General features: G+C 36.0%; 5 protein-coding genes and 1 pseudogene across 10 annotated transcripts in view; 3 read left to right on the top strand and 3 right to left on the bottom strand.

Annotated features, from left to right (window-relative positions):
• LOC121255190 (ribosome biogenesis protein BMS1 homolog) overlaps positions 1-3,989 on the bottom strand; it is a 10,870-nt gene extending 6,881 nt beyond the window's left edge. For 2 of the 4 annotated variants that reach the window (XM_041155469.1, XM_041155480.1), the window contains exons 1-8: positions 3,697-3,989; positions 3,442-3,588; positions 3,245-3,335; positions 3,022-3,140; positions 2,289-2,479; positions 1,964-2,174; positions 1,044-1,281; positions 28-497 (exon numbers count right to left, since the gene is read on the bottom strand). In XM_041155469.1, coding sequence (XP_041011403.1) covers positions 28-497; positions 1,044-1,281; positions 1,964-2,174; positions 2,289-2,479; positions 3,022-3,140; positions 3,245-3,335; positions 3,442-3,588; positions 3,697-3,831 — 1,602 coding nt within the window. In that variant the 5' untranslated portion in view covers positions 3,832-3,989. The remainder of the gene's footprint in view (positions 1-27; positions 498-1,043; positions 1,282-1,963; positions 2,175-2,288; positions 2,480-3,021; positions 3,141-3,244; positions 3,336-3,441; positions 3,589-3,696) is intronic. The other 2 variants (XM_041155475.1, XM_041155487.1) reach the window with 1 other exon arrangement.
• A 9,430-nt stretch (positions 3,990-13,419) lies between these two features.
• On the top strand, positions 13,420-29,484 carry LOC121255822 (GTPase-activating protein GYP1-like). Of its 2 annotated transcripts, none has more exons than XM_041156357.1 (10): positions 13,420-13,609; positions 14,768-14,969; positions 15,088-15,271; positions 16,355-16,425; positions 24,187-24,324; positions 24,412-24,503; positions 25,784-26,055; positions 27,790-27,875; positions 28,055-28,156; positions 29,154-29,484. In XM_041156357.1, exons 1-10 carry the CDS (start codon positions 13,506-13,508, stop codon positions 29,313-29,315), a joined length of 1,413 nt encoding a protein of 470 aa, XP_041012291.1. In that variant the 5' UTR covers positions 13,420-13,505; the 3' UTR covers positions 29,316-29,484. The 2 variants fall into 2 exon arrangements, with proteins under 2 accessions (XP_041012291.1, XP_041012297.1); XM_041156363.1 differs by having other exon boundaries at positions 13,421-13,609; positions 14,768-14,912.
• Positions 29,485-30,464: 980 nt separating this feature from the next.
• Positions 30,465-32,816, bottom strand: LOC121255836 (annotated as a pseudogene).
• A 171-nt stretch (positions 32,817-32,987) lies between these two features.
• Positions 32,988-33,704, top strand: LOC121255845. Its single transcript, XM_041156383.1, has one exon. The coding sequence runs from the start codon at positions 32,988-32,990 to the stop codon at positions 33,513-33,515; it is 528 nt and encodes a 175-aa protein (XP_041012317.1). The 3' UTR covers positions 33,516-33,704.
• Positions 33,705-35,749: 2,045 nt separating this feature from the next.
• LOC121239295 (peptidyl-prolyl cis-trans isomerase FKBP16-3, chloroplastic) lies at positions 35,750-41,140 on the bottom strand. 2 transcript variants are annotated; one of them, XM_041136510.1, is made up of 7 exons: positions 40,986-41,140; positions 40,442-40,725; positions 39,007-39,090; positions 38,173-38,222; positions 37,098-37,146; positions 36,395-36,469; positions 35,750-35,991 (listed from the first exon to the last, which is right to left on the bottom strand). In XM_041136510.1, the coding sequence occupies exons 1-7, from the start codon at positions 41,071-41,073 to the stop codon at positions 35,872-35,874; spliced, it is 750 nt and encodes a 249-aa protein (XP_040992444.1). In that variant the 5' UTR covers positions 41,074-41,140; the 3' UTR covers positions 35,750-35,871. The 2 variants fall into 2 exon arrangements, with proteins under 2 accessions (XP_040992444.1, XP_040992447.1); XM_041136513.1 differs by lacking the exon at positions 35,750-35,991 and adding an exon at positions 36,010-36,252.
• Positions 41,141-42,912: 1,772 nt separating this feature from the next.
• On the top strand, positions 42,913-52,134 carry LOC121234688 (membrane-associated 30 kDa protein, chloroplastic-like). The gene is made up of 11 exons (XM_041130744.1): positions 42,913-43,264; positions 44,292-44,404; positions 44,532-44,642; positions 44,863-44,927; positions 45,010-45,091; positions 45,979-46,053; positions 49,969-50,039; positions 50,132-50,214; positions 50,833-50,897; positions 51,374-51,448; positions 51,740-52,134. Exons 1-11 carry the CDS (start codon positions 43,126-43,128, stop codon positions 51,857-51,859), a joined length of 999 nt encoding a protein of 332 aa, XP_040986678.1. The 5' UTR covers positions 42,913-43,125; the 3' UTR covers positions 51,860-52,134.
• Positions 52,135-72,089: the final 19,955 nt, after the last annotated feature.

Raw genomic sequence — 72,089 nt, 5'->3', positions numbered from 1 at the left:
TGCATAATGACTAACAGCAATATCTACCTTCAAATCCTTGTGATCAGTGTCCTTTCCAAAGAGAGCTTTTCGCCTTAGCCTTCCACCATGGTACTCAACATGTTCCTGCAAGTGATCTTTAAGAGGAGATTGCTGCTCAAATGTATCAACAGTCTCTTCTTCAGAAACACCACCTTTACTTTTTATCATTGCATCTTTTTGAATGGCTTCGTCTTGATCTGAAGATTCTGTACCATCCAAATCTCCACCATCACTTTCTTCATCAGATTCGTCTGCTTCAATTTCATCCCCAGAATTCTCTCTCTCTGAAGGTTCTATTTTGTGAGCCTGCTCTACAGTTTCATGATCATCTTTTCCATCATTTTGAGCCTCTAATGGCATATTAGGCTTCCGGCCAAAAAGGCTTATGAAGCTTTTTTCTAACTTTTCATCAACTGAGTACTTTGTGTTCTGAAGAGATTTCACCAAAACCTCACCCACATCTCGGTCCTTTCCTGCTACATCAAGAACAAACACACTTGAGTATTGAAAATAATGGCTACAGCAACAAGAAGAGTGAGAAATTTACCTAGTGCCTAATAACCATTTTACCCCAGCAATATATTTTTTTATTGGCACCAGGTTTCTAGGAACAACGTCCCGACTAATCCCAAGGTGCATAGGCCCTCAGCAAGGAATTTCCCTTAGTGCACCTTGGGTAATTCAAGGGGAAAATCCCCCAGTCCGATGACCCCTAGAGATTGTATGCAACCAACGGGTTCAAACCTTAAACCTTGGAGGGAGCATACCACCACGACCAAGCCTATACCACTTGAGCCAACCCCTAGGGGTTATTTTACCCAAACAATATAATTTTGTTTATCAGAACTAAAACATACAAATGATGAAGGGGATTTCATAGAAAACATAGCAATGTTTGCTAATAACAAACAGAAGATAGATGGTCTCACAAGCATAATGAAAAGGCAACACCAAATCGACATAAATTAAACTGATTATTCACCCACAAAGCAAAAATGTAAGAATATAGAAACAAATAAAACCTTTGTGTGTCACTCCATTCTCATCACCAACATTAGAAAACTGAACGAAGTGGTCATTTATGTTTATATAGACAGCATCCTTGTCATAAAGAAGATCCCCAAGTCCAGACATAGGTGCATAAAACAATTTTTCTTTATCACGAAGCCCTTTCTTTTTTGCAGCTGATGGTAAAGGACAGGGATCAGCTAACCCTGTAATGCCAGCTAAACCGTAATCACCCACACCAGCAATATGCACCTGATTCACAAAACACGTATTAGATTATCCATGATAATTCAATTAGAATTGGCATTGACGGTATGTATCATTCATGTCGAAACATTCAGAATCAGAACATAGACCTAAGGGTAAAGCAGCTTGTTTTATTGAGAGGCAAGAAGCAAGGTTCAATGCATAATCATATTTCTCACTGCTTTTGTAATTTAAAACAAACAAGAATGTTTCTTGATAATCACAAATATGAAAAATAATTTTTTTTATAAGTACAAATATGAAAACTTTAGAATGAAACTATATTGAATACATAAGATGAGGAACAAAAAGACACAATATAACAGTGCAATTCACATAACTTGGGCATCGTATCATTACACAGATTCAGTTTTTTGTAAGAGCCCAAGGCTCCAACCTCTCTTTCCATATTATCAATTGCACGAAAAAAACAAGATAAAACCCCGTCATGCCCACGACGTACTGGCCTACACTTCTGTAAGATGCATTAATATCCGCTCTATTTAAAAAAAGTCAACCACAAATATGACATTCCAAAATGTTAACTAACATCTAGAACTCTGGAAGATCATTACAGAACCTTTCAACCAAAGGAACATAATCCTCTTTCCTTTTTCACAACAAAAAAAAAATCATTGAATATCAACTTAATGCAGATTTCAATTTTAGTTGCCCTTAGAAGGCATACCTTAGTCCCCTTCTTCATATTACAGCCTCGCAAATAACCATAAAGAGTGATGTTTCTATCACATTTTTTATTCATTCGCACTTGCTCAGGAGGAGTGACATCTTCAAGTCGATCTACTAAAATATAAGGATGAGAAGCTCGCCAAGACAGGGGATGAAATTTCATTACAGAGATAAACCGTGCAAGATTGTGAATTTCACGCTTAGCATACCTGTTCAATCAAGATGGAAATCAAGTAAGAATGAACCTCACAAATGTGTAATGTATCTGTTAACAAAGCAGTGCTTCTATGATCCATAACAAAGGTTGCCAATAAGTCACTTACTTCCCATGAATTAAACCAGATAAATAAAACAATTTTGCTCCATCATATATTTCGGTCCAGAAACGATGCTTGAGACGCTGCTTTGTTTTCCTCAGTTTCTTTGCATCCTTAAACTTATCAAGGTGAGTAAGAACTCCCATAACCTTTGGGAACCCATGAACTTGCAATATATTCAGGAATTCAAACGTTTCCTGTAAGGGAAAAAAATAGAGCTGAGCACACGGTTCCTCGTCATTAAAAAAAAAAACATAGAGGAGATTGAAATAAAATAAAAATGGCATAAGAAGCAAAATCTAAACGCTAAATGTTTTCATATTAAACCAATGGAAAATAGAAGCAGCCTAATATAAATCCTGCATAGCAAAAAAATAAGATAATTATCTAGATTTTTTTTATAAGTGAAAATTATCTAGCAAATATAAACTTAAATGGGCACATCCTATACCAATTTTTTAGCACCAAAGCCAGTCCGACCAAAGCAAACAAACTTAACTAACTTAACAACTCAAATGAGATAAAATTGGTTCAAACCTTTCAATAAGCTAAGTAAAATCATCAGAATTCAAAACCTAGAAGTTTCTTATAGACTATCATAAAAATAAATACAATTTTATGGTTTATCAATAGGCAGCTTAAACCTAGTATCTAAATATGAACCAAAATATAATCCTACATGAATTCAAGTGGGTGAGTCTTTATACAAAGAAGCAAAAGTCATGAAAGCATATCTCACCATTTCGAAACCATAACTTCCATCTATAAGAAGCAAAGCAAGATCAGCAAACTTTGCTGCGTCAATCATGCCATTGATATCGTTTGGGCACTCAATAAACTGTAGTCGCCTTTGCTTACCTGAGAAAGTTGAATCAACCAGTCTATACCCATATGCTTGTTTTTCTTCTCTTTTTTCCTTACTGGATTAATTTAATAATGTAGGATAGGAGACATATATAAACCTGATACAATTGTGATTGGCCCTCGAACCTCAGACATGTTGTGTTTGGTATAATGCTTTACAAGAGACTTTATCAGGAGCGATTTCCCAACCTGCAATCACTCAAAAGATATCATCTCCCAAACCAAAAAAAAAACGACTCAGAATAGCACAAAATACCTATAAGTTTAACAAAAATGCAACAAATTTATCAGATACCTGGGGAGGACCATGCACCACAACAACAAACGGTGCCGGTTCGCCATAAGACCGATCAATCAGCGGGACGTGAAGCCTTCTCTGTTCTTTCTCGACCGACCGCGACTGTAATCGCTTCGCTTTCACCGAAGAACTAAAAGCAAATGCCTATACATATCATACATAATATGTGCTCAAGTTTGATAAATTTACACATTCTAAAGAAGAAAAATAACATACATGCAGAACGATCAAGATAAATGAAGCTAATGGAACCTTAGGGTTTTGTTTCCTGTCGTTCTCGGAAATGTTTTTCTTCTTCTTGTCGGATTTCGCCTTCTTCTTGGGACCGGCCTGGCGAGTTCGATGCACCTTGTGCGACTGATCAATGCCAGTACTGTCTAAAGCCATGGTCGGTTCGAAAATAATACCCGCAAACCAAAGTTTGTCACAAGCCAAGCTCAAGGCTATGAATTGGGGCGACGGCGGAGCTTCTGTGAAGTGGAGGGTTCGAGGTGATGGGGTCAGAGAGGACTTCAGTTCAGGGACTTGTTTAGTTTGTTCAGCTGCTGAACAAATGTTGTCGTGGGCCTAGGTTAAGTAATAAGAAGCCCGGTATCGTGGGCTTATGGCCTTTACTGATTTAATTACTTCTGTTGTCTGAGTCGGCCCATGGCCTTTTATTACCACTGACTTTACTGCTTTTAGTTGTACTGGCCCATAGAATGTAATAGTCAGTATATGGAGGGGGACAAAAGATTGTAACAACATATAAAAAGTAATCAAAATCACTATTTCTCCTTTTCACCCTATTTTTTTTCTTTTTAATTTCAGGAGTTTGCCTTTTCAAACTTATTATTAGAGCAATTATATTTTTTTTTCTTTCAAATATTTTTTAAATATATTTAAATATCTTTTAAAAATAAAAAGTTATATTACTTCACTAATAGTCATTTTCTTAACTATTAAAAAAATAAAAATAAAATAAAATACTCGAACAGTAATTTTAAGAGAACAAACAATGAAACCAAGTATCATTTTCCTTGCCAAAGGCATATGGCCTGATGGCATAACATTCAAACCTCCAAAATGGAGGTCTTGGGTTCAACCCCCATCTCCGAATAAAAAAAAAAATTGTATCATTTTCCTTTCTTTTGGAGGTTTTCACATCGAAACGAGCTTCATTAGTTCTTAACATGCAAAGGGCGTATTACAAAATTCTTGATGAAATTAATAGTCATGGGAGAGAAATTGAGATTCTCAATAGCATCCAAAGAAAAATAAATTAGTCTAGAGTTCAAAATTATATTTCAGCGCTGCGAGCTACGGCTACAGCGGTAACGGGCCAAGCCTTCAGTCGTGCATGTTATAAGATGATAGATTAATCTTCTTTGGCTACCTAAAAGTGAGTAGTGTTATGTGTACTTATAATTTTACTTATAAGACTCATTTTGTTAGTTTTGTTTTGAAATTCAAAATTTCATATTTTCAGTATATAAATAACTGACATATGGAGAAATAAATTTTTTATAAGTTTTTCTTGAGTATATTTAGTATTTTTTCCCTAAAAATTGTTCAAAATCTTAAAATTTATTTTTTAAATCAAATTATACTATATAAATGGTGTGTGATGTAAAAGCTTATTAATAGATTTATTCTAAAAATATTTATCTCTTTATCAACCTTCACCTGTGTTAAAAAAATAATAAAAATCCAAAGGAAAAAAAAAACACAAACTTCTTCAAACTACTATATAAATACAATTGTCCTCAATTATTAATTTAGAAAATCACTTTCAAACTATCATAGATAAAAACATGTCCTCAAAATATCTCTAAGAATAATAAAAAAAGACAATACAATCTGCCAAATTTGAATTTTGATTGTTTTAAAAAAATCTTAGAATCTATTTTATATTTCGTTTTGTAGAGATAAATAAGTAGAAATTTATGTTAATTCTTAAGATTTTCTAGAGAAATTAGGCAAAATATCAGATAATATTTCTTAAGAAATAGAAACTTATTTAATATTTAAAAGATTCTTGGATTGAGGTTGCAAATTCTTTTAAAAAAATTATATACATAAACAAATAAAATAAAATTCAAGTATTTTCTTACGTACTTATCTTCACAAAAAAAAATTACATTTCAAAATAAAAGGAAAATGCTAAATGTACTTAAGAAAAACTTACAAAAAACTTATTTTTCCACATATCAGTTATTAATAACTAAAAATTATAAAATTTGAATTTTGAATTAAAAAAAAACTAATAGAATGAATCTTGTGAGTAAAAATGTAAGTAAAAGTATAAATACATGTAGCACTACTCAAAATAAAATTAGTAAAAAAAAGAGTTAATCTTCTAGTCGGTCAGTTGTTTATCTCCAAATAACAGACATCCAATGAGTGAGTGCCACATAGGTGTGTCACTAATTGCTACCATGTGCTGTAGGAGATCACGCATGGTGACCATCCCTCATCCTCTCTCCATATTGACACACAGAACAAACAACAAACACGAGGAAGATTAATCGCGACCCTCTCTGCCCCCTTCTCTGCCACTCTCTCTGCCCCATCTCTCCGTTGTTGCTTCCATCGCTCCTGGCCCCATCTCCTGATTCTCGCATGAAAACCCCCATCTTTGCCCCCTCTCCAGAAACATCAGGGCCAACTACTCTAGTTGTGACTCTCGTGTTTGTCTTACTCGACTAGATCAAGAAACTCTAACGACCAATATTCTCTATCCAGTGCCGTCGCCGACGTCTTTATAGCATCAATCCAATGCCACCGACGATGGATAAACTCTCTAGTATGCCCTTTTAAGTTTATTCTCTAGACTCTACGACTTGATCTGAGATTGCAATTAGTTAAGATGATTTTGGGTTTGGTTGTGGGTATGATTGGTGAGGTACATGGCATCAAATGTGACAACATCCCAAAAATATTAGTACGCAACTCTTGATCGGGCATCTGCCCAAAAATAACTTCTCATACACTCATCCTCATCAACTTGCATGAAGTACACAAACCCAGGTTCTTTATATTGTCGATTAAGAAAGTAGGCATATGACATTTGTGCATTCCCCTCTTTAAATATTTTTCTCATTTTGCTTCCCAAGAAATTTTCAACATCTTTATCAATACAAGCAACGTTAAAGTCACCACCTGACTCTTTACTCAATACCGATATTATCTTTTTCGTTGGTATACCGGATTCATTCAAAGTCGTAACAAGTTTTTTTTTTTTTTTTTTTTTTACTTTAGTAACCCCTATGTCCACAGAGCAAACTAGTGCATCTCAGTGTAAGTAGAACATGGTTATGTTCAAGCACAAACTTGAATACTATTCACTTCTCACCATCTTTCTTTATTCTCATCATTACTTTACATTCAATTTTTGTCTCCGCGGGTTCAGGAATTGTTCGTTCTTTTTTTTTTGTGACTTTCCTGTCGAAATCCTTCCCTTGAGCAAACATAGTTTACTGCAATTAGTTTTTTCTCATATTTGGACAATCGAGTATGGTTGGTCCGAATAGCAAAATATTTTCATCCTGCATATGCCTTGTAAAATGCTTGGACGTCTTCAATGTCATCAAATAGCATACCAATGAATAGTTCCAAAGGACCACTACTCAAAGAAGAAATCACATTGACTCAATCATCCACACTCACTCCATTTTACAGCGTAAAGAATTGAAACGTGCTGCTATACAGAGATGATTCTAAAATAAGTTTATTGGTAGTGTTTGTTTTTTATCCTTTTAGGCTGAAGTGTAAACAGATGAGGTCAAATGGTGATTTCGTTATTTTCTTAGAACCATTTGTTAGGCCTTTAGCTGACAATTTCCCATTTTTCTTTATAATCAATTGGGTCTTTTATTCTTCAATACGAAATAAGGCATTCTTCTTTCTTTTCTATGCTACTGTTGCACCTATTTTTCTCTTTTTTTTTTTTTTCAACATGGTATCAAAGGAGAATTCAGACACCCACAATCCCTTTTCACGCTTCTTAAATTTTAACCACGTCACCAACCCTTACTGTTCAGATAATAGAGATAACTTAGCAATCATTTTAGTGACTAATCTCTTGACCATTGAAAACTACATTCCTTTGTCCAGAGCTATGCGTAAAGTTCTTGGGGCCAATAACAAAATTGGTTTTATCAATAGAGGTTTTCAGAGACCCATGAAGCCAGAGGACCCTCTACTGGATGCTTGGGAACGATGCAATGATCTGGTCGTCTCATGGATCCAGAACTCAGTTAGTAACCAAGTGAAATCAACTCTCATTTTCGTGGATGATGCACGAGAGTTATAGGTGGAGCTACAAGACATGTATTCTTAACAAAATGGTCCTAGAATTTTTCAATTAAAAAAGAATTTGGTTGGTTTGATGCAGGAACAAGATTCTATCAGTGTTTATTATGGAAGAATTAAGACTTTGTAGGATGAACTCTTTGTGTATGATTCTATTCCTGAGTGTGATTGTGGAAAGCTGAAGGTTCTCTTGGACTGATACTATAGAGATTGCGTGATTCAGTTCTTAATGGGATTAAATGATGTGTATAGTAATGTTAGAGATCATATTATGCTACTGGATCCTCTACCTCCTGTCAACAAGGTGTTTTCCTTAGTCCAACAACAAGAGAGGCAACATCAGATGGTTTCTCAAGCCCTCACATATGACTCTAAAGCTCTTTTCACTAAGAGGAATTATGTAAATACCAAATTTTCTGTAAAACTTGCTACTAATTGTAAACAAAGCAAGACTTATTACACTTATTGTAAGGTTTTGGGACATTTGTTTGAAAATTATTTTAAGGCAGGGAATGTTGAAGCATCGATATGCACTTACTGCAATATGACTAAACATATAATAGATAAGTGTTATAAGCTTCATGGATATCTTCCTGGGCACAAGCTTCATGCCAAGTCAAAGAATATTGTAGTTTTTGCCAATTCGGTGAGTGCTGATCAAAAGGAAAATGATGAAGTCAAAATTGCTTTAACCAAAGGGCAATGTCAGTAGTTGTTGGCTCTTCTTCACCAAAAGGATCCTTCACAACTCCACACTCTGTCAACAATGTACAGGCCATTTTCAAATCAGGATTAGGTCCTTCGAATTATTCTAAACTCTTTGGTATTCTAACTTGTTTATCAGTTTATACTAATCAACCTCCCAATGTTGCTAACATTGTATGGATTATTGACACATGTGCAATAAATCACATGGTTTGTTGCACCTCCTTCTAGACCACAGTGACTGCACAGGTCCCATACACTGTTAGGTTGCCAAATGACAATGATGTTCTAGTAACACACATTGGTGTTGTTAAAATTTCAAATATTTTGGTCTCAACAGATATTTTTTGTGTACTTTCTTTCACTTTCAATTTATTATCAGCAAAGAAACTTGCAGAGTCACTCACATGTTGTGTTTTTTGTTTCTCTGACTCTTGTTTCATCCAGGACCTCACATCTTGGACAACGATTGAGATGTGTGAAGTTAAGCATGGACTTTATCACCTCTTGTAGACAGTTGTTAGTCCTTATACCATTTCTAACAAGTTTTTAAAGTTTTTTGACAAGAGTATTTTTGCTTCTGTTGCTATCATAGATAGCTTATCTGTTTCTGGTCTTTGGCATTGTTGCCTAGGCCATCTTTCTAATCCTAGATTGAAGTTAATCGATGATCCTATTGTTAGAAATAATGTTGATCATGACAATGAAATGTCTTGTTCTGTTTGTCCTCTTGTAAAGCAAAGTCATCTTTCTTTTCCTCTTAGTGATCATAAATCATCATATTTATTTGAATTGATACACCGTGACACATGGGGGCCTTATTCCACTATTGCTTATGATGGTTCAAAGTATTTCCTTACCATTGTTGATGACTTCTAAAGAAGTACTTGGGTGTATCTTCTCAAGACCAAATCTGAAATTGGGCAGTGTATAGAGTCTTTTTATAATCTTGTTGAAACTCAGTTTGGGGCTAAAATTAAAATCCTTATAAGTAACAATGAATGAGAGTTCCAAATGATAGATTTTTTTGCTAGTAAAGTATTATCCACCAAAGAAGTTGTATAGAGACCCCGCAACAGAATGAAGTTGTAGAGAGAAAACATAGATACATTTTGAATGTTGCTCTGCCTTTGAAGTTTCAATCAAATATTCCTTTCAAGTACTGGAATAATTGTATTTTAACTGCATCTTATTTAATCAACAGAACTCCTACACCTTTGCTAGATAACAAATGTCCCTACCAAATTCTTTTTGACATTAAACCTTCCTACAACCATTTAAGAGTGTTTGAGTGTCTTTGTTTTGCCACTACTTTGTCTCAAGGTCGGGCGAAGTTTGATCCTAGAGGAAAGAAATGTGTTTTTCTAAGATATCTTTCTGGAGTTAAAGGATATAAGTTGTTGGACCTTGATAATCACAGAATCTTCATATCTCGTGATGTTGTGTTTCACGAATCAATTTTTCCTTTTCAAAACATTTCTCAATCTCCTTCTTCTCCTGAAAATGATATTTCTCATTCTTAACTTTTATCCCACCATATTGATCAGCCCATATCTACCCAACATAATTTTTCCTCACCTGAAACTGACCCTTCAACAGATGAATCTATTTTCAAACCTATTGCTGCAAACAACCTTTTTTTAGACACTCCTGCAGCATCTTCCAATCTCCATCATGACCCTTCTCCATCTTCTCATGTTCTTGTTACTTCTCACTTAGCCAGTAATCCTTCTACTCCTACTCCACCTACACCTAATTCTGTTTCACTTCGTAGGTCCCTTTAGAAAGACACCTCAGTATCTATATTGTGAGCAGATCCCACTTAACTCTCAACTTAATTTTTACTTAAGGTGCCAACACACACACCGGGTATTTCTTTTCCTCTCTCTGATTACCTTTCATGCCAGAGACTTTCTCCACCTTTTCAAGTTTTTTCTTCCTCCATTTCCACTCATTTTGAACCAACTACCTATGCTCAAGCTGTGAAAAATCCTAAATGGTGCTAAGCTATAGATACTGAGTTACTAGCTTTGGAGGTAAACAATACCTAGGAGCTAACTAATCTGCCCCTGGTAAAACTGCTATAGATTGTTTATATGTCTATAAAGTGAAGTTTAATTCTGATAGTACTGTAGAAAGGAACAAAGCCAAGTTAATAGCTAAAGGGTATACACAACTAGAAGGAATTGACTATACTGAAACATTCTCTCATGTTTCTAAAATGGTAACTATGTGATGTTTGCTCTCTATTGTTGCTGTTCAAGGTTGGTTTTTCCATCAATTCGACGTGAATAAGGTTTTTCTTTATGGGGATTTACAATAAGAGATTTACATGTGCAAGCCACCTGGTTACAACAAATGAGGTCCTAATCAAGTGTGCAAATTGCTTAAAAGCTTGTATAGACTTAAACAAGTTTCAAGACAATGGTATTCAAAATTCTCTACCTCTCTTCTTGACTTTGGTTTTCAACAGTCAAAAGTTGACTATAGTTTGTTCACATGAATACTGCCGAGTCTTTTACAGCCCTTCTTATTTATGTCGATGACATTGTTGTTGCTAGCACTTCCATGACCTCTATTGTTTTTCTTAAAGATTTCTTACATAATAAATTCAATATCAAATATATTAGTTCACTGTGATATTTTCTTGGGATTGAAGTGGCCAGGTCCTCTAAGGGCATTTACATTTGCCAAATCAAGTATGCTTTAGACATCCTAACAGATTCAAGAACTCTTGGTTCTTGTCCTTCTAATATTCCTATGGATAAGAATGTTAAGTTTAGCAAGGAAATTAAGAATTTTTTGGATGACCCTACTATTTTCAGACGGCTTATTGGAAGGTTGTTATATTTAACAATTACTCACTCAGATCTTAGTTATAGTGTCCAAACTTTAAGCCAATTCATGGATAAGCCAACTGATGTCCATTTGGCTGCTGCACACAAGCTTTTGACATATGTCAAATCCTCTCCAGGTCAAGGGATTTTCTTCTCAGCTAGTTCTTCCTTGGAATTGTGAGCTTACTGTGACTCAGATTGGGCTTTTTGCCCCGACACTCGCAAATCTGGGACTAGTTATTGCATTCTACTGGGCAATTCCCTTGTTTCTTAGAAATCAAAGAAATAAACCATAGTCTCTCGTTCTTCAGCGGAAGCCAAATATCGTGCAATGACTACCATTTGTTTTGAACTTACATGGCTAAGATACATCTTAGCTGACCTCTAAATTTCTCATCCACAAGTTGTTACTCTTTATTGTGATAATCAGTCCGCTCTTCATATTGTAGCTAATCCTGTGTTTCATGAGCGTACTAAACACATTGAACTTGACTACCATTTGATACGAGACAAGATTCAAGAAGGCTCCATTTAGACAACTCATATTGCCACTTCTTATCAACTGGCTGGCATTTTTACTAAAGCTCTACCATCTCATGTTCTATTACTTCATCTCTCCAAACTGGGAATAGACAATATCTATTATCCATCTTACGGGAGGGTTTTACAGCATGAAGAATTGAAACGTGCTGCTGTACATAGATGATTCTAGAATAAGTTTATTGGTAGTGTTTTTTTTTTTGTCCTTTTAGGCTGAAGTGTAAATAGGCGAGGTCAAATGGTGTTTTCGTTATTTTCTTAGAACCTTTTGTTAGGCATTTAACTGACAATTTCCCATTTTTTTTTTTGTAATCAATTGGATCTTTTCTTATTCAATACGAAATTGGGCATTCCTCTTTTCTCCTTTTTTTCAACACTCTATCTTTCACATACATTCCATTTTCCACATTCACACTGTCTTCCTCATTCATAACACATTGTTCTTCTACACTTTCAGCCTCAACTCCCGCATTCTCAACTTGTGGACAGTTTCCACGCATCATTATCTCAACTTTCTCATTTTCAGAGCACGTAATTTTATCTTTCAATACAAAATAACCACATTACAAATTCAATCAATAAACACAAAATAATTGTCCATTATTAATGCGAGTTTTCTGTATGATATTACTATATACCATTTCGGTGGGTCCTTCAGTAGTTTAGCATTGTAATGACGAGCTCTCTCAAGCCATGAAACACAAAAATTTAAAATATATAATAAAAGAAAACAACGATAAACATTTTACAAGATAACTAATTACAATAAACATTCTGCGAGAAAATAACAATAAACATTATACGAGAAAACAACAATTAAACGTATCAAACTAACATAAACAATAGTAGCTAACCTCATGCTATAATCCAAAGAGTTGAGGCAATGAATTGGAGTTGCTAATCCTAAAATCTTGTATATTTTAGCTGGATATCATAAATCAAATATTATGCGAGATAATTAAATGTGGCAAAAATTCTCTTATCAGGTTCACAAGCTACCTGAATTAAAACTAGAAAAACCTAGAAAAAATTAGAAAAATCTTGGTGGGCAACGGAACTATACGAAGTTGTGAGATCAATAAAAAAAAAAACTCCAAACGATCAAAAAAATCCAAAACAACTACATTACAGACCCATACGAAATAGAAAATTGAAAAAATACTATGTAAGTGACTGAGGGGATGGCGGTGATGGACAGAGAGAATGACAGTAATAAACAACTCCCAACCGGCAGAACTTGGTGGCGTTCTTTCTTGTCGACTCCTGCAATTTGAATGATAATAGGGCTAAAGGCTTGAATGATGAACACATTTTGAGGACTCTTGAAATTATCGGGTGTGATGATCTTATGTTCATTTGTGTATAGCTTCTGATGTGACGCCCTTTCTTTGGGAGTCTGTTAAAGCCTAGTAACAGACCGACTGCACCAAAGCAGCTTTAAAAAAAATGCAAAAATATCGACCAAATACTAATTCCCAACGTCGGGAAGAAATAATTATCAAAATGAAGAATATAATTGCCTTCAGGATTATTAACGAGAAACAGCCCGAATTATGTCATGTGGTGGGCACTTTTTTATTTCTTTGAAAGGCGTCGTAACAAGACGATAAAAAAAAAGAGAGAGAAAAAGGAAAAAAACTTACTACAAGCACAGAGAAAAGCGGGGTTTTTCCATTGCCAACGACCATGATGAACAACACCAACCGTAGCAGCGAAGAAAATCAGCGGAAGAAAGAGAGCTCTGTGAGCTTAGACTCGAGATTCAACCAGACCCTAAAAAATGTTCAAGGGTTCGAATCCTTAATTCCCAAGAATTCTCATTTCCCATTTCTCAGTTATATTTGCTTGAATTTTCCTTAAATTGGGAGAAAAGCTCCTGATCTCTCATGGAGATGCTTGCAAAGTCATGAGTTTTCGAGGACTTCAGAATTTCACTAGTCAGTGAGTCTGTGGTATTAGATTTGGAAAATCCACCGGATATTGTTTCTAATCTTAATCATGGCTTCTGATCTCTCAAACTCTATGATATGGTTGAGAAAATTTATAGGTCCTGGTTATTTTTATGTATTTGGTATAAATCAGCAAGTGAATTTGTGTAATTTATACGATCTGTGCATTTGGGTTGGGTGGGTTAGTTATGCTCTGTTCCGTTTAGATTCTGGGAAAATGTGGGTAAGCATCTGGACTGAGATGTAGACCATGGGATTCGAAGTTTGGTTTATTATATCCTAAGTTTGCTTGGCAATCGAATGGAGCTGAGAATTAGTAGTAGGAAGTTCATTTTACAAGATTTGGTTACTTGCACTTGGTGTTGTGGATCTCTGATCTATTCGAACATGTGGCCACAGAGGTGGACTTTTCAGCCCTCTGTCCCTGTCTCTATGTCTGTCCATGTTTCTGTCTCTAGTGATTTGCTATCTGCATGACAATGTCTCACTTAGTTTTGAATGTTCGGTAGAAAAAGTTATCATGATTCTTGATATAACCTTGTGCCATGTCTTCTTTTCCTTAAAAATCACTTCCTTACATCTTTTTTTTTTTTTTTAAAAGTACTGCCTTAGATCTTTTTACCCCTTTGATCTGGTTTTTCCTGCTCGATTTTCTCAAATTGGTTTGATTCTGATTGCAATAGGTCGTCTTAGACTTTTAACAATACAACTCCTTGTTTATATCATTTGCTTATGTCATTATCTAAAAGTTTCCACTTTCAAGCATTTGGAGTGATGCCTATTTATGAAGAAGGCTAAGTAGTTATCTATTTGCAGAATATCTTTATCTAATATTGAGATAGGCTACCTATATTATGGGTTCTACAGAGTTTCTTTAGCATATCACTGATTCTTGTACATCAATTCCACTATGTGCTTTTGTTGTAATACCTTCGTTTTTAGCGATCAATAGCATTGTGACTTTAGAGTTTGTTTAATCATAATTGTTGGTCTATCTAGGTTGCTCAAAGGCCGCAGTATACCTGGTAAAATTTTACTAACTAGAAGGTCAGATCCAAGCTTACAAGAACTGTCTCCAGAGTATGAAAGGAGCTCCTCATTCAAGGATGCTGGCTCAAGTGATCGCGTGACCAAGGAAGTAGAGGCAATATTGATATCCATTTTCACTCATCATTATGTTTCCTTATTAAAAAATTTTATGGTATGCATATACTAATAAAAAAAGAAAGAGTATACTTATAAAAAAATTATTATAGACCTATGAGGTGTGAAATTTTGATGATTGAGAATTAAAAGGAGGTCTTTTACTCGTAATGTAGGAAGAAGTCCAGGGTACAAGCAATGCAAATAAGAACACAAATGTCAATAAGTTGAAAACATCAACCTCAAATATTGAAAATACATCCAAAGAAGTTCAGAAGTCTGCTATGGGTGCTAGAGCTACAGATTCTGCGAGAGTTATGAAGTTCACAAAGGTGCTCTCAGGGACAACAGTCGTATTAGGTATTGTTTCTCCTCTCTGTCTTTGCATCCTTCGCATGTCTGGTAATGGATGTGTTGTGGTGTATATTGTAGAGTATGATGGGACTGCCAGTATATATCAAGATGCTGAAGCGTGGTGAAATTATACTCTATGCTTTAGTTATATTTTAATATATATTTGAATTTGTTATCTCTCCTCTTTTCCAAGTAAGTGTCTGCTGGATCTTGTGTGGATTGCTTCTGAAAATGTGTTATAGGGCTATTTTTTATGCTTATTGGTTTTACAATTTTATACAACAGATTGTTTTTCTCTAGAATCATCTTAGCTGAGGCGAACATGTGAAAAAGCTGCAGGATGATATTTTTTCCCGACATCTGTTACAACAATAGTAGTTGTGAATAATAACAATTTTGTTGCCATGTAACCTTTTTTTTTTTTTTTTATGTCGGGGAACCTTTTTTTTTTGTTGCCATGTAACCTAGGTCTAATGGACAGCCCTTCAGCCCTTTGCACAATGTGATCTTCTATCAAATGATTTTTTTATGGACAAACCATTTTTCTAACAATATATTCATCAGGAACATAAACTTTTTTCCCAAAAAAAGGGCTATTGCATTACAGTGGCATGTAGACTTCTATCCCAATGGATAATGGCATCCTCATTATCCGAATGTTTGGCATTCCCAACATCACACATTTTATCGTGACATGCCTGTTTTTTAGCTTAATTTTTATGGTTGGGCACAGTGTATAGGTGTTCGAACACTTATCCCAAACAGCAGCACATTGTCTTTTGCAGAGTTTATTAATTTCTAACATTACATTTTTAATTTTTTGGGAAGTTTGTGTGTACTTCCTTTATCATGGTTTTCCTCCTAATCTTTTATTAGAATTCGTTATAATTACCTTTCAGAAAAAGGTTTTCATTTTGGTAGTTTGAGTTTGTATTTTGAATGAAAACTTACCTGAAGTAATTTTCATGCAAATAGGGGCCAGTACCTCTGCCTTCTTTTCTCCTAGGTCGTTCTTATGAGGTCTTACAATTTTAATGTAAATATGACTTGATGAGCTATAACATCTCGATTTTGAATTTCATATTGTAGAGAATTTGCGCGAGTTAGCTTGGAGTGGAGTACCAGATTATATGCGCCCAGATGTATGGAGGCTTCTCTTGGTAAGTTTGAGAGTTCTGATAGCTATCCAATTTCAAAATCATGTGACTGGAAATCTCTGGCTTGTGATCTGAAGTTGTCTTTATACGGAAGTTTTAGGGCCCGTTTGGATAGTGAGATGAGATGAGATGAGATGAGTTGAGATGGTTTGCGAATAGTAGTGAGATTATTAGTTGAAATTAGATGAGATGAGATGGTTTTGTATCCAAACGTGCCCTTAGTCTTGTAATAAAATGTTTCTTGGCATATAATTAGAGATCTTGGATTGAATGGAAAGCTGTGAAATTGTATTTCTTCTCCATTGGACTGATAAAGAGAACATAGAACCCCTAGGGGTTGGCTCAAGTGGTAAAGACTTTGGTTTTGGTGGTATGCTCCCTCCAAGGTCTAACATTTGAATCCTCTTCGGTGCAAATAATCTCTAGGGGCCATCAGACTGTGAGATTTTTCCCTTGAATTACCCGAGGTGCACTTGCGGGAAACTCCTTGCTGAGGGCCTGTGCACCCCTTGGATTAGTCGGGACGCTGTTCTCAGACACTCGGTGCCAATCGCATAGTTGCACAAGATGTTAATGGCTCACACTTGATAGTAGTGAATTGTTAGTCTCTCATGATTTTAGATAAGACCTTTAGCATTTAATGCACCTAGTTTTAGAAGTTAGCATCAGTTTCAGGATTCTAGATGTCACATGGATTTGGACCTTCTCATGTTTGCTGCCAAAGCTTGACTCATTTTAGTGAAATCTCTGCCACTGCAAAATGGTCTAGTTATAATCTTTCTTGTATGAGTGGGTGACGGTGGGTCTCACAATTAGCTAGATGGATCCTATTTTGCTGTAAGATCACCGTTATATGCGATCGCGAAAGAGATCGTTATTATCCAATTAAATTATTGCATTTGAGATTTCCTTGACATCAGTGATGTAAATTTGAAGATCTAATTCCCGTGGCGCATAATTTTTTTTTTTTTTTTTTATAAGAGATAAATGTTATTGATATGAATGAAATAGACATAGCCCATGTACAGGAAGTATACAAAAGAACACCTAAATACATTCTAAGAGAGATAAATTAAAGACAAGAAATCATGAACATTGTCCTCATTCAATACAATAACGGAAAACCAAAGTATTAAAGTGTGGAGAAAAAAATTCTTCAGCTCTACCATTGTGCGTTCCTTATTTTCAAAGCAGCGCGCATTCCTTTCCGTCCAAATATACCACATGATGCACAACGAAATCATCTTCCACATTGTTGCCACTTGATGACAGCCTTGCATCTTCCTCCAACAACCCAACAAATCCACCACCCTCATAGGCATAACTCAAGCAACATCAACCCTTTGAAGGATCCCATCTCACAACACCCTTGTCAAAATGTTATAATACGCCTTAACTGTACATTTCTTGTAATTATTAGACCTCCACTTCAATCTATCTTGCTGTGCCATAGGAGTCCCCGTGGAATATAGTAGGCTGAAAAAGTCTGAAATAATAGATAATTCCAAGTCATGAAAATCCCTATTAAAAGAATATTATACTGATGCGAACCATGAGAAAATAATTGCACATCTGCCATGAAGCCTCTCTATTAACTGCAATACGATATAGAGCCGGAAAAGCCTTTTCCAATGCGTGATCTCCACACACGTCCCGCAAAAAACTGATTCGATTGCCCTCTCCGACTACAAAGCAAACTTGATTTTCAAAGCATGACCATCCCTTCCTTATAAACTTCCATAAACCCACACCATACCCCCCTCTAACTTCGTTGGAGCACCAACCACCCCAAGTGGCACCATATCTAGCGTCGATAATTTCTTTCCACAATGATCCCCCTCCAAGTGATATCTCCATAGTCATTTCCCCAATAGAGCTTTATTAAAAGTTCTCAAGTTACACACTCCCAAACCCCTGTTCACAACTGGGGCACATACTATCTTCTATCTAATCAGATGAAATTTCTTCTCCTCCCCCATGTCCCCCCATAAGAACGCCCTAAAGAGTTTCTCAATCCTGTTCACCACCCCTGCAGGCATAGGAAACAGAGATACAAAAATATGTGGGGAGGTTAGTGAGGGTACTTTTGATAAGAGTGAGGCGGCCCCCTTTTGATAAATACACCTGTTTCCAACCAGCCAACTTTTTCTCTATGTTCTCCACCACCCCATCCCATATAACTCTATTCTTGAAAGTTGTTCCCAGCGGAAGGCTCAGATATTTCATTGGGAAAGAGGACACCTTACAATTCAAAAGGCTTGCTAAACTGAGGATATTAGAGACTGCACCCACCGGAACCATCTCAAACTTGCCAAGGTTCACCTTAAGCCCTAACACTACTTTAAAGCCAAGTAACAATGCTCGTAGAGTTTGGATCTGGCTATTATCCGCTTCACAAAAGACAAAAGTATCATTTGCAAAAAGAAGGTGTGAGATGATAATAGGGCCACCATAGCCATTGTCTACCTGAAAACCAAATAAGAAACCTCCACCAACAGCGGTCTGCACCATCCTACTTAAAGCCTCCATAACTATAACAAATAGAAGAGGAGATAGAGGATCTCCTTGCCGCAAACCCCACGAACTATCAAAAAAACCAATAGGTGTGCCGTTAACTAGAACTGAGAACCGGACGATTGAAATATAATGACGCATCCATGAAATTCACCTATCCCCAAAGCCACACCTCTCAAGCAGGTATAAGAGGAATTCTCAGTTTACATGATCATAGGCCTTCTCCATGTCAAGCTTGCAAAGAATACCTGAACCTCCCTCCCGCAGTCTGTGGTCCAAGCACTCATTTGCAATGACCACCGAACCAATAATTTGTCTCCCACAAATAAATGCGTTCTGAGGCTTGGAAATAATATGTTCCAACACCAGGCTAAGCCGGTTGGCAAAAACTTTCGAAATAATTTTATAAACGCTACTAACCAGGCTTATTGGACGAAATTCTTCAATAGTTGGAGCCCTGTGTTTCTTGGGAATGAGAGCAATAAAAGTCGTATTAAGAGATTTTTCAAACTTTCAAAAAGAGTGAAATTCACTAAAAACTTGCATAACATCGTCTTTCACAATGTTCCAACAAGTTTGAAAGAAACTCATTGAAAAACAATCCTGACCTGGTGCTTTGTCCTTAGCCATACCAGAGATGACCTTGTAAATCTCTTCTTCAACGAAAGGTATCTCCAAAACACTCACACTCTGCTAGTCAATTGCCTCAAAGGACAATGAATCAAGCTTCGGCCTCCAAGAAGCTAATTCTGTGAGAAGGGTCTCATAATAATGTACAATATAGTTTTCTAGCTTGGGAGGAGAAGATAGCACCTAAGAACCTGAATGAAACGCCTCAATAGCATTGCTATGCCAATGTGAATTAGCCACTTTGTGAAAGAACTCCGTACACCTATCACCTTCTTTCAACCAAAGGGCTTTAGATTTTTTACGCCATAAATTCTCATCTGACAACAAAATCCTCTCCAAATTTGCCATAACGGTGCCCTTCCTCAATAACACCTCCTCCGAGGTATCTCCCAATAATTCCTTGCCCTCTAACTTCTGCAATTCCTCCAAGAGTGTAGACTTCTGATTGTCAATATGACCAAAAACTTCCAAGTTCCACTTCTTTAGGTCTTGTTTCAGTGCCTTCAGCTTGCCTACAAGAATGAAACTTAGAGTGCCAATAAACTGATACGATGACCATCAAGCACGCACCATCTCTACAAACTCATCCGCTATTAGCCACATGTTTTTAAACTTGAAGTACCGGCGACCCCTGTGAATACCCCCATAGTCTAATAGGATAGGAAAATGAACTAAGCTGACTCAAGCTAACCGTTTCTGACTTACTTCTGGATAATGGTCTTCCCACGAAGAAGAGACAAGGAATCTATCCAATTTCGACCAAACCCGCCCGTTGGACCAAGTGTACTTGCCCCCTACCAGGGGGAGATCCATGAGGTCCATATAAAAAATGAACTCGGAGAATTCCTCCATTGCCACAGTATTCCGATAATGCCCCGATCGTTTGTTCGAAAAGCAAGTAAAGTTAAAATCACCTCCATGCACCACGACACATCCCATAAAGAGTATAGGCCCGCCAACTTTTCCCATAACCTTCTTGTATCTCTGTCCACGTTAGGACCATAGGAGCCTGCAAATGCCCATTCCGATCTGTCAACCACATTTTTTAATAAAGTCGCAACTGAGAAATCTCCAATACACTCCTTAATTGCTTCAACCACTCTTTTATCCCACATTAGTAACACTCCACCTAAGGCTCCCAAAGAGGCCAAATAAGACCAACCTACATACGAGTACCCCCATGAACTTTGGACAATTTTTCTATCAATGAATCACAACTTTGTTTCTTGAAAACACACCACATTACCCTTCCACATCCGCAATAATGTTTTGATATGAAGGTGTTTATTGCGATCATTGAGCTCCCGTACCTTGCATGATAAAATCTTAGGCTTCATAAAAACATAGATTGCCCCTCCCTTTCGATCTATCCCTTCCGCCACTCCCTTCCTTCACATCATAATTGATGGAACAAGTTTTCCGTTTAAGTTCCCTATCCCACTTTGTGGTTGACTTCGAACGGCTAGCTTCAATTGTCACAAGAAGGGGGTCGTAAATTGTTCTTCGTAACCTCCAAAAGAAACCCCAATAACAGCTTGTAACTCCTCTACCTTCTTGAAAACCCAATTTGACGCACAACTCCCATAATTAGAACTGGGAGGGAGTGTACACAGAGGAGTTAGAATGGCCCCCTCCTCACCAGCATTGTCAGTAGCAAATAGAGCCAATTCTAAGCCACACACTAGATCTGGTTCACCTTTGGATGCAACCAAATTTTCAGAAAGTCTCAACTCTTCAAAAGATTAGCCATCCCCAGACTTATTCCCGTAAAAAAATCCCATCTCCAATGGTAGAGTGCCTAACGGAGACCTCAGAAACGAAAGGTCACCCTCTGGCGAGTCAGACTGCACAGGAGACACAGCTGGGCCTCCGAGCACCTCGCACGACTGAGTCTGTGCAATCTCCACCGATAGCCCACATGACGGCGACGGGAAATCAACACTCAAAGGCCCATCCTCTGTCGGCTTCTCTACCAACTCGCCATCCTCAATATCCTCCCATCGAGGTGACACCGGCTCACCACGGTGGTTGACAGCGACTGGAGGAGCTTTCTGTGCCGGTGTGGAGTCTAGCAAGACGCTTATCGGCGCCGCAAGAGGGTGACACAACCAATGTTTTGAATACCGTACCGGATAGCGTACCGGTCAAGGCACTGGAACGAAATATTTCGGTACCGGTACCGTTTCGGGATAGCGTTTCGGGATAGTCGATCTATAAATAAATTATATATATAAATATATATAAAAATTATATTCTAAAATAATAGTCTATATATAAATAAATTATATACAAATACATATATATATTATAAATTATAAATAGTCTAGTCTGAATTGAGGGTTAAAAAATAAGTTTGTAGTTTGAAAAAACGAAAAAAAAAAAAAAAAAAAAAACACAGGCCTAAATATCGGCCGGTACCGGCCGAAATATAGGCCGGTACAGGCCGAAATTGAGGCCGGTATTACCGGCCGGTATTTTAGCCGGTACGGAACAGGTATAGTACCTGTACCGGCCGGACGGCTGAAACGAAAAATTTCGGCCGTACCGGCCAATACGGTACGAAATTTAAAACTTTGGACACAACGCCTGGACTGAGATATCGGCAGGCACCCAGTTCGTTGCCCTCCAGGCCTTCTTTGGGCCTGAGACCTGGCCCAACCCAGGGCCCTTCACCAGCCCAGCCTGCACCACGTGACCCCTCCTTGCCCTTGAGCCCATCTCCCTTTAGTCCGAAATTGAAGGCCTTCCCCTCCCTTCATTAGAGCCCGAATCACGGGCTAGGCCCATCATCATCACTTCCTTCCCCTTAATGCAGCGTTTAAGGCAGAGTATTTCTTCCAATAAAACCCCTACTTTTTCCTCCATATCAACCAATAGCCTTAGCATTTTTTCCTCATTTGGCCCCAACATCTCGCTGCCATCTCCCTCGCTCCTCTGCACGACTTCTGAAATGGACACTCCTGGCACCACTGCACTCACGGCTTGAGGCAGTACATTCTGCGCTTGGAGCACCTCACTGTACGACCGTGAGCTGTCTACCATCGACGATGGAGCACCACCGTCTCCCCTAAACACCTTCGACTTGTCTGCCTGGGAAGACCACGGAACGCAAGCCACTCTGTTTCACACATTCAAAACAGAGGAAGGAGAAGTGAGCTCCTTCAAGGTGTCTCCAAAGTTCTTCCACCCCTCCCCCTTCCTTCCTTCTGGCACCACTATCAGATCTCTCATCTTTTCATGCTCAAACTCCGAAAGGGAGAAAAAACTGCCATTGTGGTTGCAACCCCTCTGCACCACTAACATGTGATTTCCTTTTCTATGTGTTCTAAGGAACTCAGAAGAGCCCAATGACGCTGTACATTCCCTCACCATAGAACCCAATCACACCAGAGCTTCGTGATCCAAGGAGATGTATTTCACCACACGGCGACTACTCTCTGTGATTCTTCACCACCTTTCGTTCTCCTTTCTGAACGCAAATAGCTTCTGATCAATAAAAACTTCTCTGCGCATCCCCGTCGAAGCCAACCAACACCGTAACCCAAACTGGAATAACACGCTAATCTCCACAAGGAATTATTGCCATTAACGAACCACCACCAATGGCAAAAAACCAACGGAGCAAAAAGTGTACGGAGAGAAAATATTTTAGGAGAGAGAAAAATTATGCAAATGGAATCCCCGTGGCTCATAATACTTGAGATTTGTTTTCGTCCTCCTGTATCATCTACTAAAACAATCTGTTAGAAAGCCAAAACTCTACAGCTAAGACTTCGTATGCATGGAAGAACCTTTTTTTAGGAGCACCATTTCCTTTACAGATATGTTTTTAAAGCTGAAATCAATTTCTAATCCTTGCTAAGACCTTGCCAACAAGATTTTATTTTATTTTTTATTGGCACTGGGTATCCAGGAACAGCGTCCCGACTAATCTCGGGGGTGCACAGGCCCTTAGCAAGGTCTTATGATTTATCAAGCATTGCTTAAGTTATGTCATCTTCCAGATATCTGAAGTGCAAATACTCATCTTCTCTGCTGATGTTAAATTTTTCCTTTGCTTTGCTGTTTGTTTAATCTAATTTTTCCATTAGCTATCTTGATTTAGTAGACTTTGAGTGCTAGTGAGGAACAACGTTCAAGGAATCTGGTTTGGATTCAGAGATGAGATGAGATAGTTTTAGATGAAAGATGAAAGTTGAAAAAAATATTGTTAGAATATTATTTTTTAATATTATTATTGTTTTGGGATTTGAAAAAATTATTTTGGGATTTGAAAAAGTAGAATTGTTTATTATATTTTGTATGAAAATTTGAAAAAGTTGTAATGATGAGATGAGATGAGATGAGATGAAACACTTTCTGAATCCAAACGGGACGTCTGCGATTCATCTTGCTATAGCTGATCTCTTCATTACCATTACTATTAATTCCCTACCCCTTCGATAGAAAGTTTGCATTTCTCTTGGAAGAAAAAAAGCTCATTGGCTCATTTTGTAGTGCTATGTATTGGAGGGACCATCATATCTAGGCTCGGGCTCACATAATCTGGCTTTTCTCCTTAGTTTTCTTATTAAATTAAAATTTTTTGCGTGCTTGAAATTTAAAATGAACTGACAACAGGGATATGCACCACCTAATTCAGATAGAAAGGAGGGAGTTCTAAGAAGAAAGCGCCTTGAGTATCTCGACTGTGTTTCTCGGTATTATGATATTCCAGATACTGACAGATCAGATGATGAGATCAACATGCTTCGCCAGGTATTTTTAATGTCTTGAATTTTCGTTCTGGTTTTTGTGTTCTCTTGTGCCCAATTTTTGACAAATTGCCAATTTTATTCTCATCAGATTGCTGTTGATTGTCCAAGAACTGTACCTGATGTTACTTTCTTCCACGAACCACAAGTTCAGAAATCCTTGGAGCGCATCCTTTATACATGGTCACAATCACCCTATAATCTCTGTTATTTAGAATTAAGGCAGAGACCAACACATACTGCATACTTTGTCTCTCCTGCTCTAGTTCATTACACAAATATGCATTGGCTTAATGAATTTTTGATGTAGGATCTTATAGCTCCATAGTTTGTGACTTAGGAGTGTAAGAATTTTGGGACTCATTTAGGGGAAACACAGATCTGAAGCTGGTCTGTGCAGATTGGGTTTGTAAGTTTGTGGCTGGGGTTTGAATAATCAGAATAAAGGTTCTGGAACACAGCAACAAGAAAATAAAAAGAAAAGGAGAGAGTAGAATAAAACTCAATCTAGCGTACTTTATTTCAAAAAAATAAAAAATAAACCTAGCATTATACTGTTCTTTAACTTCTACCCAAGAAAAAGATGCATCACACACCAGACAAACAACTGTGTTTTCCATTTTCTTTCTCCATTTATGGACATGAAACTAATGTCAAGTCTCTTCTGGCACTTGTTTGGACAACTGCAAAAGAATTTGCCTTAGTATGCCCAGAGAAACGCAGAATCTTATACCTATAAAAAAAAAAAAAATGCAGAATCTTATGAGTTATGAGTATTGTGCATTCAAGAAACTTTTTAGTTGTTACTTTCATAACTTTCTTTTATAGATAAAGTAAGATTTTATTGATCAAGTAAATAAGATTTTTTTTTTCATAATTTGATACTTTCATAATTTTTTTACCATCTATGACCTATGGTATTTGGGGCCAAATGACAACCACATCCCAGTCAATTAGGGATGGAGGTAATCTTAGGCTATGTTTGGGGCACTTAGATGATATGAGATCAAAACATTTCATAATTTCCTTCTGAAACATCACTCAAGCACAACACTTTTCAATTTCAAATATTCAACTTTTTCATCTAATCATTACAACTTTCCCAAATTTTCAATCAAAACACAAGAAACAATACAACTTTTTCAAATTTCAAAACAAAAATAATATTAAAAAATTATATTCAAACAATGTTTTAACTTATAATATTTTTATTCTACTTTTTCTCTCTCCTTTCCCAAAATCCAATGAAACATTTTAACTCAAACTATTTCACTACTATTCACAGAATTCTCATTTCATCTCATTACCCAAATATATGGTTGTGACCCTTTTTTTGGTCCATTTCATGAGGTAGGAAAAACGAAAACTGGTCAACTTGTAGTGTATGATTGTGAAAGTGTCCTCATTGGAGTATTTTCCTCATGTTGTCAATTTATTAATTGGTTTTTCTGATTTCTTTACAGGGCCATTCGGCATCCTGCAAGTGGATATGTTCAGGGAATAAATGATCTAGCTACACCCTTTCTAGTTGTTTTCTTGTCAGAATACTTGGAAGGGGGGATGGATAACTGGTCAGTCTCTAATTTGTCTCCAGAAAAAATCTCTAACATAGAGGCTGATTGCTATTGGTGTCTATCGAAATTGCTTGATGGGATGCAAGACCATTACACATTTGCTCAACCAGGAATTCAAAGGCTTGTGTTTAAACTGAAGGAGTTGGTTAGGCGGATTGATGGTAACACCTTTATTTTAGCCTCTAGTTTGTTACTCTATAACGCTTCCTTTGCATGAAATAAACTGCTGTACACTGTCCACTGTCATACCTAAATCCTTGCTTGTTTTTGCTATTTGTTTAAGTAGGTTTTTGTGTTTTGGGTCGAGTTGGAAGTCCTGAACATTCCCATTTCTGTGCACAGCACATTCAAAGGAAACCTACAAATCCTTTGGTGCTCTACTACACATTTTCTGATTTTGATGGCAGCAATTTGTTTAAATTACCAATAAGCCAAACTCTCAATTTTTACACATTTTTTTAAATACTCCTCTAAGTCCTCTTATTACTATTATACAGTGCAATCATGCATCTCGAGAAAAAAAATCTGTGTAAGTTTGTTGTCACTGATATTGGATGGCATCGGAAATATCTACCTTTTACTCAATGTTTTTCTTTTCTCTCTCTCATTCTCTCCTTCCCTGTCACTCCTCCTTCCCCAATTTTATTTAAGAAAAATTCCTTGCACACTTGTCGGCACGCGCCAAAATGCTAGTATTATTTAAAGTTCAAGTTTCTCTAAGCCTGTTTATGCTGTAAAGAGTTACCTCAAAATATCACTGCATCTGCTGCAGAATAATGGAAATAGGTTATTGTCTGAATAAATACAATGATAGTTGTATTCTGGATGATGCATTTTGCTGGTTTATCAAGAAGTTCAATTTTGTGCTTTAGTAAGGGGACGCTAGGATGTTGTGGGCCTAATGTGGTGTCATTACAAAATAACAAACTGGTAGATTGGAGATTTGAGTTAATTAAACTGTAGTACTAATTAAATTGTAATGTTTTATAGTAATTCTTATGGGCTTCTGTAATTGTTCTCAACAGGGCTAGTTTCCAAGATTTTCTTATATCCATTGCGAGTCCCTAACTTGTAACTAGGCGTCTCTTTGTATACCTCCTGTATACTTGGGCTACGCTTGTTAACTTTTATCAATATTTATTTTACCTACAATGTCCTAAGAAATATAATATTGGTTGTGATTTAAAATATCCTCTTTTAACATTTTAAAATTAAGTTAGCAATGCCTGGCCAGTATTTATATTAAATGAAAAAAAGACCCCCATTGTACCAGCCTAACTCACTTTAGTTGCAGATTTCTATACGTATCTTGTTTTGAAAGAATATGTTGTTAATTATGCTTTTTTAGGAACAGTGCCATCTAGGAATTTTATTTTGAAGGAAAACGAGCATATTCTTCGTAGTCACTCCAAGTGCCTCCACAGGAAAGGATTCGAAGGACTTTTTAAACTTTTGTAATAAATAGCTTTTTCTGATAGGAAACTTTTGTAAGAAATAGCTTTCTTGAGTTCCTAGATCTTTTTGACGAAGTGGTTGGTGAACCATCTTCTGTAGATTGCAGTTCCAAATCGTATGTTTTATTATTATTATTATTATTATTATTATTATTATTACCCTTTTGCGTTAATGCATGAAATGTTTGAAACTTCCAATTACCATAGGCATATCCCAAGTACACTGGACATATACAAGGGCAACACCTAGGCATCACTGACTAAGGATACAAGTAATTCTTGAATATTCCTTATTTACTGATAACAAAAATTTATATATAATCCTTCTTGTTTCTTCATTTTTTTATAATCATATCTGTCCAAAATTATTCTTATAAAAAATCTGTCCAAAGTTCTAAATACAATATGCTGGGCGCAATTGACAAAATCTCTTTGTGCTAGAACCTGTTTCAAGACACGTGGAGGAGCAAGGGCTGGAATTTCTTCAATTTGCTTTCCGCTGGTTCAACTGTCTTCTAATACGTGAGGTTGGCAACTACAAATGCATTAGGTGTACTATTAATTATTGAAATCTTAAACAAATGAATTAAATATGTAATCTCTGGGTTTCTTAAGTTGCAGCTGTGAACATTTGCAGGGGATATTTGACCATGACCTTGTGCTTTAATAATTTGTGCAAAGCTAATGACAGCTTCTGTTTTGTTAGATACCTTTCCATCTTGTGACTCGCTTGTGGGACACATATCTTGCAGAAGGAGATGCACTGCCAGAGTTCCTTGTGTACATATTTGCCAGTTTTCTTTTAACGGTGAGATGGGCATTCTTGCCTTTTTGCTGATACGAGCTCTAATTTATGGTTGGAAATGTATTTGCTCTCAATTGTCATCATTGTGTCTTTTACTGCTGTTTGGTGGATAACGGGAAATTAAAGGCAAAATATGAAAGAGCTTGTGTTTTGCATTATCCTGCAGTTAAATCTAATGCACCCTACAAGTGCCACTTTTGAACTTATCCCTGTCGTGTTTTTGTGGGCTCCTCATTTGGACTCAGTACTGTCATTCCATGTTGGAATGTTATGCTCAGAACACCACTTGCCTTAGTGCTAATCAATTAGTACCTTTTCTTGTTATTTGCTAATACATGGAAAGAATATTCCTTGTTTTATAAAGCAAGTTCCTGTGCTATCACTCCGACTAAACATTGCAAGTTTCCACAGCCTCAGGCTGGTTTTTTAGTAATGCCTCGTTTAGCATTGTTTTTCATTGGTTCTTATGCTAAATATTCTGGATTAGGCCGTTGTCTAGCTCATGATTGATCCAGTCTGTTGGTGCACTTTTATTCCTATTCCATGTACCTTATCTTTTTTCAATTTTTTTAAAGAAAGAGAAACATCAAGCAATAGAGCCTTAGACTTGGAAAAATCACATCCGCTATCCTAAAGCTGATATCTGATTGCAGCATGTCGGACATACTAGCCATAGCATGAGCTGCTCAATTTCTTTCCTGCTAGATGTGATTTTCTGAAACTTTGCAAATGAGTATGAATGTCTCGAACCAGAGTCCATATTGTTGAAGGTAATTTAGAGCTTAACACTTGCGGTAACCACTTCAACTCTGGAGAATAATATAAAAGGCTGTCTCTGTATGGTGTTGATAACATTTTACTGTAGACCATTTGGTTATGACTTGTTCTCCAACTAAACTTTGGATAGAGGCTAGATGATGTTACTATTAGATTCTCCACTGCAATAGTGACCTTTATTATACCTCCAATAATTGACAAGAGCTGTTACTTTCATTTTCAGTGGTCAGATAAGCTCCAGACGCTTGATTTCCAGGAATTGGTGATGTTCCTTCAACACCTTCCAACACAAAAATGGACTCACGCAGAGCTTGAGATGGTGCTTTCAAGAGCCTTCATGTGGCACAGTATGTTCAACAACTCTCCCAGCCACTTAGCTAGCTAGAAAGGAATTTGTGATATTCGCTTTTTATGGTCAGATTGGAATTTTGTTCTTTTCATGATTCCACCGCCTTTTTTTCCTATCTACAGATGTTCTCTCCCAGCCCCTCAAAAAAATAAAAAATAAAAACAAGTATATGTATTCCTAGGTTTTGTAGGTTTGCTTTGATCAGGGGAAAAAGGGAAAAAAGATAATTTCTTTGTTGTATGACACCACCATTTCGTGAATGGACTCGCATTCCTCTCTATTCATTTTTTGTTTACATCTTCTTAACAGATTCTACAAACTACATGCTCGTCCGTCCTACTCTTATCCCAACCATGATGAGGCGACTTAGTCCATCAACTTTTAAAATTTTCTTTTAAAATATAAAACAAATCAAATGGTGATAAAAGCGTTGCATTTGAAAGTGGGATGAAAGAGCGATAAAATATAGTTTGTACCATTACTTAATTTTCTTCCATTGGCTTCCTCATATCAAACTGGTTGCTTGGGGTGATCCCAGTCAATGTTTAGATGGACGTTGCTACGTCCACAGAGAATTACCGAAATTCTCTACCGCACACTTGCACTTTTTTTTTTTTTTTTCCCTACTTTTTCTTTCACCATTTTTTAAAACTGTTTAGATATTTAAAAAAAAAAAAAACACATATTCATTTAAAAATACTTACTTAATCATTAAGTAAAAAAAAAAAAATTAAAAAAGATTTCGGTAGAGGATTTCGGTAGAAATAAAAAAAAAAAAAAAAAAAAAAAAAAAACAGAAGAAAAGAAAAAGTGATGTCATGAGCGTTTTGATCTACCAGTGACTTTCACGAAAGAAGCTGTCACCGTTATAATGTGTGCTATCAATTAGTAACTTAAAAAGAAAAAAAATAAAAAACCGACTCATCCTTGTTCAAAACGTCGTATGTTTTGTGGTAAATTACTACAAACTATAGAGCAGTTTTAGGTTTACTCTTTGTTTGGCCAAAAATTTTCCTGGTTTCAGATGATCCTCGTATACCTCTAGACATGTTCTGAGCAACTACGTTTGACAAAGAATATAAGCGGACAAAAACTAACTTCCCATCTAACAATGTAGCCATAGAATCATAATACAGCATGAAAACATAATCCGGAGTTTCTTTAAATCAGAAGAGGCCTCAGATATATCCAAAATGATCTATTGAATTACACTAAACTGTTATAACATGGCCAGCATATATCTATAAACATTTACGGTATCCAGTTTTTCCTCATATGAAATGAAGAATCAAGATAGCCACATGGAAACCTACAAAGGCAGGTCCTAAAAATTCTGCAACTATCACATACTAACAACAGTGCCAAACCATATTCTGTAGATCTCATCATCTCATCTCTGTTGACAAATGCTTCAACAACCTACAGTTGAGCCTGGCTAAGTATGTTGCCTCATTCCAGTTATAACTACCAGAGAAAACCCGTCCAAGGTTTGCAGTCCAGGTACTGGCAATTATCACACAAGATCAATTGATTGCCTCCTTCGCTGAAACAATACGAGGATCCCAAGTCAGCAACTAGCTTGAAACAAGCTTGATGAACATAAAAATTTGTAAACTTAAGGAGAAAGGTTGCCTCGTTCATGCATGGAACTTTAAAAGTGACACCATTCTACATCATTTGTTGTTCATTAGCATGGGGAATTTAAATATGTACGCAAGTGAATAGCCTTCGAAGTTGAAAGTATTTATCAGAACAAAATTGAAAGTCCACGCCGAACTACTTCATTAAAGTAATGGAGGTTTTTTTATGCAGCTACTTAAAGGTAGTGAAATTAATAGAACACTGTCTAAGTCAGGAAACTGTCTATAAAATAATAAACTTGTTTTTTTTTTCTACCCTGCAAAGCTAAAAAAAAAAAGGTTATTGTCATGAATCACACAAAATGCTTATGCTTTCTGAAAATATCAATGTCTTTATGAAATGACAAGCGGTGAGAAAGTTTCTTCCCTATTTTTCCTGATAAAGACTTTTCTATATGTAACAGCAAGAAAACAGCTTCGTTTTCACCCTATTAATGAGGGCACATAGGAAATCATGCCAAGATCGTACTCAGATAAAAAGCATAAGAAGCACAAGTGCACAATGACTATAAATCCTTACATATTTCTCAACTTCTTCAAGGAACTTCTCGGAATAATCAACAAAATCAGCACATTCCTTCTTTACCATTGCTGCAAGTTCTTGTTTTCCGGCCTTCTCAAGGTTCCTTATCAATATCATAAACGTTAGCCTATCCGGGGTACAACCTGATTCCTTCATTAATTCATATGTCTCCATGGCTTTTTCTATCATACCCACTCGTATGTATGCCCCAATCATCTCAGCAAAAGCCCTTGTGTTGGGTTGTAAGCCTTCTTTCTTCATTTCCGAAAAGAGCTCTTCAGCCATTTCAATCAATTTGTTCTTTCCCAGCAATAGAATCATGTCACAATATAACACCAGATCGGGTTTATACCACTCTTCCTTGCGCACAAATTGGAAGACCTAAAGCCTGATAGATATTCAGAAGAAGATACAAAATTCAAAAGAAAAATATTCAACTTTATACCAAAACACCGCAATTAAAATGATACACTTAATAGTAGAGCAAAACTTCGTACGACTGCTTTCTTGATTGGAGTCAGCATCTTGGAAGCTGGTAAACTAACCAGTTGGACAGGAAGGATTAGGAACAGGCCAGCCAATTCCAAAAATCCCAATACATTTTCTTCATGGTGGGGTTAGTTCCAAATAATTAACAGTCTGAAATATCATCCCTAAACTTTAATTCTAGCATAATTGAACGCTCCTTGTATCTCCCAAAAGGAAAATGAACAACGAACGGAAGCAAATTTACGTTTGAGGGACATTTGAACAACCCCAATTAATTTTTAATATTTCTTGTTCACACAGAAATTTTACCGCATCCCAAAACAGCCTATAAATCAGTCATTCTAATTTTAACCATATAAATAAGGATCTGGCCCAACCATTTTCCATCTGAAATTTTATTAGGGTTTCCGGCATCAATCCCAATCTTCCAAATATCGATATCTACGAGACAAATAACGCATATATACAGTCGCAAACTTCATGTATATAGCAGTACTCCAAGGGCCAATTCAAGCTGTGACACACTCAAAAATACGTGTATATTAAACAAGGAGTAATATATATACCTTAAGAGCCAAGTCCAATTCATTTTGTCTTTGCAGCTCACCCAAGGCGTCCAACAAGTCCGCCTTCAAGAGCCTACTAACTCTACTACTAAGAACCCCCTCTAATCTGCCTGTGGACGATTTGGATAGCTTTAGGGAGTGGACTGCTTGAATGGCTTCCGAGGAGAGCACACTCTTCCTCCACAGAGGCTTTCTGGGGTCCGCCCCTGAGGCCGCAGGTGACCACGGAAGAGCGTGGGTGGGGTTTGGGAAGGTTTTGGAGAAGACCCAGTTGAGGAAAGTGGAATTTGAGAGAGCCCATTATTAGACTGAATTCCATCAAGCGGAAGGGATGGAGAAAGCGGGGAATGTATATCCACACTCAGCTTTAAGATGTTGCTCTTTTGTGATCAAAGAAAAATATTGAAGAGGGGCAAATAAGTACTTTCATCGACCTCAAAACTACCTTATCAGCTGTGTATCAGACTAAAGGCGGAGAGACAGGAGAGAGATGGGCATTTCAGCCTCCAAGCGAGTCAAGGCTTCACTCTCAAACTCGTCCGATTTCGACTCAGCATGCGACTCAGGCTACACGCACTGCATCTCCCTGACCCAGCACGCTTTCCCCGGCGTCTTCCCCTACCAACTCGCCACTGCCTCCGACCACCTCCACCGCACCCTATCCACGCTCCGGCCCCACCCTCTCATCATTAAGTGGGTCCCCTCGCCACCGTCTCAAGCCCAGGTCGACTCCGCCCTCAGAGCAGTGACTCGCCGGCTGCCCAACAGAGAGGATTTAACCGCTCCGCACGAGTCCCTTCTCGGGCCCGCCCAGTTCAAGGAATGGGCCGTTGAGCTGTTCACGGATGCCGTGGTGTCGAACGCGGGGAAAGCAGTTCTCTGCAGAGTTCCGATTGGAATAGTCGGGATTGCTGGAATCGGGGCGGTGACTCGGTCTGGAACGGACTTGATTGGGACGGCAATCGGCGTGTACGCGCTTGGCATTGCGACTTCTGTTTATCTTAGTTTGTCAGGCTAGTGTAGTGTTTTTCCTTTCTTGTTTTTCTATATTCGGGTTCGAGTAAATGTTATGTCGATGATACGTGGCATAATCCTAATCTCTCTGTAAGAACAGAATAATTATTAGCCGTCGGGTGGCAAGACTATCCAGAAATTGTAACTATGCATAGCAAATTTTTAACGAGAACATAAGCAGGTTCATTTATTATTGCTTGGTTAAACCAGTTTGCATAGGCAATGTTTTCTATTTTTTACCATGTGTTTTGCACAGTTTATAGCAAGTTATATTGAATTGAATAATCAAAGCTGGTGGACTGAAAAACCAGTCTTACATTAAGGTTCCGAGTTGATCCAGTTCATTTGTCTCCTTGCCTTGTTCTTGGGAGCGTATAGACAGAATCAGAACAGTAGTTTCAACCAGTTATCAAACCAGTGGTTACGAGTAATTGTTACAAATTTGTTCACTTATTTGCTTGCTTATCAGTGTATTTGGTTGGAAAGAAACGAGAGGTGCTTTAATGATAGGGAACACAACGTAGATGAATTTTGGAAGTTTTTTATAAGCACTTTGCTTAGCTGGTTCTCTGCTATTGTACTCAAGGGAGGGGCTGTAAACGAGTTCTTGTTTTTGCTTTTCTAGTATTAGAATGTAACTAGGTGTTTCTTTTGTATACTTTATGTGTACATGGGCTTCGCCTATTACATTGTGTTTAATAAAATTTTGAACTTATCAAAAAAAAAAAAAAAAATCATTATGGTAAAATACTGATTTTACATACCATTGTTTCTCTATCAGGGCCAGAGCAACAATTGCACTTGGATGCTAATGCAATATGTAGTTTTTGGATGTTTGAGTCAACAAGCAGTCCCTTCTTAAAGCATCTCGATTCTCCACATGAAAATAGAAATTTTCATTGAATGGATGGCTTTTGGCATGATGCTCTCGGATCACAGACCAGACAGTATTACTTACATACTGATTTTACCATAATGATAAGCAAGCAAATAAATGAATAAATTTGTACATATCCTTATTTCTTTATCAGGCCTGACATGAATTTGCTTTTTTGCTGGGATTCAGATTTTATAGTATACGAAACTGGAAATACATAGTGGAGAGAAATGGTTCAATAAAGCCCATGTTGTGTCTCAGTTAGGAGTTGTAGTGGGTATACCACCCATCTGTAATAAGTTGGTGCCTATGGTTCAGGAGATGTAAGGCTTGAATTGAAGATAAGTTGGAGACTGTGGAAAGTGTGTGTTTTCGAGTTAAAAGCTTACTTGCGGATCAAATGTCGAAGCCGTCCTCCTTCAGATCAGAAGACATAAGCAGTGCGTATATACACATATTACAGTAGTTTGGTATGGCTCCTATTCCCATTAAACCTCCTAATGGTTTTACAATGGTTAAGGCCAGCTTCAGGCCGTGGACAACTCACGTGCGTATGGCGGTGGAGGGTGGAATTGGCTGGTTTTGCTAATTATTATAGTCCAGGTATGAACATTGGGATAGGATTCGGCTACTGCCAAGGGACCTCGTATCCTCATTGCTGTCATGTTTACAGGGAGGTTAACCAAGTGGCTGATGCACTTGCACAGATGGGTGTCAAGGGTGTTCGTGAAGAGTTTATTACAGCACCAAAGGAAAAAACAATCTACTTCACGTACTGATAAATTAGTACTCACAGTTTTATGTTGTAAATGATCTAGTTTTTTATTGATTTTTGTTTTTGTTTTTATGTCGGGGAACTTCTCCAAGGCAGGGCCCTTCAGACCCACTCCCGTAGAGTAAATCCTAGTCCCGTGCACGGCACCCTCAAAATTGATTTTTGTTTTTGGTTTATAACTAGGTCGATTGTTTTTACACCTTGGTTTTGGATTTCTATGCTGTAACTCCAAGGTGTTGGAATGTAACCATTGGCTTTTAATAGAATGGAGTTCCATCCTCTTCTAAAAAAAAAGAAGTAATACTGACTATAATGACATTAAACAATGAAATAAAATAAACTCCTCTTTTTTTGTATGAGTTGGGGAATCGTAGGTCTTCCCTTTTTATACAAATAATTCCTTCCATGTTCTGTATCCTCGGCAGTTGGCTGCCAATGGAAGCAAAGAACTTGTATTTAGAGTTGGTTCATAATACAAAGAAAAGAGTGGAGCCATGGTCAAATTTTTAGATTTGTTTCGACTGTTGCCACCAAACCATGCATTTGAGGCTTGGAATGAAGAATAAATACTGCTTTTGTACAGTGAAAAAAGAAATTAATGAATTAATGGAAGTTTTACAATGTTAGTACTGAAATCATGAACTTGTTTTGGATGCCAATAAAGGTAAAAAAAGGGGACAAGAAAAAAGAAGGGGACAAAGAATTCTGTTACTCTTCATCCACTTCAAGGCCTGGTATATATTCCAAACTCACATCGAAGATGACTGGACTGTTTGGAGCCACTCTTGGCCTTCCTGGAGCTGAAGTGAGACCTTTTGGAAATGCCAACTAATCAAAAAGCAACAAACCCAATACACGTTAGAACCTTTCCACCAAAATTTTTCAGAACAGAAACTTGCAATTGGCTCTTGGGAAGACACATGGGCAGAAAATGAAAATTTTGAATCTGGATTGCTGATTCAAGCCATAAAAAGAAAGGTAAATATGAATTCTAATGCCAATAGGCCTTGGCCTTCCATCCATCCCCCAGGGACGGGTTCTGATCTAGGGTTCAATCCCCACAGCTGGGACTATGTGTCCCTAAATTTCCTAGAAAGCAATAAAAAGAACATGAATTCAAACACCCCTTTGTGAACATTTTATCTTGCATAGGAGCATCAAAAGAATCGAGGGAAAAGGAAATTATGAGCAAAAATATGTTGCAGCATCAAATATCAAGTGAAAAACATACTGATCCTGGGATGAAAATTCGACGCTTTCCTCCTGCTTTCATGCTCAGGATCCCTTCATCAAGTCCCTTGATCACCTGTTTTACCATTTAGATTATAATCAGTAAAGCTGTAGCAGAATTTACAGTGAGCACATGCATGAAACATTTGTCCATTTAAAGAGAATAGGTCTTCTTTCTAATTTTCTATAGCAATATGGATAAAGTAAGGATACCATTTAAGAGATACAGTCATGTAGCTGCTTCCAGTTTAAAATTTTGCATGGCACATGATGGAACATGCTTATCACCATTACACGGATCTGTTTAGTAATTTATTTATTTTGCTTCTTTTTTCTTTCCTGTGAGATCATACAGGCATTATCCTCCTATGATGACTGACTGGAAAACCAGAAAGGTGGAGAACCTCCTTTATTTATTTATTATAAAGTAAGGCGTAGATCCTTATTTAGACGTAACCAACTTAATGATGGTATACGAAAGCTTATAAGCAGGTTAACAGTTCACAATTAGGAGTGTGTGCAGAAAAAATACCACGATTGCAAAATACCACGATTGCTTAGACTGAACCGAACAAAATGCAACGATTTTTTATAGGAACTCGAGAGAAATGGTTTGAATTAATAAAATGCAGTAAATTAACATCGATTCTTTTTCTTGGTGACCTGTAAATCACAAAGGATTAGGAACCGCTTCTAAAGCTCACCTGACCAGAGCCAACACGAAAAATGTAAATCTGACCTTTCTCCAATGAACTGCAGAGTTTAAAGGAAGATGTCTCAGAGAAGAAAGAAATTGTAAGTGTTTCTCAGACCCTGTGACATGCCAGTGCAGGACTTTACACAAAAGTGGGTCCTAGCATTAGGCTGTCTAAAACGAACTAAGATTTAATGTGGGCCAAATTAAGATTTATATGTTGATTCATATAACTTTGATTGCATAACTATGTGTCAGATTTCAATTTTGTCCCTCGCTATTGATCGTATTAATTTAGCGCTTGATGTTTTGAAAATGGTTTGATTTGATCTTTGCCCTGTTTTGTTGTCACCATGCAAATAATGCGTATTGTTGATATGAAATGTGATGTAAGGTCACAAAATGGCTCACAAAATTAGAGAAGAATGGTAGGAACGGAACATTGGTGTGGCAACAGAAGGGTGTTGTAATGTGGCACTATCTTCTCCGATCTTGTGAGCCTTATTGTGGCCTTATATGCCATGTCAACATTGACACAAACATCTACGACAGAAAGTCTGTCAGGGTACAATAATTACAGTTACCATAGTGACAATAAGATGGGTATGAAAGTTTTTATCCAGCACTTGGCAAGATCATTATTTCCCAGACAAAATTATAGCATAACAAATTCTGAGGATTTTGAGAAAAACTTTTGAGGTGTCTTTGTGTTTATGTTTGTGATTGGTGGAGTCCATTGAAGATATTTGGAAAGAAAATGATAAGAGATGTGTATCTTTGGTGTTTGTGAAGTGGTGAGGTCCACTTGTGATTAGATGAGTTTTCTGGGAGTTGAAAATATATGTGTGGGGGTTAAAACATGTTTGTGTTGAAATTTCAAGGAAAATGGAAATGTTTTGATGGGCAAACGGAGTCTTAGAATCTGTCACATAGGTCAGGGACCAATGCACATTTTGATCAAAAGTCTATATTTAAGCCCTCCGTAAGACAAATATGACATGGTGGCCTAAGAACACATTCAAAGTCTGAGCCTAATTTAGAGATATAGAGCTTAATTACATTTTCCAAGTAATCAATGTTCTTACCTGTCGAATATTTGTCCAGATGGAACCATGGCAACATAATTAGCAGCCACCTAACAATGACATCAACCGAAGAAATGGTCATAACATGAAGTAAGAACTAAGTCTCAATATATTGGTACAAGGAGGAAGGTGAGGATATAGAACTATTTCCATGCTCATTTATATTAACATAAGCAACTGTATACTTCACCGGACAGTTTAAAGAAGGTCCTTTCTTAGAAAAGCTTAATTAAGTCAGTAAAGTCTTTTAGTCATGCATACCAGCTCAATATATTGATACATAAAGTCTATGGAGAGAATGCTGATCCAATGAATAATGCGAAAATATGAAGCTATGCTATCTTTGACAGAGTAGGCAGGCAGACTTGGATGGGACATGGGAATCAAAAAGGTTATTTGACTAGAGAATTTTGGATGAGAAATAACAAGGGGGGAAACTGAGAGAAGGATTGTACTACCAAAGAAGCCTCATCACCTACTCCTGCTGTCTGCAGAAGCAACGACTGCTACAGTTGTTTACCAATTCCTAAGTTACAGTTTGATGAATATGCACCAAGTTTCCTAACCATCTTGAAGGCATGGGATAGACCCATACTAAAGATGTCATTCACCAGTTGATTCTGAATATAGCTCAAATGCAACTTGAGAGAGTTAATCAGCAATGTAATTTGGAGAATCGTCCATAAATTAAATTTACTGGTACAAATTACTTTGCACAAGCTGGAAAGTCATCTATTGTTGACTCTTCCTATTGCTGCTTACTTCATATTTAGGTTCATCATCACATGCTGCAGGAATAAAGTAATATGCAAGAGCCAGACTAAATTTGCCCACCTGAAATCCAACTGGTGGACTAGGGCCTGCACCAACTTTTATGTCCTTATACTGCAAACCAGACTCTGTAGTTACCATAGGTACCTTCATTCAAGAGTGAATCCAAAATTGAGCATAAAATCATCAACAATAGAAGTCAATAGTCTATATTAATTCAAAACTAATTACATGCAGACTCACAATCACAGATATTTTATATGATAGCATATGTTTGAACCACAACGGTCTCCTGTAATAGTGGCCTTTATAATGTTAATTTGGGGCCACCATTTGAGCATTGATCACAATAACTGCCATGAAGTTGGTTAAATGTTTCTCACACTCGAGATCGATCTCTTGGTCCAATCAATTACACCAGTGTGGATGGTTGGAAAACATTTATAGACAAACGGAACTAGTTTACATCAAAATGATTGTGGTAGTGTAAGAAGGCTGGGGAGAACCTGCTGGAATTCATTTATTACTTAGGCATTATTCTTTCAGACCATCTAGCAATTATTCCAATGTAATTCCTGTAATATTGACTGGGTTTCAGTACAAAAACAAAGATTCAGGATTCAATCGATGAATTTTATCACATCATGGTACAATATGGATTTCATTTATGTGAAGAGAATATGATGAATTGACCTAATATGGAGCAAACATGGAGATCAGTACAAACAAAGAGTCTCGTGCTGTAATTACTTGACCAACTTGAATAGAGATCGATTATGTAATAAGTGAGGGGCAAGATGTTGAAACAAGATGTAGTGTGAAAACTAAGCCCCAATGAGAAGGACTCTAGCCTCAGGATGCTTCAGAATGACTGTTAAGTATAATGCTGGAAAGTTGCAAGAAGAAAAAATAGATAGAAAAGTTTCAGTAATAAAAATTTTATTGAATGAGAGACAACCAATCGAAATGGTCTTAAAAGAGAGATATGCAATATTTAGTATAAATGTCAGGAGAAATTTAGCTCTACATGAGAAGGGTCAAATGGACATAAGAGATTGAGCATGTTTTTAAGACTTCTCATTTACTGAAACCACACTTCGTTGCTGTAACTCAGGACATCAAGACATGTTATAAACATGTCTAGAAGACTGGAATCAAGTTACTAACAGGCATTCAGTGCTACAGGCAAGGGTTATAAGCCCACATAAAGTTGGACACTCCCAGTGAAAGAATAGCATATATAGCATATTACGAATTTATATAGTAGCATATACAAGAGTTTAATCCTACAGCGGTGGCAGCTATGTTTTAACTTTCAACAGCTTAATTGTTATCTTCCTAAGTCATAGTACTGTCAGGTGCATGCTACAAAAAATAGTACAATGCAACCTGCTTCAGTGAGGAGGCTTTGTTATACTGTACTAATTAGCAAGTAACATTTGAAGTGCTGAAAAGATATTCTTGCGGGCAGGTAAGGGGCCATGTAATCTCACCATACATTTTCAAGCTCTTTCTCACAAGTGTCATCGCAGAGTCTTGGCTTCTGCTCAGGGGGCAAGCCAGCGCCCTTGGCTTCAAATGAGTCTATAAAGAGGCTTGACAATCCGAAAGCTAGCCCAATTATGTCCCTACGTTTAATTACATTGAACGCATCCCTCAATTCACTTGCCCTTGAAGCTTCAGCCTTAAGATCCCAAGTTGAGCATCTCACAACCAGACCGCGAACTTTATCACTGGAAATGGCTTGATGATTGGCAAACAGACTGTTGCCAAAAGCAGAACCTAGTACAAATGGAATATCACGAAGATTTTAGGAGCATGAGATCGCATTTGAAGTCATAGAAAAAGGAATGAATATTGAAACAAAAAAGTAACAGGAAATCAGGGTTTGCAATTTTTAGAACATAAACGGAAGAAAGAAAAGAAAACAGAGTTTACCGTTTCTAAATCATGATCTGCATGTTGCTTTCAGAACTATGATTACGAGTAAGGGAACTTGGAAAATAAAATTAAAATGGAAAGAAACTAGAAGAGTGGATTACCAATTGGAAGCAACAGAGAAGCCATCCTCCTTGTGAAGCGAGGAGCTCGTAACCTTCGGAAACGGATAACGAAATCTTGGCGTGTCATATGTATATGTGTCTCTCTCTCTCTGTGTTATTCATCAAAATAAAAAATAAAAAATAAATCTCTCTCTGTGCTGGTTTGGCACTTCTACTGGTTCCACGTGGCAAGTACCTCGTGCTCTAGCCCCATCTCCTATATAAATGAATTTATAAATGAGACGTTAAGAGTGTGTTTAGATGTTAAAATGAATTGAGTTAAGTTGATAAAATATTATTTGAATATTATTTTTTAATATTATTATTATTTTAAGATTTAAAAAAATTAAATTATTTATTATATTTTGTATTAAAATTTAAAAAAATTATAATGATGAATTGAGATGAATTGAATTTGATTTTAAAACCAAACGTACCCTAAGTGTAAATTAATATGTTACATTTATTTTATATAATTTTTATTTATTTATAATTTATGTCATTTTAATCTATTGATTTATTATAATTATTGTTATATTATATTATAAAAATAACAATAATTCAGTTATTTTTAATTTTTAAATGACAAGATTAATATGTTATAATGTCGTGATAACATATTAAAGATATACATTTATGTTCTCTTAGCACATCGGATAATTTTTGGTCTCTTTTTTATTTTTATAAAAAGAGTAGGGCCTCATTTGGATAAGCATTTGGCTTCATCTCATCTTAACGTTCAAACATTATTTAAATATAAATATTTTTTAATTTTTTTTCATACTTTTTCATCTAATCATTATTAATTATTACAACTTTTCCAAACTTTCATATAAAATATAAAAAATAATTTAATTTTTTTAAATCTCAAAATAAAAATAATATTAAAAAAATAATATTATAATAATATTATAATTTTGTAATATTTTTGTTTAACATTTTCTCTCTCCCCAAAATCCAACAAAAATCTTAACTCAAATTATTTTATTAGTATTTACAAATCATCTCACTAATATCACATATTTCTCACACCATCTCATTTTATTTGACTATTCAATTTAGGCTTTTAAGTCTTTATTCGAGTTAAAACCAACAAGCTCACTCTCCTTTTATTTCCCACCTCTTTATTACTACAAAAGAAAAACATACCACTTAAAGTTAAATCCAAAAGGCAAAAAAGGATACTTTAGACAAAAACCTACCGATAAGCTTTTCATAATTATATTTTAAAAAGAGGATGGCTATATAGAACTTACTTATATGGCTATGTCTTAAGAGTATTTGGGATTGGTCTTTCTCAATTCAACCAGTGCATTCTCAAGCTTGGTATGCAAGGCATCCTTAAAGTAGGGTGTAAAAAATCTAGAGTGCATGTTCTCCCTTTCCTCCAAACCAAGAAAAATGTACCAAAGCATGATTAGAAACGCTTGTTTGAAATATGGAGAGGCTTGTTTGTATTTTTAGAAGTAGGGTTGTAGGTACTATGAGTTTTTAAAATTAGATTGCGTTTGGATAATGAGGTGATCTAAGATATTCTGTAAATAATAGTGAAAAGTAATGATAGAATATTGAATAATAGTAAATAATAATAAAAAATAGGTAAAAATAATAAGAAAATAATAAATAATAATAGAATACTTCATTACCTAAACATACCAAGAGTTTTGTCACCCACCTTAAGAAAGCAACTTTCCTCAATACATAATAATAATAATAATAATAAAAATGAATGATTTTTTTAATATATATTATTTTTAGATCTTGGAAAGTTTAAAATTCCCAGCCTTATTGTCTTTCATATGAAATATTACAGCAACTTGATCAGGGATGCACTCAAAAATGAAACAATCCTCCCCAAAAAATTAAATAAAAATAAAAATGAAAGAGATTGTCCATTTCGTTATCCAATTTGGGATGATAGAAGAAACCGATAGTTACTTCCAACTTGTAATGACCCGGCCCCGGCCCGTTCAATACAGGTTTGGAAACCCCGAAAACTCAAAACCATACATACACTGGAGAAAAGAGACGCCAATCAATATCTTCTTTCCTCTTCTTCTTCTTCTTCTTCTTCTCTATTTATAAATTTTTGGAACCATTCCGTTTTTCCGCAACAAGTTTATTGATTTCGCAAGTAAAAATGTCCGCGAAAGTGCATATATTTACGGGATTAACCCTGGCCTCAGCGCCTGCTTCTTCGTTCCAGCCCTCTTCTTCGAGCTCTCACAGTCTATGCATGGTCAGGAAGCCCCTCATGACGTCGTTTTTCGGTCGTGGAGGTACGCGTCTCTTGCTAATAATACTCCGTGGATTAGTGGGTATCGCTTAGATTTTTTTTTTTTTTTTTTTTAAATTCTTTTGGGTTCTTATCTGCGTTTCAACTTACACTCCGTTTGGTTACTTAAAAGAGAAAATAAAAGAAAATAACTGAATATTGAACTTATGCAATCCAAACAATTTCACTAGACTTCGTAAGGTGGGGTTATTTTATTGGCTTCAAATTAAGGAAAATATGCCATTAAAAAAATTTGAATTTACTTTTTCTTTCTCTATGCATTGCTGGGTAATGTGATAGTGCAGTAGTGAACTTTGGAAAAAAAAAAATATCTGGAATGAACCCGCTATCTTTTCTTTGACAAGCATGTGGTGAATACTTGGAAAGGAACTCTCCCAAGTAAAGTTGCCTATTGCATTTGATGAATAAAATTTTTACTTATAAAAAAAAAGAAGAAGAGTAAAGTTGCCTCTCAAACTAGTCCACAAACATAAGAAGTTCCTCAAGCAAAGAGTGAGTTTGGATTGTGACATATACAACGAGATGATTACATTTGAAGTCTGATATTCTAAATAAATTGGATTTTCTCTTTTTTTAAATGGATGCTATTAAGGAGTTTCTTTGATAGACTGCTAATACTTGAAGGAACTTGTTAAATTAATTAGCATATTCATTTCTGTGGACAAGTGACTGATGAAGCCTAGAAAGAAAAAAAAAAAAAAATCCCAGAATCTCTTGCTCTTCTAATGAGTTGAAAGTTCCGAAGTGGAATGGAATTTCCCGTAGTGGTTAGTATGCTGGATTTCTATTGTTCAATATAATTTCATTTTCCATATCATGAGTTTGATTTCTTTATTGCAATACTTTGATTGAATCCCTGTCTGGAATTTCTCTCCCTCCCCCCCCTTCTCCCCTCCCTCCCTTGGAAATTTCACTTGTATTTCTTATTTAAACCCTCAGGAGCACGCTGTTACCCATGTAAAAAAATCTCATTTGAACCCATAATTTGGGAAATATTTCTTCACTCACAGGAAAAGTTACAGGGATAAGAATTACTACTTTTAACCAATCCCGTAGTAGACAAAGGGGAGGTTCACTTGCTGCTGGTATGAACCTTTTTGACCGCTTTTCTAGGGTTGTCAAGGTGAGATTTCTGGAAGTGTTTGTATGCATTCACGTTAAATAAATTATGTATGCTTATCATGAGAGGCTACTGACTGCTATTGGTTATATAATCCATATGATATAATTTAGCGCTCTCCTAACTGCAGTCATATGCAAATGCAATTATAAGTTCCTTTGAAGATCCGGAGAAAATTCTAGAGCAAACAGTGATTGAAATGAATGATGACTTGACAAAGATGCGTCAGGCCACAGCTCAAGTAAGTATCAATTCCTTTCTTGCACTATTTTTTCATTCTTCTGGTACTAAGCAAACAGCAAACCAATTACGGTATTCAACCACTTACTAAACATATCAGTGTCATGTTATACTCTTGGTAGACTTAAAAATCTTGTAATCCTGACCTATATTCGTTGTTGTTGTGTGACATTTAGTTATAAGTTTTAAAATTGATTTTTTTTTTTTTTTTTTGTGAGAAGGTATTGGCATCTCAAAAGCAGTTGGAAAACAAGTATAAGGCTGCACAAAAAGCTTCTGAAGATTGGTAATAGATGGGTGTATTATTATCTTGATTCCCTAAGTATAGTAGTAATGCATAATACGTGCGTGCCTTATGTTTAATACAGGTACCGCAAGGCTCAATTTGCTCTACAGAAAGGAGAAGAAGATCTTGCACGGGATGCCCTAAAGAGGCGTAAATCTTATGCTGTAAATTATCATCTTAGTAAAAGATTTCATGCTAGGAGTTCAACTCTGTTTTCTTTTTGGATTTGCTATGAACATTCTAGCTGAATTTGAATGCTTAACTTGTAGAAACTGATTAATGTTGAATTATTATTCATGTTGTTTCTTACTCATCCCAACGAAAGTTTCATGTTGTTTCTTTGTTCATTTTTCTTACATTTCTGCTTTTGAAAAATAGTGCAATTTATTTTTACTGGGTTTACAGATTGCATAGAACCAGCCTTTCCATTATAAGATCAAACTGGTGGCTGAAGTTCCTTTTCTTTTCAAAGAAATTATGAAAAATAAAATAGTTTTTTTTTTTTTTTTAAAAATAAAAATAAAAAATAGAATGGTAAGATGCCAGAACATGGTTTACAATTGAAGATGATAATTGGGATCCGTTTAGGGAATGTGTGTCACCAAGTTAACTTGATTCTTGAGGGAAAAAAAAAAAAAAAAAATAGAATGGTAAGATGCCAGAACATGGTTTACAATTGAAGATGATAATTGGGATCCGTTTAGGGAATGTGTGTCACCAAGTTAACTTGATTCTTGAGGGGTTAGGAAAATTAGAATACCAGATTTACATATTATACTGGAACAACAAATCGTGTTGTCTCTTTATTTTTCATGATTCTTATTTTCCATTGGATACTTCTACTATTTATATCAGGAAAAAAAAATTGTTACAGTAAGAGAATTACAGTTTGCAGAATTAACTGTTATTTGCTTTTGGTGTGCTAGTGCTAAAGGGTGCAACTGAATACTGAACTATCTAGGGATGCCTAGGAATCTGGACCATAAGTAATGCAACATTTTCTAAAGGATTTGGTCTACAAGATGATGACGATGCTTAAATTTTTATGCAGGATAATGCTAACGCTTTGAAAGCTCAACTTGATCAACAGAAAACTGTTGTTGAGAATCTTGTCTCTAATACACGGGTACGTCAATATCTATTTTTCATTTGCCATTCTTATCCTTATAGGGTTGTTTTAATAGACATGTTCGATTGTCGATTAACATCACTGACGTTTTGGCATTGATGATGTTACGTTATAATTCATGTGCATGTGAAGAAGCCATGTTTTGGTTCGTGTGGTAAAAAAAATCAAGTAAAAAGGCATATCTTCATAATATAATTGCCGAGCAGATAGAAAGCATTTTTACTTGGATCTTCTTCTTCTTCTTTTTAATTTGATTTGAGAAGTTGGATCTTTTTTGTTGGTAGACTGCATTTAATTTGTTGTTATTTGTCAAAAAGGTATGTCCATTATAGGTACTATGGACTTTAATGTTGATGTTTGTTCTGATAAGTTGGATCTTTTTTTGGTTGTTAGGATGCATTATTTTGTCAAAAAATGGTATTGTTCCTTAGAGCATTGGCATTGGATTGGCTATTTTATTCTTCAAATTTTGACTAATATGTAGCTTTTTCACTTTTAGGTAATTATTCAAAACTTAAAGTCTACATTGGATTAGTCATCACACTCTCTATAATAATAAAATATTATTATTTTTTAGTTTTATATTTTTATAATTAATTTTTATTTTTTAATTAATTCTTTTTTCATAATCTCCTATAATCTCCAATAATCATATTCATTTTCATTTTCACAATCCAATAAACAAAGTTTCATCACACGATATCAATATTATCAACACAATTCCATCAATCTTCAATGCAACCAAGCAAATTCTCTATTTTTTTCGAAGTACCAAGCCAATGTACTATCCTAAAGTTCTATACAAAACTTCCACTGATCTCCATGGTCTTGCCTCCTGATGAAGTCAGCCACGTAGGTAGGTAGCTTCACCACAAAATCCAGCATCACTCTATAAATTTTGTATCTTTCAATACTTCTGTACCACCTGTTATGCCCATATCCATTGATAATCAATGGTCTTGAGACTTGCAATGGTTCTTACTTGATCCTGCAAAACTAAGAAGGGAATTATCTCGGTTCCCATATGATTGACCTCAGTTCTCATTGATCATGCTTATTTGAATACAGACAGATTTACCTTTGTGATGTGGCAAAACTAAGAAGGGAATTATCTCGGTTCCCATATAGAAACAAAAGCAACTTGCACAGAATGCCACAACACAGAAAGTTGTGGATATGCACCCCATTCTAATCTATTAACAATACTAAAACAATGACACCATCCAAATATACATCTGCATGAAGATGGTCATCAGTGAAAAGCAAACATCTTGGAGATGATTCTGATTTTCCAGATCATCTAGTAGCCTTTTTTATCTAGTCTCCATGCCTTTATAATTTTAAGCTTCTCATTTAATTAAAGCATATATTATTGAGTCATTCAACTAGGACATTTTTTTTATAAGATAAATTTACTAATGAGCAGAAAGGCACTACCCAAGTACATAGGGGGTTAACATTTGATACACCTGGTCAGATCTCAGAGATTGTTTTGTTCATTTAAATTAGGATACTGTTACAATCCGATATCCTTTTCAGTTCTTTTCCACATCATAGTAATTTGCTATGTAGATATCTAATGGCTAATCATGGAATAAATCAAGATTTTATTGTATCCCAGAAATTGGAGCCACAATCCCCTCGAAGACATCAATCCTTAATGTGGCAGAACTGTATCATCATATTCCACCAAAAAAATATCGTAGAACCTTTAGCACCACAGCTGCCAGACTTATTTTCATATCATGTTTCTAATGATAGCTTCCAAAACAATACAATAGGTTTTTTTTTTATAAGTCGATAGAAATTATCACCACCATAAATACTATACTTATATTTACAACATGTTTGTAGCGATAAATAAATACAACTCTTACACCCTTGCAAGGTTTAACCTGTGACCTCACCCTTCACATGTTTCAAAGGGAGGAGATGCCATTTAATCCAAAGACCATTGGATTACTTTCATGTCACACTTCCTATCAGATAGTTCAATAACAAGGCAAGGCAGACACCCGATAAGAGTAAAAATTGATTTAACAGAATCTTAACAAGACTTCTTTGCAATTTCCAATTAATCAGCTAAATAAATGCCCGAGAACTAGCATGACGCCTCCAAGAAAACATAGGGGAGAATAAGTCTTACTTACAATTTGAAGTTTTATCGTCTTCCCATCTTGCTCCACTGTGCGTATTTTCTAACAATAGGTGGAAAAGTACAGTTAGGATCATATTGCTTCACTTAAAATAGCATGCACTAAAACCCAGGTGATAATACTTACAATTGTTCTAATGTAACTGTCCAAGTACGAATCATCCTGTATTCAAATAAGCCCATTCAAATGTGCAAAACTTATGTACAATCATCAACAAAGGTAAATCTGTCTATATTCAAATAAGCCTACCTAAAGTCCCTATATTTGTATCCTTTGACCTGTGTGAAAACTGTTAAGTACTGAAGTATGAGACTCTTTTTGGATTCTGCCTAGCAATTTCCTTAGAGCCGCATAGGAGCACAGAGGCACCTTTACATAGACCCAATCTCCAACCAGAACTGAGATTTCAAGTGATCAAAACCATCCTCTCCTCAAAAAGATATAGAAAAAACCTTTCTTTCCTGTCTATTTTAGCTATTTTTTTTCTCTTCCACACTTAGTCTGCTACTACATAAGACTAACACACGAGTTCAAACCAACACTAACAACAGTTTACAAAAGCTGCTGAAAACAAGCAGCATAACTAGAAAAAAGAAATGAAATTGAGCCCTATCGTGTTCAAATAAGGACTAGAAATTGAAAAACTCTTGCTGAAAACAAAATCAAACCCAACAACATCAACAATATCAAACGCAAACAATAAAATCAAGGTTAGGGTTTCGAATTTTACCGAGTTGCTTGTCATGTTGGAGAGAAGCTGCTGCGGTGCCGTGCTGGAGACAAGATGCAAGCTTTTTTAGCTGCGAGAGAGAAAGGGGAAGAAGAAGAGAAAGGAGAGAAAAAAAAACCTAGAAGAAGATAAAGAAGGAAGAGGAAGGCAAAGACGCAAGAGAGGGAAGAAGAAGAGAAAGAAGAGAAAAAAAAATTGCGGGAGAGAAAGAGGGAAGAAGAAGGCAGAGACGCGAGAGAGGGAAGAAGAAAGGGAAGAAGAACAGAAAGAAGAGAGAAAAGAAAAAAGAGAGAAAGAAATCGTGAGAGAGAGAGGGAAGAAGAAGGCAGAAATGCGAGAGACAGAGGGAAGAAGAGAAGACAGAAGAGACACGGGAGAGAAAGAGGGAAGAAGAAGAAAGAAAGAAATTGCGGGAGAGGGAGCCGAAAACAATAAATAATTCGTTTAGACTTGAAACAGTTCTTTTCATCTTTGGAAAGAAAGATGAAAATACTGTAGATCAAAATTCATTTGAAAAGGACTTGGCTAATTCAATGTGGGTCACCTTTTTATAAAATTATTTAAATTTGAAGATGAAATACACTTTAAAGAAACCGATGCGGATGCTCTTACATGTACCATGGCATTTCACTTATAAGGGGGTTTCTGTTTTTTTTTTTTGTTTGGGGGGGGTAACGGGGGAGGACCAGCTATCATCTGAACTATGAATAACTGGGGAGAGGAGCTGTGATATATTTATCTTCAATCCTAGGTGACAGTCGTACTTTGCAACAAATTTGAGCTTTAAATGTAAGCAAGAAATTGGGCAGAACTAAGGCAATTAATTCTGCTTGTTAAAACAGGTTAAAATGCTAATTTTGATAGAATCAATTTTATTTTGTGTCCAGAGACTGGCAGATGAACTTTTCCATATGCTGGTTATATTTGCAACCTTTAGTTATTCTGACTCTTCCCATGCTATTAACTATAACTAGTGTACATAAAGTATTTAATAAATTTGCATTCTATAAATTTTGTTTTATGTAGCTTTTGGAGAGTAAGATACAGGAAGCAAGATCAAAGAAAGATACTCTGAAAGCACGTGCGCAGTCCGCGAAGTTTGTCTTCCACCACTTGAATGCATCGCTATGTTCTTTTACCTATTTGTTGCCAACTTAATGATGTCAGTAATGGCTACTTTGGTGTTCAGGACTGCAAGCAAAGTGAGCGAGATGTTGGGGAACGTCAATACAAGCAATGCTCTTTCAGCTTTTGAAAAGATGGAAGAGAAAGGTGATGCATTTAGATGGTCAGAATTACTCTCACAATTCACCTATTATACATTGAATAAAAAGCTACAATCCTGGATTTTCTGCATTTCAACCCCCTCAACCCTTCCTCTACCCCAGGGTGCTGCAGAAAGAGTTGATTCTGTATTCAGTTGGCCATTATCCTTTAGAAAAAATATGAAGTTAAGAAAACTTGAGAGAGAGAGAGAGAGAGAGAGAGAGAGAGCGCAATATAGGGTTGTTCTCATGTGCATCTCACAGAACATGCTACCTTTGGCTAAAATTTGAAATGCAAAGAATTAATATATGATCAGTTGTGTTCTTTAAGAATGCACCACAGAACACTTGTTCAAACAGTGCCACTTTAGGTACATCTTAAGCTTTAAAGTACAGTTCTCAATATTTCTTTCTTTCTTTTTTCTTTTCTTTTCTTTTTTTGGGATAAGTAAACAGGTTACAATATGGTTTTAATAACCCAAATATGTAACCTGGTCAGCTGTCAGTCTTTCCATATTATCTTAATTTTACTGGAATCTTGTTCCATAAAGAAGTAATCTTTGTATATCGTATTGATCCTATTTTTTTCCGATTTAAAATTTATTGATTCTTTTCATCTTGATAGTTTTGGCAATGGAATCCCAAGCGGAAGCTCTTGGTCAATTAACTACTGATGATCTTGAAGGGAAGGTAGTCTCCATTTCCCTTTCTCTTCGGTGAATTCCATATTTGTTAGATCAATGATTATCTGAGTGAAAAAACATCAGAGTAAGTTCCTGCATCTATTGTGAATTAATTTTTGGGTTCTTTATCAGCTCTAATCTGGAAACAAGTCAATGAGTAAAGCTCAGCACCCTATGTGGATATGCTTTAGAACATGTATATATACAGTGTCTTTACATGGATGTATGTTAAAACGCAATTCTGAGTTTTAAAGTGGATCTGTGAATATTAAACCACGTTTTAAAGGGTATTGGACGTGCATGCATCTGTAGATTCCTTTGAGCATCTGAAATCAATAATCTAACATTTTGTTAATTCTAAAGCATGATACACTGCACATTCACCATCTGTTTCTCACACGGAATAATATTGTCTTCACCTGCATTTGATGGCTCCTTTAAAAAATCATGCTTAACCGTGCTTACATAATATTTATGTTGCAGTTTGCACTGTTAGAGGGCTCATCAGTTGATGACGATCTAGCAAACCTGAAGAAAGAACTGTCTGGTAGCTCAAAGGTATGCCTTATACTCCCCTGTTATATGGGAGAAAGCACATGTTTTCAACTATTCAGCTAAGTTCCTGGCTGTCTCTTGCTTGAAATTAATCCATAAATTCATTTGATCTGCTCATTTTTAGTAGAACTATTTGGGTTGCAATTGTTTCCTTCGTTTTTTGAGGCAATCAGACAAGGGCGGGTAGAAAGAAGGGAAAGAAAATCTCCCGTTGTAAAATGCTTGTGTTTCTTTTTAGTTTATGCCTTCTCAACAACCCTGGACTTTGCCTTGATTTTCTTCTTTTCCCGACAGAAAGGAGAGCTTCCACCAGGAAGAACTGTCACTACCAGCACAAACAAGGCATATCCGTACCGAGATGCTGATATTGAAATGGAGCTTAATGAACTAAGGCAAAGGGCGAAGGATTTCTAGACTTTCAGATTTTGCCCATCTTAACTTTTTCCTCTTTCAAGCTCAACATTGGCTTTTATTTTGCCAACAGATTTAACTTTGTACAGCTAAAGGCCATACATATTAACATTGTATAGCTACAAGGCCATGCTTGAATCAATTATAGTGATGTCTGGACGGCTATGCAATGGAACAGAGCTGCACGTTTATATGCGATAAAACACCGTCGTTGTGTTCTAGATGTATGTAAGCTTATCATGAACATTGTATGTAGCAGAACCCTCGTCTTTGGATAATGTGTGCCATTTCCTATTTAATGTACAAAGTTATATGTTGTCCAAACCTGGTTACAAACTATGTGAGTGTCGGTATCTGCTGTGGCATGCATATATTGGATTAACTTTGTAACTGGGATCTGCAACCCACCGAGTCAATGGTTGCAAGGGGTCGCAGTGAGAATGGCAGGCACGCGGCAGGGGAGGCCGTGTAAAAGAATGACTCAGTACCGAATCAGCTAATTGACTTGAGGAATATCTGGTCTGTTTGAGATTTTGCAAAAGTCAAACACTTACAACTCAATTGATCTCACCTCATAATTACAAATTTTTTAAATTTCTATATAAAATATAATAAATAATTTAATTTTTTCAAATTTTAAAATAATAATAATATTAAAAAATAATATTTTAACAATATTTTATTTTACTATTTATAAATTATTTTAACTCATTTCTGAATCTAAACGAGGTCTTAAAAGACTTGATATGAGCTATTAGATTTTAAAATTATTTTTATTATAAAGTAGATCTAACACTTCAGTTCAAGCCACATACAATAACATTTAAATGAAATTGACAAAATCTATAATTTGAATAATCTATTTTAGTCATGTAGTTGAACAGAATTTTTATTCATACATATTGAGAACTTGAAGACGATAAACAAGTGTAGTCCGGTATCATCTGGGTTGTTTCCTTTTAAACAATTTTCTCAGTTTTCGGCTGTCCAATATTCAAAAGCAAGAACAAGAACAAGAACGAGTCAGTTCAAAATTTCCAAGCTTTGGGATTTGATTATTATAAGTTATAACAGCACATTGAATCGAATTTTTATTTTCACTCTTTGTGAGACATATATGACTTTTTTTCTTTTCCTTTTTGCACGTAATTAAATTCTTTCCCCAATATATAAATAATATTAAATTTGCTTAGATTGTCGTGCAATGGTTATCAAGAACTCGTACTTAATTCAAATTAAAAGGGGTTAGAAACATATTTTAAATTTAATTATTTTTAATCTAATAAGTTGTAAGGGAAAAAATAGTAAATATGATGAATAAATTATAAAAAAACACACGTGGAGATCAGATGCGCGCATTTGACTGTTTCCTACTCGGCCCCTCCCACCAACTTTGCTAGCTATCTTTGCTATATAGCATCTCTATTCTTTAAATTTTGATTAATGTATAATTTTTTCGCTTTTAGTTAATCATTTAAAATTTAAAGTTTATATTGAATTAGTCATCACACTCTCTATAATAATAAAATTATTATTTTTTATTATTTATATTTTTTTAATTAATTTATATTTTATTTTTATAATCTTCAATTATCTCTAATAATCATATTCATTTTCATTTTCACAATCTAACAATCTATAATATAATAATCTCATATATATATAGATGATAAAATCTCATATGAATAAAAATCTCATATTTATAATATAATAATCTCAAAAAATACTTTTAGATTTGCTATAGTTCTTTTCATATTTGAAAATAAGAATAGATTTACTGTAACTTATAGTTTGGATGAAAACAATTTAGCTAATTTAATGTGAAGTAAATACGGATGATATTTGCTAAATTTGAAAATGAAAAGGTATTTGACTAATTTAATGTCAATGCTCTTACTATTGTATCGGGACCTTGATTACAAACGTTGTAGACTCAACAAACCCAAACGTTTAAAAATCCAAATTAAGCCAAAGCGCATGCAATAAGATCATTTTAGTAGGGAAACGAAGGGACGTCGACGGTCATATTTGGTGGTTTTTCAAAACACATGCAATATTGTTATCTACGTAAGTACTAATTTTCTGGCGGACTCCATTCAAAAACAAGAACAAGACCAACTATCTAGTCCATTCAAAATTTCCAAACATTGGACTGAATTAATTAGGATCATGTCAACCAAAATCAAAATTTCAGTATAAGAAATGCATGCGTTTTTCATCTTAGACTATGTCATCTCTAGTTATACTTGCTGTTGTAATACATTTTAAGGGACTGTCGATTTAAATGGTAAAAAATGATAAAACTTAAGAACAACAATTAATATTATTGATTACGCAGATATGTAAAAGAGAAATGATTTGTAAAAAATTCAAATAGACAAACTTCGAACAAGTCTTTATAAAAAGTAGGTCTCACCTTAAAAAAGTGTAAGAAAAAACCAAACGTTTTTAGTGAGATTCATTTTCTTTTTATAAAGAGTCTGTACAAAATTTATCTATTTCAGATTCATATCCAGTATTACTCTATGTAAAAACTACTAATAGTGCCCATTACGTATTTGACATGATCGAGTCAAGAACAAGGCCGAGCAAGTACGTTTTTTGACTCCTTCCTGCTTGGAGGCTTGGAGCCCAGGTATCCCATTTACCCAGCAAAACTCAGGGTCCAAGCCCCTCCAATATGTTACAGCTCGCATGTGCACGACTCTTTCCACCCAAACTCCTTAGTCAACACGTAAACCCTAAAAGCCCACCAAATTAAACTCCCAATTCAGAACGACATACAAATCTCCAGCCCTATAAATACCGATAGTACCCACTCAAACTTTGTCATACACATCCACAAATAGCAGCAAAAGCTTTATTTTGAGCTGAAAGCTAGCTAGCCGTTCATATATACCAGCAAAAACCTTTTCATTTGAGCAGAAACCTCATACATTGCAGTAATTTATAACTTGGGCGCTCTGAAAATGAGTTTCAGAAGGACAAGCACCCTCTTGATCGTCATCTTTGTCATCACTGTGGCCATCATGAGCCATGCAAGGGTTGAAGCAACCAGAGTGTTATCCGAGGACTTTGCCAGTATGAATCACCTCGAGACACAATTCTATGAGAAGGCAAAGCACACTATGGCGTCTTGGCTTGAACGGTTGCCCTCCGGACCCAGCGATAGAGGCGCTGGTCACTAGCTAGTTCCTTGGAATCGTACGTGAAAGTTCTGTTACGCACAAGAAAACAAACACATAGATTTGTATTTTTTTAAGGTCGAGATATACGTACGTACGTACGTAGGTTTTTCTATATGTAAGTAGTACTATACCAAACAAAGGAGAATGAAAAATAAAATTCATTTATTTGATTAAGTTGAAAGGGCCGGCGTTGTTACTAGCAATACAGCTTATTAATTAATCCGATCATTTATAATTTATTATATATCCTTTGTTTTGTATGCATGCAATGCTGCATGGACGCGCAAAATAATTTTAAATTCACAATTCTCGCGATATATAGATTATCATGAACAATCCCGCATTGATCGAGTTCTAAATTAAGGAACATGACAGATAAGAGATCGAAAACAACTGATCATATATATATATATATATATACACACACACACAGGTTCATGATCATTAATCCTAGCTCGAAATTAAAAGAAAGAAAACAAATTTACTCTATTCTTTAGCTAATTGATCTCTCTTTTTGTTTTAAACAACGTATGATCCATCCTACTATACCTGTTCGATCATATTCGCATATTATAAGTACTTATTTTTACAAGCTATTGGTACACAATTCAATAATATTCCACGCACGGTTTCCACCGCGCGCGCATAGGCCAGATCTAGTAAATTACCACATGATTAATTATAGAGGGAAAAGATTGAAGTGTGTACACAATAATAGTACTATTGATTTCACATGATGATCATATCACGTTTAGCACTCTTTTCTCGAATTTTTGGTTATATAAGATCGACCTACGTCCCAAGACTTTTACCTTTTAGAATGTGAACTAGAGTTAAAAGGCATCATCAAAACACATGATGATCTGGTCACCAATACCCATGCACCGACGCATTTAATTACTACCCAAGCCTATTTCTCTAGGTGCATGTGTATGTGTCTGACATGCAGTATTACTGTCTGTGCATCTGTTTTCATATTGGTGATATATATGTATATATAATCAAGTACCACTGCACACATATAATCATGTATGTCGTGATATATATGTATAATGAAGTACCGCACACGTACATATAATGTCGTGATATACATATATGATTAATGAATATATTATATTCGGAGGAAAAATTCTTCTCATAACCACTATTCAATCTGAGATGCATGGGCTCGGTTTAATGGCAACTTTTCTGATTATGGATTTTTCAAAGGCACATATCATGTATACCATTAATTGAAAATTCAAATTAACCGAATCAATAAAAAATATTTATTTTATTAGATTTTCCAATTTTCATAAAAAAAAAGGTTAGTCAGATAAGTCATTTTTTAGTTAAAGAAAATACAGAAATTGAAAATAAAAAATAAAAAATAATTTTTATTCATAATTAATAATTGTCAAATAGTACTACTATATATGCTAACGGCCGGCCGGCCGGCTAACATTTCTCATCATACCGCGTATAGAATGATCGGCCATGCATATATGTACTCATGCAGTTCGATCGGTCTCCGCGAAACCGCATGTACAATGATCATCAGGACCGAATTAACCGCGCGACTCCTTGGGTTTGGGAAGCTGGTTCGGTCGACAATGATAATTATTGGAACCAAAAGATTTAGGATGAGTATTGCTATATATAATTATTTTTATATATTTTTTGTCTATTCTGCAGATTTTATGATGTTCAATATTTATTTTATATTAAAAAAATAACGCAACTAATTATCACATAAAAAAAATAAAAAATATGAAATTACTGCACAATTTTTGCATCTTTTTTGGTTTTTCACGAGTCATTTTGATGAGCGCCCTTCACATGCACTTCAGAGACAATTCGTCACATAAAAAGAACAAAAATAAAAAAGAGTCAAAGCCCGCGCGCGCATGCAGTTGACGATTCAGACCAACATATACACAGGAGTTACCCTTTGCACGTATACCGGCCATCCCATGCCCAAGCAAATTCAAACTCCTCGGTCAACACGTAAGTTATCCTCCTCCTAAAAGTAAAAGCTAGCCCACCAATCCTCCCTCCCCAAAAAAAAGTCCAAAAAGACGGGTTCAAAACTCTAATAGCTCTGTATATAAATACCAGCACTCCCAGACGTAGTTCGTCATATCCACACAGCCACAAGCACAAAAAAAAAAAAAAAAAGCTCTCTTCTATAGGGTATATATCACAAAACCTCTCGTCTCTTTTAAGTTTCAAGCCAAAAACTTCATAAATCCGGCCAGCAACTAATTAGGTCGATCCTGAAGATGAATTCCAGAAGCATTAGTACTATTCATGTTCTGATCATTTTTGTCATCTTTGTGGCCGTGATCTTGAGCCATGGCTCCGCCAGGGTAGAAGCAACCAGAGTGTTACCGGAGGATTTCGCCAGTACTGCTAATCACGGCCTCGACATGACCTATTCGACTATCTACGAGAAGGCGAAGCACAGCATGGCGTACTGGCTCGAACGGCTGCCGTCCGGACCTAGCCCCAGTGGTCCTGGTCATTAGTCAAATATTCCAATTAATTCGTGAAAAAGGTCTTAATTTGTACCTACTTACGCATATATTTATACACGCGGGTCATGATCAGACAGCTAGTACCCCAATTATTAGAAAACAAGCTAGCTAGCTAGCTAGCTAGCATAGATGTCTTTCTTTTTATTTATTAAATCTTTTTTGTTTGTTATCCTCGATGAAGAATCGATGGACTGTACCTTTTACCACATTATTTTACGAAACAAATCAGGAAAAATGAAAGCTGCTAATAAATATTATCGATCTATGTGGTCCAGTGAATGCTAATATTTCTAATCCATTATTTCCCATTCTTTGTTCTGTATGCATGCGTGCATGCATGGACGTTTGCAACTTGCATTAATGCAAGTTATAGATTAATCAGTATCATATTTTACGTGGCGCTGATCATCATCATCAATCTTGAATGTCGAACTTGACGATCAAAAAGCTAGCTGAGATCGAACACGATATATAGTTGATCTTTAATACTAATCGATCTTTGTTTTGTCAATTAAGCTTAGTTTGTATCGATTTCTATATATGCTCGCGTGCCGATTCATATATATGTTTTAATCGTATAGATATATAAGTTTATTTTCAATAAGTCAAGACAATATTAATCATGGACGTCAATGACATCAAAGCTCTTTACAATAGGGAAGAGATCATATTACAATATATTTACGACAAAAACCATTAAATATAGATTCATACATAACCTGATCATCACTAGTATCTCGTGATTGTAAGCACGAGACATTAAGATCATGAGAGCACTCACTTTTACATCAACCCGTTGAACGATCGAGCAATTAATAAGCTAGATCTTCTTTTTTTTGTTTTTTTCTTTTCCAGATGTTAATTAAGTACTTATCACCCTTTCCGAAATAATTAGCTTTTGCCTCTTGATCATGATGACTGCATATTGAATATTAATCATGCATGTTATTTCTAATTTTTATAGGCCGTACGTAACAGCACAGAAAGTATAGATCATAGCCATGAAAGTCCTGTCTCTTCCCCATGATAATGGTTACATGTTAACCTTGTCACCGTAGTTAATTTCCTAGCTAGACCGGAGATCGCTTTAGAGCATTGGTGTTGGCTTCATCAAAAGTCTAGTCAAATATAAAATTTGATAAATTTCATCAAAATAAGGTTGCATTAGATTAGTCAAATAGAAAAATATGAAACTTTGAACTACAGTAAATCTATAAGTTTCTTCAAATTTGAAGGTCTACTATTCATTCATTAAATCTATTTTTTATTCACTTTTAATCTCCAAAGGTCTTTTTTACTCACATTTAATCTCCAACCGTCTTGTAATAATAATGTAATAATCAAATTAAATGATTAATCAACATATAATTAGTGTAATTGTAAAATATGAAAAAAATAAAAATATTTTTATTAAAAAAATAATATTATATTATTATTTTGATGAATTCAATGGCTAATTCAATATGAAGTTATAACTAGAGAATTTTTAAATTTATAAAAATCATGTACTTTTCATCAAATTTTAAAAATAATTTTGATAAAGCCAATGCCAATGCTCTTACCCATTAATGTACAACCTGATCAGCTAAATTAGGTCCAAGTACTCATCATAAACATGTTATTTCTAGTTAATCAACCCTATGCCCATAAAAGTAATATTATATATATATATAATTATCCACCCCCACCAACTCATTGACTTCCCAAGCGGCCAACGCACATGACGTACGACATTAATGCAAATATATGAAATATCCGAATCTCTCTCTCTCTCTCGCTCTCTCTCTCTCTGATCTATATATATATATATTTACAATATGCATGTTAATTAAAATGTATTTCAAAATGTGTACGTCATTGAGTAATTATAAGGTATTTGTAAAGTAGAACACGTGATATTTTATCTAATTATAAGAGAATGTTATTTTAATAAAGTAGTTAGTTACCAAATAATTTTAATGAAAAGAATTGATCTTGCATGTGATAAATATATAATGTGATATATATGTTGAGGATGCCTTTCATCGCCACCACCGAACAGTTTCTTGTAACTAGAGAATAAAGCTGCTTGGGAGTTCGAGAGAATGCCTCCGATGTCTCAGTAATAGTATAAGAGTAAATATATAAAGATAGAGACTTCCCTGATGTTACCTCTTGTAGGCTATTTATAGAGGTTATTTCCTTGAAATGATAGAGCCCAATTCACTTTGTGAAACCTTTTCTTTTTAGAAGTCTGAGCTAACTTCTTTACCTTATCTCTTGACTTTATTTCTTTCCTTAATAATATGTTTTTAAAAGGCTTGACCCAATCAATTTAGTTCCTAACATGATACATGAGTGGAAGTACCACCTCATTTATATTGAGAGTACTATTTAATAATTACTTGTTATTGATGATATATAATAGTGATCGAAAGAGCATAAAAAGTCCCACCCTAGTATGAAATTACATCTTTCTAACTATTTTTCATTACAGAACTTGGAGGCTTTCATTTCCTGGCCGGTAACTTGGAGGCTTTCACAGTTACAGTAACTTAATTACATGGTATGAAAGGGGTACTACTAAGAGATCAATAGGAGGTTTGGATAGTAAGTTGAGATGAGATCAGATGAAGTTGAATAAAATATTATTATAATATAATTTTTTTAATATCATTTTGTTTTGAGATTTGAAAAAGTTGAATTGTTTATTATATTTTATTTAAGAGTTTGAAAAAATTGTAACGATTAGATGAGATGACTTGAGAGTGCTTTTGAATTCAAATAAAGCCTTTAGTCAAATCTTGTCTAGGAGAGAGATCAGATCAGAGAGAGAGAGAGAGAGGGAGAAAGAGAGAGATTTAGACCGTCGCTAGTAATCTTTCTAGTTTATACGAAATATGTGTGGGAAAATACTCGCAAGAAATATTGGGAACAAAAGTTGAAAATATGGCGTATCGCGAGTACTTGAAGTCATAAACCCAAGTTCCACAAATTGACTGACGATCTCTATTTCGGTACCGTCCAGAAAATACAATGCATGAGATCAGCCAACTAGATAAATAAAAGCAATTGATCAACACTAAATTAAGGAAATGATTGTTACCGCAAAATTATTCAGTAAACAGATCATCTATTAATTAAGACTAGTATATATATGGGTTAATTACACGTGTCTCTGAAACTAATATAATTGCATCAAGTGGACCCTCAAACTTTTAAAACTTCTCAATCTCCCATTTCGTCTACCAGCAATGTCAAATCTAACAGAAAGTCATTGTAAAGATGTAAGTTTTATCTAATTTATTATCATTGATCATATAAAATATAAAATAATATATGCTATCAATTAATAATAAATCATTAATCATTAATCATTAACCATATATAAAATTATTTTATACCTAAGTTGCAAGCAAGTATAAATAATCTATTTACACAATAAAATTATTTGATATTCATTAAACATATATAAATTAATAAAAAAAATTATTTAATGAATTATGATTTATTATTAATTGATCGCATATATTATTTTATATTTTATATGGTCAATGATAATAAATTAGATAAAAATTATATTTTTACAGTGAATGTTATGTACATGAGCAGTACGTGTAGTGAATTTTTGTTAGATTTAATGCTGCCGGTAGACAGAAGGGGGGATTGAGAAATTTTGAAAGTTTGAGAGTCCACTTTGATGCAATTATTAGTTTCGGAAGTACATTGTGAATTGAGTGAAAGTTCGAGAAGGTAAAATGTAATTAACCATATATATATATATATATATGCATCTTCATATTTTATTGTGCAATAACAATGTGTAAAAGCTCAAATCTGATGTTTTTTTTTTTCAGTTGGAGATGCCGCGCGCAGTACAAAACCAGCTTAATTATATATACACACACATGCACACACACTGTATTCATGTTTTTCACCCTTTATTTATATATATATATATATATATATAAATATTACCATATGTATACACATGGATTGATTATTATTATATCTCAACTAATTAGTAGTACTATTAATCCAAATTAACAAATTAAGCACCATATATATATATATGTATTTATATGTAAAAATCCAGGAGTTCATATTAATATTGTGAACATAAACTCCACTAGATGATCTTCCTTGTTTTGACCGGCAGCTAGCTAGCTGGTACAAGCCCCCGACAAAACCGATGCTGTCAAAGTCGTATCATTTGGATCAGTTTGGAATTTAATTAGGAGGAGTTTATATTAAATTAATACGATGAAATTCTTGTTGGCCTTCGTTCCTTGTAATTATTATCTCTGTACCTAATTTTGGTAACATGAAGCTGACACGCCAGTCAATTAAAATTTCTCAACGGTACCTCTGACTATCTAACTTGCTTGCTGGTCGTGATCTCACATTACACCCATATTAATAAAAAACCGCTTTGCCCTCTTAAGCTTATCGTTCTATTTGACTGCTTATTAATTTTTTTTAATTTGTTGATTAAGAAAATAATTTTAAAGTGTATTGATATATATTTTTTTATTTTTTAAAAATATTTAAATATATTAAAAATTAAATGTGAAAAAAAAAATGAACGGATTAATCTAAAGGACTCTTAGACTTTGTTTAGATCTTTAATTCATCTCAACTCATCTCAATTTATTATTATAATTTTTTTAAATTTCAATACAAAATATAATAAACAATTCAACTTTTCCAAATCTCAAAATAATAATAATATTAAAAAATAATATTCTAACAATATTTTATCATTTCAACTTAACTCAACTCAACTCAACTCAATTCACTTCAACATCCAAACAAACTCTTAATCAAACTTGTAGTATTGCACATGAGTATGTACTATTCACAATTCTATCACCTCACACGTGGCTGACAAAAATCAGTACCCTCCGCCTGCCCACTTCTATCTTGTAAATTCAAATGTTTAATGATCAGGTTCAATTCCCTGCCTTTGACAAATTCAGTCGTTACGTGGAAACCGCGAAGTACATCCGACACCAAGAAAATTAAGCCGAGTATGAAGTCATGCACACCGGCTCCCTGATATTATTACAGCTCCATTAGTGACTAATTCAAAGTACTTGGTCAAAACGTTACCTCCTAAAAACCCCTTAATTAAAAAAAAGAAAACCTCTCGAGTATTCCAAGAAGAGTCCTACGTACAAACTCTTCTACTTAATAGACACTTTACACGTTCATATTTTCAGCTTACACATGTACACAAAACAAGCAAAGTACGTGATCTTTAGGCTTTTCAAATCACACAAATTAAGCTTTTTTCCTCGAGGGAAAAGAAAAATATAGTCCATATAATACGTACTCAGATATATCAGCGCAACGTATAAGTACTTAATTGGCAGCATTTTCAAATTAAGATCATGAGTTTCCGGAAGAGTACGTACCACGGCCGGCACCATTTTGATGATCGTTGTCATGATCTTGGTGGCCATTTTGATGATCGTACTTGTCATGATCTTGGTGGCCATTTTGCGCCACATGACTAATGGCCGGGTCGAAGCAACCAGAGTACTCAAGTTGAATGAGGATGGTAATAATATTATTGCAAATAGTAGTACTGCTGCAAATGATCACTTGCTGAAATACTCGACTGTTTACGAGAAGGCAAAGCATAGCATGGGTTATTGGCTTCAACGGTTGCCATCAGGACCTAGTCCTAGCTAGCGGCCCGGGTCACTAGTTTGTTGATCGACTACTCACTCATGAAATCATGCAATATTCTAAAACTATATATGCATTATTATTGCTAATTGGCCAAGAATTAAGCACAATTAACAATAATATCTATAGTAATTAAGTTATAGACCAGCCGGAGACAAATATATATTGTAAATGAAAATAGATTTTTTTGGTTAATTTAATCGAATTTCATCAATATTAATTGTATGTACTCCTAGCCTTTTGTATTTTCTCCTACTGGTTGAACAGGAATTATATATATGATCATATTGGGTTGGAATGATTTGTTGTTTATGATCGATCGGTCTTCTTTCTAGCTAGCTTATTATTTTGGCAACCATATTTTGCGCACCATGTTGTTATGATTCATGGTGTACGTTTGAGCTTAAACTCTCGCGTAAAAAAATTGTAAAACATTTAATTAGTCATTGAGAGGGTTATGATTTACATGACCAATTAATCCTTTTTTTTTTCTCTCTAGAGTACAAAAATGTAGGAGGTGGGGTTTCCTGGACGTGACGGCCATAATATATAGCACACTACCCATTGCTTGGAATTAGCCTAATAGAAGGAGCTTAGACTATGGGTGCAACCCGCTCTGTTGGGATATATGTGGAGACTGGTTTGAAGTTGAAAAAGTATTTACTGAAAGTTGGCTCGAACCAAGTTCGCTTGACATCGCTCGACAGACTGCTCGAGCGAATGCAAGTCAGAGAGGTTCGCTCGACACTCCGCTCGAGCGAGACACAAACCCTAGTGTTCGCTTGACACTCCGCTCGAGCCAATGTTCATTTGGCTGTTCGCTCGAGTCGCGCTCGACACTACGCTCGAGCGAAGTACGCAGATTTTGCCATATTAGGGTTTCCAGTGCCACTCACTATATATATGTCATATTAGACTTGTGTTGTACGGCCTCAAGCATATTTTGAGAGAGAACAATTGTCTTATGAGTGCATATTGTGTGAGAGAGCAAGAAAGCCCTAGAGAGTGTGAGTTGAGATTGAGTGATTGTAATCTCCTCTGGTTAATAAGATTTCTGCAGCTCCTGTGGACGTAGGTAATTTGCCGAACCACGTATATTGTGTGTTATGTTCTTGATTGTGTTGCTTTTACTTTATTTGTCATCGTTGGTGTGTGTACTTTGCATAGTATTTCACAACAACTGGTATCAAGAGCCAAGGTCGGATCTGAAGGAGAATGATGGTTGGAGATAAAGTGAACGCACCCTGGATCGAGAAGTTTGACGGCACTAATTTTGGATACTGGAAGATGCAGATTGAGGATTATCTCTATGGGAAGAGGCTCCACCTTCCACTGTTGGGAAAGAAGCCGGAGAGCATGACTGATGCTGAGTGGACCTTGTTAGATCGACAGGTTCTAGGTTTTGTTTGGCTGACTTTGTCTAGAACAGTGGCACACAATGTCAGTAAGGAGAGAACCACGGTGGATCTCATGGCGACTTTGTCAGGAATGTATGAAAAGCCGTCTGCGAACAATAAGGTGCACTTGATAAAGAAATTGTTCAATCTGAAGATGTCTGAAGGTATGTCTGTAGCCCAACACTTGAATGAATTCAATACGATCACAAATCAACTGTTTTCTGTAGAGATTGAGTTTGATAATGAGATCAGAGCATTGATTTTGTTGGCATCGTTGCCAAATAGTTGGGAGGCCATGAGGATGGCTGTGAGTAGTTCAGGCGACAAGTCAAAACTGAACTATGATGACATACGTGACATGGTACTTGCTGAAGAAGTACGTAGGAGAGACTTTGGTGAGTCCTCGGGTTCAGGGTCTGCCCTGATTGTTGACAATAGAGGCAGAGGACATGGCAGATCAAGCTCCAAGAGCAGGGGAAATAGCAAGATGAGATCTGGGCAGCATATCACGTGCTGGAGTTGTGGCAAGCCAGGCCACATCAAGAGAAACTGCAGGAATCAAGAAAGTTCTGATGATGATGCTGTGAATGTAGTGGCAGAAGAAATTCATGATGCCTTACTTCTTACAGTGCATAGTCCGATTGATGATTGGGTGTTAGATTCAGGGTCTTCGTTCCATAGTACTTCACGTCGAGAAATCATGCAGAATTATGTTGCTAGTGATTTTGGGAAGATGTATACGGCTGATGGAAAGGCACTGGATGTAGTAGGAGTGGGTGATGTGCATATCACACTTCCAAACAGGAGCGTGTGGACTTTACAGCAAGTCAGACATGTTCCAAATCTGAAGAAAAACCTGATCTCTGTGGGACAGCTTGATGACAGCGGTTTTGCAGTAGCATTCTCTGGAGGGGTTTGGAAGATCACTAAGGGTGCACTGGTCTTAGCGCATGGTAAGAGATCTAATTCTTTGTATTTAACATCGGGATCCAATGATGTGCAGGGAAATACAAGAGTGCAAAAAGGCAGGCTTGATCGCGCGAAACATGTGAGGAAGCCAAAGGGAGTCAGCTTTGTCGTTCCTCATGAAAGTCTGGGAAAGTTGGCTAAGGTTGCTAAGATCGGTTCGAGACCGGATACTCCTAGTGCAGTGGGAGTTGTGAGTCGCCCTAAGGGCGATGCATGTAGAAGACTGAAGTCGGGCTTGACTTCAGTGCGTCTTCTAGCTTGAAGACTGGAGCTGTGAGCTGCAGAGATGAAAGGGCTTGACTGGAAACAATGGCTGGCATGTGGAGACCCAGTCTCCAAGTGGGAGATTGTTGGGGTATATGTGGAGACTAGTTTGGAGCTGAAAAAGTGTTTGCTGAAAGTTGGCTCGAGCCAAGTTCGCTCGACATCGCTTGACATACCGCTCGAGCGAAGGCAAGTCAGAGAGGTTCGCTCGAGTCTCGCTCGACACTCCGCTCGAGCGAGACACAAACCCTAGTGTTCGCTTGACACTCCGCTCGAGCCAATGCTCATTTGGCCGTTCGCTCGAGTCGCGCTCGACACTCCGCTCGAGCGAAGTACGCAGATTTTGCCATATTAGGGTTTTCAGCGCCACTCACTATATATATGTCATATTAGACTTGTGTGTACGGCCTCAAGCATATTTTGAGAAAGAACAATTGTCTTGTGAGTGCATATTGTGTGAGAGAGCAAAAAAGTCCTAGAGAGTGTGAGTTGAGATTGAGTGATTGTAATCTCCTCTGGTTAATAAGATTTCTGCAGCTCCTGTGGACGTAGGCAATTTGTCAACCACGTATATTGTGTGTTGTGTTCTTGATTGTGTTGCTTTTACTTTATTTATCATTGTTGGTGTGTGTACTTTGCATAGTATTTCACAACACGCTCTACACAGTCGGGTAGCCACCCTTCCAGCATAATTCCAACCCCGCTTGGACGGGGAGTCATTTTTGCCCCCGCACCTCGTCCCCGACTCTATTATATAGTCCCTAGCCCTGTTTGTTCGACATGCGGATGGGTGGCTCAGTCCACCGGCTGCATCCCCACCCTTACATGCCACCATTAATCTAAATCACGCATAGAGAGCCACAATATAAGTTGAAGCCTAAGATAAAATTTTATTTATTTTTGGATTTTAAGATAATAATGAGATGCATATTGTATTAAATATATAGTTTTGAAGCTTCTTTAAAAATCATTATTCTGATTTTTGAGATGCAAAAGGGTTGTAAGAGAAATAAAAATCTGCTAAAGAATGAAAAAAGAAAATGAGATAAATTAATTGTATAAAGTGAGAGAATGGGGATGAAGATATATGAAAAGAATAATTATATAACTTTTCATAATACTTTAAATAACTATATTTTAAAATGAGGATATTTTTGTAAAATATTTTATAAAAATAACATTATTTTATAAAAATACTTTCATCTTAAAATATGTGTTGTGAAATATATTATTAAATATATTGTGTGTATCATGACTCATATGAAAAACTAAAAGAAAAAAGAAAGGGAATGAAAGAAACAAATGAAAATGGTTGAGCCAAGGACGAAATAAGTTAAATAAATGCTTGAGCTGTTGGGTAGCAAGAGAGGCAAAATGACTAGAGATTGTTCTTGTTTCACTGTTCTTTCTTTTTTTATTTTGTTGCTTCCAATGTCACCTCTTTTTTTTAGAAAAACATTTTGGGTCATTTACTTTTCTTTTCTTTTTATATACAGTTTGCACATTTTTCTTTAGTATCACATGTAGGTTTTACTATTTTATTGTTATGTTAGCCATTTTTTTTCTCCAAAGCAAAAAATATGTAAGAAAATCGATTTGGGGGGCCTTGATTAGGGGTGGGGCCTTAGGCAACTGTCGAAGTCGCCTACCCCTTGAGCCGCCCCTGCGCGCATGGCTCTGCATTTGCGGAAATGACCAGATCCATGGCTTGGTCGCTCCCGAATTCAAACGAACCAAAATCCAACCAAATAAAAATCAACCAACCAACCAACCAAAATCCATATCGATTAAGCAACGGAGATCGAACCAAACCTAGCCAATCGTATGGTCGTGGTTCTTGGAGCAAATCCATAGTCGCATTGTGACCTGTGGCTCGGAGTAGAGAACTATGGTCAGTCGTGGCCGTGGGTCTGAGTAGAGAACCACGACCAATCGTGGCCTAGAGGAGAAGAATAAGAAGAGGGGGAGGAGGAGACAACGTGTTGCATTGATGCGGGGTTGGGGCCAGCGACAAAGGAGGAGATGTAGAAGAGAGAAGAGATTGAGAGATGGGGTTTGAACGGAGGGAAGGATTGAGAGAGAAGAGAGTTGAGGAAATAAATTAGGATTTTTTCTCTTTTATAGCTAGATATGCAAGGCGGGTGGGTGGCCCCTCGCACCCAGCTTCTTATCTGCTTAAAAGCTTGCCCGTTCGCTTGGGTTGAGCGAATGTGATGGGTGGGCCAGATGGGGGGCTCACCCAACAGGCCTAGCCTAGACAGTGGGAAACCGTAGGTGTTCCTCAAGTTAGGTTTGAGCCAAGACTTAGACCCCATCTCCACTATAGAACTCAATGAATCCTTAAGCGGTTCCAAGTTCGGATTCAAACCCAATATCTATTGCCAAGCCGCTTAGAGTAACCCAATGACTATTGACCCACTACGGTCTTTAAGTGGCTCCATATACGTGTATCAAAAGTTTGCTGTAGAAACCCTCTAGGTGTTCATTCATACATATATACACAGAGCTATGACTTATATATTAAATCAAGAGAATAACTTCCCATAGGCTCCATCGCTCTCCCCTAAAAAATGGCATCCAATGGGAATGTGACACGTAGACACTCCATTTATCAATCGTGTGGCCGCACTGCAGAGGATGGGACTGTTGTTGTTGGGAAATAAATTCTTTTTAATTATTTATTTATAATCTGCAGGTAAAAACAAGATAAAAACATAACAATTTTTTGAAATTAGAATGACAGATCATGAAAAAAAAGCATGCACTAACATTAGAATCTCTCCTCACGTTGGGTTTTATTTATAATCTCTAGGTAAAAAATGCATTGAAGCTAAAACAATCCCTAAATGATTGGAATTACAGTCTTAATCCTATTAATGCATCGAACATAACAATGCATGCACCAACGGGCTAAAATACAAGAAGTCAAAACAAAATTTAATAGGATCTGAAAATGCAAACCATGTGCGACGGGTTGTGACTGGTTGAAGGATTGTGACGGGCTGAAGGGTGCGACGGGTTGGAGAGATTCGTCGGGTTACGACGGGCTGGGGAGGTGCGGCGGTGTGGAGTGCAAAGGGGGTTGCGGTGGTGTGGGTAGTGGGGACTCGGGAGTGGGTTTAAGCCTCTTAAAGAATTTTTGCAGTGGATTTGATTTTGCTATCCTGTAATGTGGCTCATGGGATTTAGATGAAGATTGCTGACACGTTAGCTTATCATTTGTTGCCGTTGAATGTCTGAGAACGGCTTAACCGTCCAGAAGAGGAACATACCCACGCAGGGATAGTGTGCATCATGTGCACATCACCAAATCAAAAGTGGAATTTTAAGCATATGGCATGCCACATCAATGTTGATATGGCAGTACCAGCTAGCTATATATGTGTCATGTGTTGGATTAATTACGTACCCACACATGCATGATATATTTGTTCGATCGCGCATGCATGCCGTGTGGTGGTTGTATACTCTTTAACACGAGGGAATAATTAATTAATTACTTACGCGTAGCACTAGATCGTGCATTATTACATAGATAAAATATATAGACATGATATTGATAATCCGGAGCAAAAATTAAATAAATTATTAAACATTAAAATACCTACTCTCAGTTTTCGTAAATTCAACCAAGCTGATCACATTCAAAAGATCATAATTATGTGCATGATACATATATAGCCCGTCCGCCTTATTGACATGATTCATGTGATCCCAATTACAAGATCACTATACAGACGTCATTCGATCAATCATGCAAACTTTGAGATGATTAACGTGTGACACGGCCATTGACATAATTAACGAGTGACACCCAAAATCAAAATTATATATATTGGGCTTGCCCCATTTAACTACTCTGTTGAGTCTTGAGACGAGTAAAAGTATTTAAGATATATGTATTTCCCTTTGACATGAACTTCAAACTTTAAAGTATTGCCATAAACACGGACATACATCAATTCAATCGTGGAACACCATGTATATATCCCCGGCCCTTTGCTCGGAAAAAAAGAGCTTGGACACTTTCCTTCCAGTCTCTGCCATGAGTACTCAAAAAACACTTTAGTCAACACGTATGACTCTAAAGCCCACAAAACATCATGTGCGCGCACAAGGAGACTACTTGTACAACTCTTATCACTATATATATAAGAATAATATCACAATTCTCACACACATCCATCCTCAAGCACCCAAAAGCTAGCTATCCTGTTCATTTACTAAGATTAAGTATTCATATATTAACCTCCAAATCTTTCTTTCGGAACTACTAAAGTTCAAAAACTTTCGCTCTCTCAATCGAAGATGAACTTCCGCACTACTATTTTGATCATTTTTGTCATCTCCGCAGCCATCTTGATGTGCAACGTGGAGGCAACCAGGATACTATGTGAGGATTCGGGTAGCTCTAATTATCAAGCTGCAGAGACATATGAGAAGGCAAAGTACATCATGTCATGTTGGATGCAACGATTGCCAACTGGGTCTAGTGATAAAGGCCGCGGTCACTAGTAAGTTTCATTAATGGATCAAAGTTCTTATATGAACTTAAGAGTCTCAAGTTCGAACAACAATCTGAGAGAATCTTCTTCCGTTCCATTCTGTTTAGACATACGTACTAGCTTATACTATTGTCAAGTACTACGAGCTTTAGTTACACCAATAAAAGATTGAGTGATGATATACAACACACACACACACACACACACATTCTCGTTTGGACTTGTAAATCTTTTTTGGATTTGCAATATTTTTTATTGTACGTTGGTTTAGTCCTTGATCAATTGGCTTGTAATTTTCAATATAAAGATAATAGACTTATTCAAGTTTATCATTGAAGATTTGTTATCTCCTTACCTATATATATTAGCTTGTATTCTCTTATGCATATTTTTTTTTTTGACATACTTGTATGGCAAATGACACACATATATACATGTTTAAGCAATGGTATACACCACGCTTTCATTCTACTTTCATCTTTATCATTTTTGGATAATCTTTTATTTTTTAAAGAAAAAAAATAGAAATTGATGTGCAATGCTACCTCATTATAGTGGAATGAAAGTAAGATGTGAGTGTAATACATAGAATTTTCCTACATTTTATATCACTTTTTCTTTTTGACGAGATTATCCTAATGAAATTGTGCAACAATGGGCCGAGTAACCCAATAACGTGCCAGCTAGCTGAACCCAATATTTAGAGGATGGGCTGAGGATTTTATCTGACATAATTATTGGGCTCAGCTACGTTAAATTTAAGGGCCATGGTGCCCCTGATCATGTTTAATTTCAAACACGAGTTGGTTCATTGAAATACAAATACAGCGATACACGAACGTGCAGTATTGTTAATTCTCAAGAACTTGCTATTTCAATTTGGTACGTAAACACCACTATTTTGTGAGAATTATAATAATTATTTCAATTCGACTCACTGAAATGCATTCTACAACTATATATGCATTGCTTGGCCCAGAATTAATTAGCACAAGCAATATATATATATATATATATATATATATATATATAGTAAATTAACGAAAATATTGTAAACGAAAATAGATTTATTTTGCTTAATCGAATTTGCATCAGTGATAATTATTGTATGTACTCCTTTAATTAGTACTTTCTATGTTGGTTGGACAATTATACGATCAGATTGGTTAATTGGAATGATTTGTTGCATGTTTATTAATCCGTCTTCTTTCTAGCTAGCTTATTTAATTAGTGATTAAGAGGGTTATGATTTACATGACCGATTAATTTTTTTTTTGTCTAGTATAAAAAGGTAGGAGGGGTAATACTAGAAGTGATTTTCCTATCTGTACATGATCATAATAGCATCGTACCTGTTGGGAATTGATTTGATAGAAGGGGCGTAAATAGTGAAAAGTCATAGAAGTTCTCTCAAGTCGAGTTTGAGCCATAGCATCGACCTCAGCCCCATTACCCAACTCAATAAATTATCCTTAAGAAAGTTCCATATTTGGATTAGAACTAAGAACCTATTGCCAAACTACTTGGAAGTGACCCAATGATCATTGAGTCACCAACCTTCATGGTATGACTAGTTAACTAAAGCTCTAATGCCTTAAACTTTCTTATTAGTTCGGTCGAAGCTAATATACATGCATCAAAAGCTTGCACTAGAACCCTCAAACTGAGGTATTCGTTTAAGTGATGTGGATGATGTGCTAATTTGTATTGGATGGTGTGCT

The sequence above is a fragment of the Juglans microcarpa x Juglans regia genome, chromosome 1D (assembly GCF_004785595.1).
Source record: "Juglans microcarpa x Juglans regia isolate MS1-56 chromosome 1D, Jm3101_v1.0, whole genome shotgun sequence".
Classification (NCBI taxonomy): domain Eukaryota; kingdom Viridiplantae; phylum Streptophyta; class Magnoliopsida; order Fagales; family Juglandaceae; genus Juglans; species Juglans microcarpa x Juglans regia.
This window is presented reverse-complemented; position numbering and strand designations above follow the sequence as displayed.

Bases quoted from the DNA above. Each gene is read 5' to 3' on its own strand.
- LOC121255822 (XM_041156357.1), top strand. From the start codon at position 13,506: ATGATGAACAACACCAACCGTAGCAGCGAAGAAAATCAGCGGAAGAAA. The intron at 14,970-15,087 runs GTATGCATATAC...CTCGTAATGTAG, and splicing joins CCTTATTAAAAAATTTTATG to GAAGAAGTCCAGGGTACAAG. The intron at 24,504-25,783 runs GTCACAATCACC...ATTTCTTTACAG, and splicing joins GAGCGCATCCTTTATACATG to GGCCATTCGGCATCCTGCAA.
- LOC121234688 (XM_041130744.1), top strand. From the start codon at position 43,126: ATGTCCGCGAAAGTGCATATATTTACGGGATTAACCCTGGCCTCAGCG. The intron at 44,405-44,531 runs GTGAGATTTCTG...TCCTAACTGCAG, and splicing joins GCTTTTCTAGGGTTGTCAAG to TCATATGCAAATGCAATTAT. The intron at 50,040-50,131 runs GTTTGTCTTCCA...TTTGGTGTTCAG, and splicing joins GCACGTGCGCAGTCCGCGAA to GACTGCAAGCAAAGTGAGCG.
- LOC121255845 (XM_041156383.1), top strand. From the start codon at position 32,988: ATGGGCATTTCAGCCTCCAAGCGAGTCAAGGCTTCACTCTCAAACTCG.
- LOC121239295 (XM_041136510.1), bottom strand. From the start codon at position 41,073: ATGACACGCCAAGATTTCGTTATCCGTTTCCGAAGGTTACGAGCTCCT. The intron at 38,223-39,006 runs GTGGGCAAATTT...TGTCATTGTTAG, and splicing joins GTCCACCAGTTGGATTTCAG to GTGGCTGCTAATTATGTTGC. The intron at 35,992-36,394 runs GTATGTTTTTCA...CTTTTTGATTAG, and splicing joins GAATTTTCATCCCAGGATCA to TTGGCATTTCCAAAAGGTCT.